This window comes from Lactuca serriola, chromosome 4, assembly GCF_051521515.1.
Source record: "Lactuca serriola cultivar US96UC23 chromosome 4, Lser_US96UC23_V15, whole genome shotgun sequence".
Lineage (NCBI taxonomy): Eukaryota > Viridiplantae > Streptophyta > Magnoliopsida > Asterales > Asteraceae > Lactuca > Lactuca serriola.
Genome location: NC_136411.1, coordinates 202,436,973 through 202,509,061, shown reverse-complemented (window position 1 = coordinate 202,509,061; position 72,089 = coordinate 202,436,973). Strand labels below are relative to the sequence as shown.

The window sequence follows — 72,089 nt, the reverse complement described above, 5'->3', positions numbered from 1 at the left end:
GGTTTATTAATGGGTATGAACTCACCTGTACTGAGTAGATTGGATGAAAGTGTTGGATAAGAGGCTAGGTGTCAAGTGAAGACTTGAACACACACACTAATCCTATTTAACATATAAAGACACATATATGTATCTAATTAGTAATTATAACACTAATTAAGCAAGTATAAGCACCATAGAACATGGAAAACACTTTGATTCAAGTGTTATAAGTACTAAATGGTTGCATCTAAGGGTTGTAAGGCTTTGCTTTAGAGTTTACGGCCCAAGAGTAAACTCTCCATGAAATGTAGGGTTTGTACCAATAGGAATTTCGGGATGTCACATCATCCCCCCGTTAGAGAGAATTTCGTCCCGAAATTAGAGTTGAAGCAACAAATAGTTACAAATAACTACGCGAAAAGATGAGGATATTTCAGTTTCATTTGATCCTCGCACTCCCAAGTGAATTCAGGTCCTCACTTGGCGTTCCAATGAACCTTCACTATCAGGATACGACTTTGCTTCGTTTGCTTGACCTCTCGGTCCACGAAGTTAAGGCTCTCATTGATCTCGATCTCGTCGAGTGGAATTACAAGAGTCTCATCAGATAGACACTTTTTCAAGTTCGAGCCGTGGAAAGTAGGATTTACGTTACTAAGTTCGCAGGGTAGGTTGAGTTTGTAAGCTACAGGACCGATTCTAACGAGAATCTCGAAAGGCCCTATGTATCTTGGATTGAGCTTCCCACGCTTTCCGAAGTGTATCAAGCCCTTCCAGGGTAAGACTTTCAAAAGAACGTTGTCTCCCACCTGGAATTCCAAAGGCTTCCTTCGTTTGTCTGTGTAGCTTTTCTGTCGGTCTCTAGAGGCCTTTAATCGTTCATGAATCTAAACGGTCTTCTCTGTCGTTTCCCGAATGACCTCCGGACCTGTGAGAGTCCTATCAGGAACTCGTCCTTTAGCTAACTCGGTGTCATCTACATCATCCCAACACAGAGGAGATCTGCACTTCCGGCGACAGAAGGCTTCAAATGGAGCCGACTTGATGCTCGTGTGATGACTGTTGTTGTAGGAAAACTCAACAAGTGGTAAATGAGTATCCCATGCCTTCCCATAGTCGATCACACAAGCTCACAACATATCTTCCAGTGTTTGAATAGTTCTCTCACTTTGTCCGTCGGTCTGAGGATGGTAGGTTGTACTCATGTCTAGCCTGGTTCCTAGGGAACTTTGTAGTGACTATCAGAACCTCGAAGTGAACCTACTCTCTCTATCAGAGATAATGGATATAGAAACACCATGCAGTCGTACGATCTCCCGAATGTATGTTCTTGTAAGCTTCTCCATCTTGTCAGTTTTATTGATAGGCAGGAAGTGTGCGGAATTGGTCAATCTGTCAACAATGACCCCAATGGTATCAAGTCTACCCGTTTTCTTGGGTAACTTGGTTATGAAGTCCATCATGATCTGATCCCACTTCCATTCTGGTATCTCAGTTTGTTGTAGTGAACCGGAGGGTTTCTCGTACTCGACCTTGACCTTAGCGCAAGTAAGGCATTTACTCACGAAGGTAGCAATTTCTGCTTTCATGTTAGGCCACCAGTATAAATTTTTTAAGATCCAGATACATCTTATCTGAACCTGGGTGGACGGAATATCGAGTGTTGTGCGCTTCAGTCAAGACCAAGTCTCTGAAGCCACCATGTTTCGGTGTCCAGATCCGGTCCATGAGATATAAGGCCCCGCCACCCTTGACTTCCAAGTTCTTATCCATTCCTCTAAGAGATTCACCCGCCACGTTTTCACGTTTCAAGGCTTCGAGCTGAGCCTCCTTAATTTGTGTGGACAGATATGAATGGATAGTCAAGGTCAATGATTTGACCCTTCGACCAAAATACTCTTTCCGACTTAGGGCGTCTGCTACTACGTTGGCTTTACCCGGGTGATAAATAATTTCGCATTCGTAGTCATTGAGTAGCTCGACCCATCGTTGTTGTCTCATGTTGAGCTCCTTCTGGTCGAATATGTGTTGTAAACTCTTGTGGTCTGTAAAGATAGTTCTTTTCGTACCATATAGATAGTGTCTCAAGATCTTCAGAGCAAACACAACTCCTCCTAGCTCAAGATCATGCGTGGTGTAGTTGACTTCATGTGTCTTTAGCTGTCTTGAGGCATATGCGATGACCTTTCCTCGTTGCATCAGGACACCGCCGAGCCCCTGGTTGGATGCATCGCAATATACTACGAAGTCTATCCCTTCGGGTAGGGATAGTATCGGTGCGGTGAATAAGGCTCGCTTCAGCGTTTGAAACGCTTTTTCTTGTTTCTCTTCCCAGTCAAAGGCCACACCTTTCTGGGTCAGTGTTGTAAGAGGTTTCGCGATTCGCAAGAAGTTTTGTATGAATCTGTGATAGTAGCCAACGAGACCTAGAAATTGACGAATTTCTATAGGCGTCCTTGGTGCTGACCAGTTCTCAATTGCTTTAATCTTGGAAGGGTCCACGTGGATTCCTTCTTCGTGGATTCCTTCTTCGCTAACGACGTGTCCTAAGAATTTGACTCTTCGGATCCAAAATTCACATTTAGAGAACTTCGCATAGAGCTTCTCCGATCGTAAGGTTCCTAGGACTTGTCGCAAATGATTGCTATGTTCCTCCTTACTTTGAGAGTAGATCATTATGTCATTAACGAAGACGATGACGAACTAATCCAAGTAAGGATGGCATACTCTATTCATTAAGTCCATCAATACTGCGGGCGCATTGGTCAATCTGAATGGCATCACCACGAACTCGTAGTGTCCGTAACAAGTTCGAAAGGCTGTCTTTGGGACATCCTCCTCAAGCAATCGTAACGGGTGCTATCCGGATCTTAGATCAATTTTGGAAAAGTAACTCACCCCTTGCAGTTGGTCGAACAAATCGTCTATGCGAAGCAGAGGGTAACGATTTTTGACCGTGAGTTTGTTGAGTTCTTTGTAGTCGATGCAAATACGGAACAATCCATATTTCTTCTTAACAAACAAGACTGGTGCTCCCCATGGCGAGAAGCTTGGTCTAATAAAGCCCTTGCTGAGTAGCTCGTTAAGTTGGTTGGACAGTTCTTGCAACTCAGCTGGTGCTAATCGGTAGGGCGATTTGGCTACTGGGGTAGCTCCTGGGACTAAGTCGATTCTAAACTTGACTTGTCGTTGCACAGGTAATCCTGGTAGTTCTTCTAGAAAGATGTCGGGAAAGTCGCGCACTACCGGGATGTTCTTTAGTTCTTTTGTTTCTAGGCTCGTATCGACAACGTGAGCAAGGAATGCACGATATTCCTTACGTAAGTACTTCCATGCTTGAATACTTGAGATTATATGAAGACTCGTTTCAGGTTTATCGCCATAGATAATAAGAGTTTTGTGAGATGGAAGGTTAAGGAGAACATATTTCTCGTAACACATGATGTCGGAGCGATGAAGACTAAACCAATCCATGCCAATTATGACGTCAAAACTTTTAATCACGACTAGCATGAGGTTCATTGAGAAGGTATGGATGTCTAGTGTTAGGTTACATCCTATGTATATACGGCTAGTGCTCTCATTTTTCCCGTTAGCCATTTCTACAGTTAATGGTTCCTTAAGTGTGCATGTATGTTGTTTAAGTAGGCGAGCAAATTTCTGATTTATGAAACTTCTGTTCGCACCACTATCAAATAGGATGCATGCATAAGAGTTATCAAGGAGAAACGTACCATTGACCACTGTAGGGTCGGAAAACGCTTCCTCGTGGCCTATAGCCAAAAATCTTCCCACTCCACTGGCATTCCCTGCTTTCGGGAGGTTCCTTTTGTAGTGGCCCACCTCGCCACAACCGTAGAAAGCCTGGCCCACACCATTGTCGGAGACTTGGGTGATCGGCCATGCCGGAGACTTGCAGAAACGGACAGTGTGTCCTTTCTTGTTGCAATTAGAGCATTGCATTTCCCGGTAGGGACTGTTATGGTGGAAGTTACATTTGTTGCACTTTGGCAAGCTTCCAGCGTATTGCTTTACCGGAGCAGCAGCGGCAGGTGCTATCGCAGCATGAACTGCCACGGCTCTCTGCTTTTTGGCAGCTTTCTACATCTTCTTGTCATCCCAGAATTTCCACTTGTTATCAGCGGCTTTGGAGGGTTCTGAGATGGCTAGGATTGTTGTTGTTGACAGGGTACGAACCCCATGGTCAATGACCCGTTGTGCCAATCGCTTGGCACTATCGAAGGTATTTGGGCTTGAAGCTAAAACATTCCCCTGAACTGGAGGCAACAACCCCCAAATGTACCTCTCTATTTTCTTTCCCTTAGTGGGAACCATGTTAGGACACAGAGCCACCAGTTCGCTGAATCTGGCGGTATAGGAAACTATGTCGGAGCCCTTCATGGTTAGGCTCCATAGTTCCTGTTCTAGTTTCTGGATTTCGCCCCGTGGGCAGTATTCCTCAATCATGAGGTCTTTCAGGGTTTCCTAGCCCATATCATTTTCCACTATTAGAGTTAGTGGCTTAACATGGCTATTCCACCATGTTAGGGCTTTTTCTTCGAAGGTGTAAGCAGAAAACTTGACATTGCTCCCTGCTGGACAGGAGCAGATCTTGAAGACCGACTCCGTCTTTCCGAAACATTGCGAGAGGGCAATGACTCCGCCAGTCCCTTTAAAGGACAAGAGCGCCATCTTGAGCGCACGAGGATTTCACCTTGTGTAGAATGAACAGGTGTTCCACTTCCGCTGACACCCGTAGAGTGATATTGAGCCATGGATGTTGCCACAGCTACTGCAACATTTAGGGTTGCCATATCGATTAGTGGGGGAGGTGATGGTATTTGATTTGTCGGCGTCCCTCTGGCGGGACGTTTGTGAGGTGCCATCTTTTACTGAAAGTTTATAGAGATGATGATGATAGTAAGAATCAGTCGTAAAGTATGATGAGAGTGATCCATGGACTAAATCACCATAGCCCAATCATTAGAATTAGTGTATGATTTTAATATAGACACAATAATAGAGTTTGGAAACACAAGGGTATAGACTTTCCAATAGATTAGAAACTGACAGTATTACTGGTATTACTGATGTAAATGAGTTCGGGAAAAATGACCTAATAGTAGGTCTTACATCAAACCATATGAGGGAAAACATTGACAGCTTAGTAGTCTAGATAGTGTACTGAAAGATAGGAATATTTTACAGACAAGTGCTCCCTAGAGCACATATAAGAAAAGGCTATTCCTTAATCATAAGAAAAGATGTGCTAGACATCTTCTAACGACGATGGGCATTCCTCGGACGAACCCTAAGGTCTGCCAGTTGACGCAACACTTCTTGAAGATGTCGCTCGTGAGCTCTCTGACAATCTCAAAGTTCTACGACTTCAGCTCAGGATGCAGCTAGCTGTTGCTGCATATACTCATTGACTCTTCCAGTCCTTTCCATCGCCTCTTCGAGTTGGCGAATACGGACCGTGTTGATACCAGAGTTGGCATCAATTTCCATGACTCAGTCGATGGCTGCTCGACCTTGTTCCACATTCCGAGCAATCTTACGGACCATGATGGGTAGGACTCGGTCAGCTGAGCCACCCTCGCTTAGGTTGTAAAAGCTTCGATCCCCATTGTAGGGTATAGGTTGACCCTGCTCATCACTCCAACGATTCAAGTTCGTCACCCACAAGGGTGTGGGACCTTGAAATGTTGGTCGTGGTTGGGATTTGGGGCTTGACCTTCTTGGGGTAAGTTGTTGACTTCAGGCTCGGAGTCGGAACCATCAGAAAATCCTTCTGCATTGTGATCATCCAAAGGGATTGGATGATCATCTTCTGGCTCGTCTTCAAGCCATCCGACATTGCCTTCATTTGGGAAGTAAGGGTCGCCGTGGGGATGCAATCCAACCATGATATCAACGCGAGAAAAGGGTATAAGAATCTAATATAAATAGACGCACCACTTAAGATAATTATAAGACGATCCTTACCAGTTACTTCAATACTTGCATAGTGCATACTAGTTATATGAAATCAAAGCAGGATAGACCTTCAAATAAGTAACCCTAACTCCAAATCCACAACCAAACAAGGAACGAGAAGTAAAGCAAAGACAACAAATTCTAGGTCTATGACACCTTAATCTCATATAACCTTAGTGTATCCACTTAGCAATTATTGACCTACTAGTAAAGACCTTTTTAGTTCTCAGATAAGTAATTATGGTAATACAAAATACTTCTATAGTATTTTAGGTCTATGTTTTGTTCTAATGTTATCATTGTAGTAGTGTTGGTAAGTTTTTAGACTTGTTGCCATATCACAACCATTCTCGGGCATATTCTAATCACTTCTCGGACCAACATAGTTCATCAGGCTATGTCACTCCCAGAACTTACCATAAATCCCCAAGCCTACTTGTGATATTCAACAATCGTAATACTTTTGTTCTGTCCTAGTGACACTGATTTTAGTATGAATGCAGGTATGTATACTTAGTTAATATTTTACTATTTAAAAGTATAAACTCTTGGTTAGTGTATTTTAATCCCGTTGTGTTTATACTTTGTATATCTTTTATGGGTTGATATACTCAATTCACTATAAACAATACTCTGATACCAATCTGTCACACCCCAAAACCGGAACGGCGGAAACGTTCGGGGGTGGAGGACGTCATGTACAGTATCACAACACAGAATAGTAGTAAACAAGCAAACAACATCATCCATTGCATTAATAATATACTTTAATGCAAGTGTGTTTTGTATAGTTTATAAGACACCAAAAATGTAAATCAAAATAAAATATGAATCTTGAATGAGCTCCATCTTCTCAAAAGCTGGAATTGGTACCTGTCTACTGATGACCTGAGAATATAAGTTATTTTGAAAGAGTTTATCAGCTTTAAAGCTGGTGAGTTCATAAGCATTTTAGTGTCATTGTTTGTATTAAAATGTTTGTAACAGTGTTTAAGTTATGAGTTTCTAAATGTTTGTATTAAAAGTATGTGAATGTTTGTAATTCCTAGAAAATCCTATATTTTCAACTAAAAGTAGCCTTCTACCAAGGCCCTACTGTTTTGTATATTCGTTTCTTGTAAAAGTGTATAATTTTCCCAAATGTAACTATCATTAACAAAATATAGTTTATACATTATCGTTTATGTGAAATGATCACAAAGCGAATGCAAAAGGGAAAATAATGTAGTACTGTAGTGTTGTATTATAGTAACTACTACTGTACTAACTACCTTAAACCGGATTTTTAACAAGGTATAATGTGATTTGATTGTACCATACTATCGAATATAAACACAACGATGAAAGACGTCGGAAGTAATGACATTTGGCACCCGTAGACCTGTAGATCCCACTGTAGCTAGCAGTAAAGGTGTAGGATAGTCAATCCAGTATAGATCTATACACAAACTCACGCTCTCCTTCCAGAAGACTCTGGATACAAATCAAGCCATGGCAGTGATGACATGTCCCGAAACAGTGGTTCACATTTATGTTATAGTATACTTGTATATTTATTGTATGTACTAGTGTAGTGAATGTATTGTTTCTCTTTATAGTATTCTCTATCTGTTTCTCATCATAGTATAGTTGTATAGTTTCTCATAATAGTAAGTTCTCTTAGTTTCTCATCATAGTATAGTTGTATAGTTTCTCATAATAGTAAGTATTGACTCATGAATGAACTGACTCTTTGTATGCTTCATTGAACTAGAAGAAATGAGTAGTATATCCCTAAACTATACCTATTATAGTTTACTAGTAGAATTGTTTGTATGACTAAATGTATTGACTGAGATAAAAGCCTTTATATCTAGACATATATGCATCATATATAACTAAGGGTCCAAGGACACTCGGACAAACAACAGGGTACTCTAAGTCTACAAGCAAAAAAGGAATAGGAAATAAAATGAGTTGTCAGTCCTAAGTCCTTCAAACGTTACTTATATAACTATATATGTATTAGACATGGTATTAACAATATATAAGTTTGAAAGCTTGTAACGCCCTGATTCTCAAGTATTGTTCTATATAAGATTTCATGGGTTAAGCCCTACTCGACGAGTTGGTTACCCTACTCGTCGAGTAGCAGCGTGGTGGGATCGCGTGTTAAGTGACCTACTCGACGAGTCCATATTGAGACTCGGTGAGTAGGAGCTGGCAAATGAAACCCTAAATCCCAGGGTTTGTACCCATATTTAAAGGGACCTTAGCCTCCCTTGGACCTCTTTAAAGTTCTAAAAGAGTCCTTGAGAGCCCTTATTCGTGTGTGTGTGTGTGCCTTGTGTGTGTTTGAAGCTTGAAAAGAGGATATTTGGAAGGATAAGACTTGGAGGAGAAGGAGATTGGAGCATTAGAGTGTGGGAATCAACACTCATCTCAGAAATCATCTTCCAGAGGTACCCAAATCACCATATTTCATGTAGATCTCTTCCATTGGTTGAGTTTTAGGGTTTTTCTTGGATTATCAAGTTGGTATGATGAGCTATGGGCTAGATTTGAAGTTGTAACTTCAGATCTGGACGCTCTTCGAATTCTAGAAGCATAAAGTTACAATTTTGATCATGATTGAGGTCCCTCTTGAGCATGAAGCCCCATTAAGAGCTTAGATTTGGCATTTGGAGCCTTTAAAGCCATGCATGCACGTAAAGTTTGAAACTTTACGTGATAAGCATGCCTTAGAAGCTTGGATCCGTGAGTTGGAGCCGCTGCATGGCTCAAAGTAGGTCTGTATGGAAAAAGGACTGAATGGACTCGACGAGTCACAAGGTTGACTCGGCGAGTCACATGAAGATGGCCGTGAACTCGACGACTAGGATGAATAACTCGGCGAGTCCGATGATGATTTCCATAAACTCGATGAGTTGAAGAACAACTCGGCGAGTCGGATGAGTTTTCTCCAGGATATGTATGTGTGTTTATCCGTCGAGTTGCAAGGAGGAAACTCGACGGGTGGTCTTAAAGTTTGATCAAGAATCGAAGGAACTCGACTAGTCACCCCGATGACTCGGCAAGTTGGAAAGTGCTTCGAGGAACTCGGCGATTAGCCGAGGGTACTTAGCGAGTTAAGGTCAACATGGATTGTTGACCTTGACTGACGACTTTGACTTTGACCAGGGGTTGACTAGTAGGTTATGGAGTACCTTATCAGGTTAAGGACTTATGAGTATGTTGTACTATAATAATAGGTGGTGGAGTCCGTGTCAAGTGATCCGAGAGTTGGAGTTTACCTTTCGAGTCGACATCTGCGAGGTGAGTTATCCTTACTATATCGATAGGGTCTACGGTACCAAGGTCGGCCCTTTAGTTGTTATTTTGGTATGCTACATGTGGTTATGATCTGTTAGGTCGGAATCAGGGTAGACAGTACGTTATGCTCTTATGATCTGTAGGGATTGGTATGTTAGTGACCTGCTAGGTCGGTACTTTAGTTACAAGAGAATTCTATGCTTGATGATCAGTGGCATAAATATGTTTGATGTTTGTATGATAGTTATGTGCACATGGTTATTTGTTTGATGGTTGGATTGAGGCGGTCCTGCTTTGTGCTGAAGGCCAGCATACCCTACGAGCGGTCTGGGAAGACTGTAGGCCCACGTGGCCGACCAGTCATACCGAAGGCTCGGTATAGATCCAGACATACTGTAGGCCCGGTAGGGCGGTCCAGTCCGGCCGATGGCCCAGTATGCATGTTGATTGATTGATTATTACTTATATGGTATTGTCAGTGTGGTATTGGTATTTTCGGGGTAGCTTACTAAGCCCTCGGGCTTACAGTTTTCAGTTTATTGTTTCAGGTACTTCAGGAGATAATGGCAAGGCGAAGGCGTGAACGTACCGCTCCTCATCCTTATGTTATGATTTTGGGACACTCTAATGGATATTGATTTGAAAACATTTTTGTAAACAAACGTTGTTTGATTTTATTTATGATTGAAAAAGTTTAAATTTGGCGTAAAATTTATGGATGTTACAAGTTGATATCAAAGCCTTGGTTTGAGAGAATTGGAGGAACAATCGTGTGAATCCAGTCTCAAACCAAGGAAATTTTCATAAAGTTTTTAAAATGGTTTTCAAAATAAAGGATGGAGGATGCAGAGGGTGCGATCAGCCGGAGCCTATAAGTAAACCCTAAAATACCATGCAGTTATTTGATATTCTGATATGTTAGAACATCATGCTAGTGCTAGGCTAGGGATCTTCGGGAATCGCATGATAGATTTGCCTGATTATATGATGCCTATTAGCCTAGGGTTTCTTGTATGTGGAATTGACATCAGAACTATAGATGTTTAGTGTATGCATCATGGCTGTGCATAATAAAGACCTTATAGCCTGAGAATGTTGATTCCGCCTTCAGGTAGGATTGGATATTCGAAAGTCTATTGCGTCCAGCGTTATGTGCAGCTAGCATGCACTAGCGCTGCAGAGGATGATGGAAGTTTCATGGATGTGTGCATCATGAGAAGTGGTGAGACTAGATGCGAGATAGTTGATAATTCCTCTAGAAGTGAGGGTTGATCACATTTCTATGTTGATGGTATTGTTAGGGCGTTGTGGTGATACTTGAGACAAATAAGGGTAGGTGTGGAAGGTAGTATGGGCCCGTACTACTGAAAGCATAGGACCCATACGCGTAGAATGGAAATCACAACCCCTAGGGTTTATGGGTTTTGGTCTCCCGACATTATGCTACTTATCTGATGATTTGTATATATATCAGTATGGTGGTAACGAGACGTGTTGCTTCTAGATCCGGATCAGGATCAGGATCAGGATCGAGGTCGGGAGACGGAATGTTGGAGGTGCCGGTGGCACCTGAGCCCATGGTACAGATAGGGACCGAGGAGTTAGATGCCAGGATCCATGAGATTATGCACGACGAGATTGCTGCTACGTTCCAAGCGCAACTGCCAAAGATGTTTGGGTCGATTAAGACCACGATGGTTGACTAGTTTGATGAGCGATATGCAGCTCTAGCAGAGACAGCTATCGCTGCAGCCACTTCGGCTATAACTGCGGTAGGGGTTGGAGGAGGAGCCAGCAGGGCTTTCCAGTACCGGGACTTCGATAATACGAAGCCCCAAACGTATGATGGTACATAGGATGTGATTAGGGCTATGAGGTGGTTATCTGACGTGGAGGGCTGTTTCTTCACGTGCTCATGTCCTGCTGACCAGAAGGTTAGGTGTGCCCTAAACCTGCTGAGGCTTGGGGCAAAGGACTAGTGGAGGCTAACAAATGGGTCATATACTGATGATCAGCGGGCTGCTGTTACTTGGGAGCAGTTTTGGGATATGTTTCACACCCGCTACGTTCCACGCGTTAAGCGGGAGCGGCTTGCTCAGGAGTTTTTGACATTAAGACAGGATGGGGAGTCTGTGATGGAGGTTACCCGTATGTTCATGGAGAGGGATATCTTTTTCCCATAGTTTGCTTCAGAGCAGTCGCAGATGACTCGTTATCTGAGTATGCTCAAGACTGATATTCAACAGTTTGTGTCTACACAACGATGTGATACCCTCCTGGATCTTCAGGAACCCGTGAGGCGGCGTGAGTTAGAGATAGAACGGCAGCTGAAGGAGCAGTTTCAGGCATCGGCACAGTCTCAGCCGGTGCCTAAGTGATCTAAGACCGCTTATACACGGTCCGAGGGTCATCAGAGTCGCACTTGTGGAAACTATAGCAGGGTTCATTTAGGGGTTTGTCGAGCAAGAGGTGGGTTCCACAAATGTGGCAAGGAGGGGCACTATGCCAGGGATTGCCGTTAGTCCGCCCCTCCAATAGATATGAGTATTTGTTACCATTGTCATCACGTTGGTCATGTGAAGACCATCTACCCGCAGCTTGTCGCCAAGTCGGCGCAGGGTTCCGCGCCAGCTACTGTGAGAATTGGAGATGGGAGGCCAGTCAAGGTGGAGCCTCCGAAGGCTCAGGGTCGCGCCTTCCAGCTCATGGTCGAGGAGGCCAAGGTAACACCGGATGTGGTTGCTGGTATGTTTCTATATTTGCATTTCAGTTATTATATATGTAATATGCTTATTGGTTGTACCTATGTTTAGGTACGTTTTTAGTAAATTCTTTGCCTGATTTGGTATTATTTGACTCGGGGGCGATTCGGTCGTTTGTATCTCAGACCTTCTCTAGAAGGTTCAGTGTGCCGATAGATGATCTTGAGTGTCTGTTGCGAGTTTCGATCGCCAACGAACATGAAATTTCTGCTTCTTCGGTCTACCGGGGATGCGAGTTGGAGATTTTCGGGGTGTCCTTCCCGATAGATTTGATTCCTATCCCCATGGGGGAAGTGTGCGTGATTGTAGGGATGGATTGGCTTAGCCGTTTTGGCACCATGATCGACTGTGAGGGACAGTGGGTGGTGGTTCGAACCCCAATTGGGGGAGAACTTATAATATATGGTGAGGGCACCAGGCTGGGATCAGGGTTTTGTTCGGTAGCCAGGGCTCGATAGTATATTCAGCACGGGTGTGCCGGATATTTAGCGTATGTGGTAGACACGCGAGTTAGGGAGCAGCCCTCAGTTTCAAAGGTTCCCGTGATCAGAGAGTTTCCTGACGTGTTTCCGAAGGAGTTACCTGGAGTGCCTCCGGAGAGGCAGGTTGAGTTCAGGATTGATCTAGTGCCGGGTGCGGCCCCTATCGCTAAGGCGTTGTACCGACTGGCACTGCCAGAGATGCAAGAGTTGTCATCTCAGTTGCAGGAACTGTTAGGTAAGCAGTTTATTGGTCCGAGTAGTTCACCCTGGGGAGTACCGATCCTTTTCTTCAGGAAGAAGGACGGTTCGCACAGGATGTGCATTGACTATTGGGAGCTGAACAAGTTAACGGTGAAGAACCGTTATCCGCTCCTAAGGATAGATGATCTATTCGATCAGCTGCAGGGTGCATCTTGGTTTTCCAAGATTGATTTGAGATCAGGATATCACTAGGTCAAGGTGAGGGAGGAGGACGTGGAGAAGACCGCGTTTCGGACTCGTTATGGTCATTACGAGTTCATGGTGATGCCGTTTGGGCTCACCAACGCGCCAACGGTGTTCATGGATCTGATGAACCGAGTGTGCAGACCGATGCTCGATCGCTCGGTCATTGTGTTCATAGATGATATCTTGGTGTATTCCAAGACTCGAGAGCAGCATGAGGAGCATCTTAGGGAGCTGTTGGAGGTTATAAGGCGAGAACGGATGTATGCTAAGTTCTCAAAATGCGAGTTTTGGTTCCGAGAGGTACAGTTCCTCGAACACCTCGTTAACCAGGAAGGGATTTTGGTCGATCCGGCCAAGGTGGAGGCGGTTATGCAGTGGGAGACTCCGAAATCCCCCTCAGACATCAGGAGTTTCTTGGGTTTAGTAGGGTATTATCGGAGATTCATTCGTGATTTCTCCAAGATTTCCGTACCGCTCACTCGTCTAACGAGGAAGGGGGTGGATTTCTGATGGTGCCCTAAGCAGCAGAGGGCATTTGAGACCGTTCGGCGATGTTTATGCGAGGCACCAGTGTTGACACTCCATGAGGGAGTTGAGGATTTTGTGGTATTTTGTGATGCGTCTATCACAGGCTTAGGGTCAGTCCTCATGCAGAGGGTACGAGTGATAGCCTATGCGTCAAGGCAGTTGAAGCCGCATGAGACGAGATACCCCACACACGATCTTGAGTTGGGAGCAGTGGTCTTTGCTCTCAAGATTTGGAGGCACTATCTGTACGGGGTCCGTTGTATTATATACACAGATCACAAGAGTTTGAGACACATCATGGATAAGCCGAACCTGAACATGAGGCAGCGCAGGTGGCTGGACGTGGTCAAGGACTATGATTGTGAGATCCTTTACCATCCTGGTAAAGCGAATGTGGTTGCGGATACTATGATCCGTAATTCAGCTGGGTCTTCTACCCCAGCCAGGTGTATGAGGATAGCGGTGGATACCCCGCTGGTGGGTTTGGTCAGGGATGCTCAGATTGAGGGTATGAGACCAGAGAACTGGATGTTGGAAAGAATTAACGGTGAAAGCGCCCGGTTTGTTCAGAATAGCCGCGAATTGTTGACCCGTTACGGTCGGGTTTGGGTTCCGATGTCCGGAGGGGTCCGACAGATAGTGATGGAAGAGGCTCATAAGTCTCGTTTCTCTATTCACCCGGGAGCCACCAAGATGTATCGTGATTTGAGTTCGAGTTATTGGTGGCCTGGTATGAAGCGAGATATCGCTTGGTTTTTCAAGAGGTGCTTGACCTGTAGGATGGTCAAGGTTGAGCATCAGAGGCCGCATGGTAAGCTGCAGCCTCTAGAGATTCCCATGTGGAAATGGGAACGGGTCGCGATGGATTTCATCATGAAGTTGCGGAAGACGGAAAAGGGGTTCAATGCCATATGGGTCATCGTGGATCGATTGACCAAGAGTGCCCATTTCCTAGCCATATGGGAGAGTTCGTTGGCAGAAAAGTTTGCCGACCTGTACGTTCGCGAGATTGTCTCTCGCTATGGGGTCCCAGTTTCCATTGTTTCCGATCGGGATGTCAGGTTTACTTCCATTGTTTCCGATCGGGGTACGAGGAACTGGGTACGAGACTGCATTTTAGTATGACGTTCCATCCGCAGACTGATGGGCAGACTGAGCGGACCATTCAGACCCTTGAGGATATGTTGAGGCCGTGCGTCATTGATTTCGGTGGGAGTTGGGATTCCCACCTACCGCTTGCAGAGTTCACCTACAACAACAGCTATCATTCCAGTATTGACGCCCCGCCTTTCGAGCTGTTGTATGGGCGGAAGTGTAGGACCCTTGTCTGCTGGGGCGAGGTTGGGCACAGGGTGATGGGTCGGACAGAGGTAATTCTACAAACTACCGAGATGATACAGTATATTAGACAGCGATTGCAGACCACTCAGAGTCGGCAGAAAAGTTATGCCGACCGACGCCGATTTGAGCTGGAATTTAAGGTGGGTGACATGGTTCTCTGGAAGGTCTCGCCCTGGAAGGGTGTGATCCGCTTCAGGAAGAGGGGAAAATTGGGTCCCCGTTACATTGGGCCATTCAGGATTGTTTCCAGGGTTGGCAGGGTGGCTTATAGGCTAGAGCTTCTGGAGGGGCTTAGCCGGATCCACAACACATTTCATGATTCACAATAGCGAAAATGCATTATGGACTAGGAGGCAGTGGTATCGTTGGATGATATTTAGGTCGATGAGTGCCTGAACTATGTAGAGAGGCCTGTGGCTATTTTGGAAAGGAAGAAGAAGATTCTGTGAAAAAAGGAAATACCTTTAATAAAGGTACAGTGGGAACATCGGAGGGGATCCGAGTGGACATGGGAGCCGAAGGTGGAGATGCACGAGCATTACCCGACATTGTTTATTCCAGCAGACTTCGAGGGCGAAGTCTAGATTCAAGTGGGGGAGAGTTGTAACTCCCCGATTCTCAGGTATTGTTCTAAATAAGATTTCTTGGGTTAACCCCTACTCGACGAGGTGGTTGCCCTACTCGTCAAGTAGCAGCGGGGTGGGATCGCGTATTAATTGACCTACTCGACGAGTCCATATTGGGACTCGGCGAGTAGGAGCTGGCAGATGAAACCCTAAATTCTGGGGTTTGTACCCCTATTTAAAGGGACCTTAGCCTCCCTTGGACCTCTTTAAAGTTCTAAAAGAGTCCTTGAGAGCCCTTATTCGTGTGTGTGTGTGTGTGTGTGCCTTGTGTGTGTTTGAAGCTTGAAAAGAGGATATTTGGAAGGAGAAGACTTGGAAGAGAAGGAGATTGGAGCATTAGAGTGTGGGAATCAACACACATCTCAGAAATCATCTTCCAGAGGTACCCAAATCGCCATATTTCATGTAGATCTCTTCCATTGGTTGAGTTTTAGGGTTTTTCTTGGATTATCAAGTTGGTATGATGAGCTATGGGCTAGATCTGAAGTTGTAACTTCAGATCTAGACCCTCTTCGAATTCTAGAAGCATAAAGTTACAATTTTGACCATGATTGAGGTCCCTCTTAAGCATGATTCCCCATTAAGAGCTTATATTTGGCATCTGGAGCCATAAAAGCTATGCATGCGCGTAAAGTTTGCAACTTTACGTGATCAGCATGCCTTAGAAGCTTGGATCTGTGAGTTGGAGCAGATGCATGGCTTAAAGTAGGTCTGTATGGACTCTGCGAGTCGCAAGGTTGACTCAGCGAGTCATATGAATATGGTCGTGAACTCGACGAGTTGGATGAACAACTCGGCGAGTCTGATGATGATTGCCATAAACTCGACGAGTTGAAGAACAACTCAGTAAGTTGGATGAGTTTTCTCTAGGATATGTATGCGTGTGTATCCGTCTAGTTGCAAGGAGAAAACTCGACGGGTGGTCTTAAAGTTTGATCGAGAATCGAAGGAACTCGACGAGTCACCCCGATGACTCGGCGAGGTAAGGTCAACATGGACTGTTGACCTTGACTGAGGACTTTGACTTTGACCAGGGGTGGAGCCTATGTCAAGTGATCTGATAGTTGGAGTTTACCTTTCGAGTCGACATCTGCGAGGTGAGTTATCCTCACTATATGGATAGGGTCTACGACACCAAGGCCGACCCTTTAGTTGTTATTGTTTTGGTATGCTACATGTGGTTATGATCTGTTAGGTCAGAATCAGGGTAAACAGTACGTTATGCTCTTATGATCCGTAGGGATTGGTATGTTAGTGACCTGCTAGGTTGGTACTCTAGTTACAGGAGAACTCTATGCTTGATGATCAGTGAGATAAATATGTTTGATGTTTGTATATGCCAGTATATGATAGTCATGCGCACATGGTTATTTGTTTCTTGGTTGTGTTGAGGCGGTCCTGCTTTGTGCTGAAGGCCAGCATACCCTATGAGCGGTTCGGGGAGACTGTAGGACCACGTGGCCGACCAGTCACACCAAAGGCTCAGGATAGATCCAGACATACTGTAGGCCCAGTAGGGTGGTCCAGTCAGGTCGATGGCCCAGTATGCATGTTGATTGATTGATTATTAGCGATATGGTATTGTTAGTGTGGTATTGGTATTTTGGGGGTAGCTTACTAAGCCCTCGGGCTTACAATTTTCAGTTTATTGTTTCAGGTACTTCAGGAGATCATGGTAAGGCGAAGGCGTGAACGTACCGCTCCTCATCCTTATGTTATGATTTTGGGACACTCTGATGGATATTGATTTGAAAACATATTTGTAAACAAACGCTGATTGATTTTATTTATGATTGAAAAAGTTTAAATTTGGCGTAAAATTTATGGATCTTACAAAGTTGTAATAGAAAAGTTTTGATACATAAAAGTGAATTTGATAAATATTTTAACATGTAAAAGAGTTTGATAAGCAGTTTGAAGTCATTTGTTTGATAAAACAGTTAAAAGCATAGCATATGTTTGATAGTTATTAATCACATGTGATTGATAGAATAACTATGATGTTCAACTTGTATCCCCCCCCCCCCATTAAAGCATTTAAAATCATTTAAAAGGTTTATTAAAGGGTATGAACTCACCTATACTGAGTAGATTGGATGAAAGTGCTGGATAAGGTGCTAGGTGTCAAGTGAAGACTTGAAAACACACACTGATCCTATTTAACTTATAAAGACACATATATGTATCTAATTAGTAATTGTAACACTAATTAAGCAAGTATAAGCACCCTAGAACATGGAAAACACTTTGATTCAAGTGTTATAAGTACTAAATGGTTGCATCTAAGGGTTGTAAGGCTTTGCTTTAGAGTTTACGGCCCAAGAGTAAACTCTCCATGAGTTTACGGCCTAGGCTTTGCGGCCCTTATGGGTTTACGGCCGTAAACCCATGGTGACTTCTATCATTTGATGTTTAAGGTCCTTGGTTCAAGTTATAAGTCTTCTAGACCAAGTTCTAAACCTTAGGAAGGAGTGGTGGCACAAATGCACCACTTAGTAGTGTTTACGGCCCAAGGAGATTGCCTTGGCCGTAAACACCATATGTTCTTGAGTTTCTTGAAGATTTCTAAGGGTTTAACAGGTGATTTAATCATGTAACTGGTGTGCTTAAAGTCCAAGAACACTAGTAAGTGAGCTTAAAGTCCAAGAACACCAGTGTGTGTTCTTGGTGAAATGAAGAAGACTTGAAGATCTATGAAAAAAGAAAGGATTTCATGGATGAAATCATGTATAACCACTAGATAAGTAGTTGTAACAACAAATCAAGAGAAGAAAAACTTACATTTTTTGAAGATTGAAATGAAGAACTTATGATACTTGAGAGAGAATTGGATGTTCTTGAGTTTGAAAGGAAGAAATGGTGAAGAAAAGGTGTAAACTCATGCTTATAGCATGAGTTCATGGCCAAAGTGGAGTTTACGGCCCAAACACCTAAAGTTTGGCCGTAAACACCCCATTACGGTGTTAAATGCTTGATTGATTCACAAATACCCTAGAAGGTACTTCCTTTCATTTGTTCTATTGAAGAAATAAGCTCAGAATGCTCAAATAGACTCTAAACTGTGCTAAAAGTTATGTAACAGCCCGTATTCCCAGGTATTATTCATTCTTATATTTTTGGCATTTTGTGAGGATACTCGGCGAGTTGGAGCTCATACTCGCCGAGTAGGATTGCGGTTTGGACGCGGGTTCGCGCCTGGACTCCGCGAGTCCAAGGAGTGGACTCGGTGATTCCACGCTGTTTAATGAAACCCTAAATCCCCGGGTTTGGAGCCTATTTAAGGGCACTTATAGCCTCCCATTGCGGCTACCAGTCCCTTGAGAGAACCCTAAGAGAGCTAATTCGTTTTTGGAGAGAAGAAGTCACTTTTGGGCCTTTGTTTCCTTGTTTAGCAAGAAGAATGAGGCAAGAGCAAGGAGGAAGTGAGATTCTAGCAGATCTAGAGTCCAGAGGCTTCATTTTGAGGTAATGATTCGAATCTCCTTCAGTTTTATGGTTGATCTTTAGAGTTAGGGTTTTATAATCCCTTTGAAGAGTGTTTACGTGAAGCAAATGGTCCCTCTTCGAGTTTGTGCCTTGGATCTGGACTCAAAGAGGTCCAGAGACCTTAACCCTTGGGGCTTTTTGGGTTATTATGGAGTTATTAGACCTAGGTGGTCATTTTTGGGACCAAATCATCTTTTGATGCCTTGTGGGGGTTATACAAGCATCAAGTTCCAAACTTTACGTGACATTCATGCTTGGGGAGGCTAGATCTATGGTTTGGGAAAGCATATCTGACCTCAGAAGGTCAATAGAGTTTGTGCATGGCATGAACTCGCCGATTTGTTCTTGAGAGTCGGCGAGTGGGGTTGGGGTTTCACGTAAAGTGTTCATCGAGTGGACTCGCCGGGTTGGGGGTTGACCCAGTGAGTCAGGGAGAGTCATTAGGAGGCTGAGTCAAGCCTGAACTCCCCGAGTTGTTCTTGAGACTCGGCGAGTTCAGTCGTGGTGGCCTCGCGATTCATGCCAGGTGGAACTCGTCGAGTCAGGGAAGCACTCGACGTGTCAAGGGAGGATTCTAGGGAGTCAGTGAACACGTATAGACTCATCGAGTCGCTCTAGTTCACTCGCCGAGTCCGGTCAAAGTTGACCGTTGACCGTTGACCAGAGTTAACCAGTGTTGACTTGATAGGGTTAGTCAACCTTAGTTGTGAAAGTGTTAATTAGAGATATATTGTGTTATAGGAGGATTATAGCTCGGAGGATCGAGTGCGAGTGATTTCTAGGATTTGCGAGTTATCGAGATACGCGAGGTGAGTCTTCTCACTATACTTTACCTTGAGTAGGTAACCAGAGTTATGTGACAGAGTATTTGTATGCTATATGTATGTTATGTGTTGTACTGCATTATTTCTATGTGATTTATGTTGTGCATGTTTATAGAGTTGAAACCGGAAGGTTCCCAGAGTTAGAACCAGAGGGTTCACAAAGTAGGGTCTACGGACCCACAGAGTTATAGCCTCGAGTAGCTAATATGTGTTATGCGTGGTATTTTGGGGAACTCACTAAGCTTTATGCTTATAGTGTTGGTGTTATTTGTTTAAGGTACTATTGACGATCGTGGGAAGGCGCCGGCTTGATCAGTACACACACATGGGATTTTTATGATATGTGATCTTGGGATTCTTGTATGACATGGATTGGAGTTTTAAACATTGATGTTTTATGAAAATTAAATGAATATGTTTTTATATTATGCGAAAAATTATTTTGAAATTTACGGTGTTACAAGTTGGTATCAGAGCCTTGGTTTGAGGGATTCGAGTACACCTTCAGGCGTATTTGAACTCAAACTGAGGATTTGAGAAGTATTTTCAAAAAGAGTAAAAGATTTTTGGAAAAACGCAGAGCAGAGTTGTGTGTACGATCAGTCCGCGCCCGAACGGTGATTTCCCAAAATACCCTCATGTTATGTGATATTGATATTGATATGATGTATTCTCATGCTAGAGTAGGCTAGGTACTCCTATTAGGACTAGAGTGGCCTGATTTGTGATGCCTTAGCCTAGGGAGAGGTGAGCTGCTATGAGATGCTTGAGAGTGTGTAGGTAGCAGCGAGGGGCTTATGAGAGATCTGTTAGAGAGTGGATTATGCATGATAGAGTACTTGGAATTTGTGATCCGAAGAGGAGGACTTGGGGTGTATTCTGACACGGTGCGGACAGTAGTATTGGGCCCGTACTACTGAAAGCACCGGAGCGGTGTACAGCCCAAGTAGGAATCTTTGGAATGCCAAGGATCAAGGAGGAATGAGTTGTCGAGTGTGAGTATGCTCGAATGGATTCTAATTTATCGTATGTTGTATTTCAGAGGTAGATCATGGTGAGGACACGTCTGATGCCTGAGAGCAGTGGGGCCAGTGATGAGGAGATCCGCCGGATCATCCACGAGGAGGTGGCTGCGGCCATCAGGGCAGAGATATAAGAGATTTTCGGGTCTATTAAGACCACGTTGATTGAGACCTTCGATGAGCGTTATGCCTCTCTTTCTGAGGCTTCTGTTGCAGCGGCCACCGCAGCTATTGCTGCCACGAGGCCGCAGGGTGGTGATGCGTTGCTGTTCCGAGAGTTCAGCAACACAAAACCGCCAGAGTTTGATGGGACCCAGGATCTGGTGGCGGCTATGAGATGGATTTCTGACATAGAGGGGTGTTTCTTCACTTGCTCATCTCCTGAGCAGTTGAAGGTTCGGTTCGCGCTGAACCAGCTTCGCTTGGGAGCGAAGGACTGGTGGAAGTTTGTCACGGTGCACTTTACGCCTGCTGAACTTGCGGCAGTGACCTGGGAGAGGTTCACTGCCATGTTCCGAGATGAGTACGTTCCCTAGGTGGAGAGGGAGCGTTTGGCCCAGGAGTTTCTGACCCTTAAGCAAGGTACTGAGTCTGTTACGGTGATTACCAAGATGTTGCATGAGAGGGCGATGTTCTGCCCTGAGCACGTGTCCACTGAGCAGGCACGTATGAGTTGATATTTGAGTATCTTGAGGCGAGACATTCGGGAGTTCACGGCGAACTCCTCGTACCGAACATTTTCCGAGCTTCAGGAAAATGCCCGGAAGAGGGAGATTGAGCTAGAGACTCAGGTCAGGGAGGAGGCGGAGTCTCAGGGGAGGGATCGGCAACCGGCGCAGTCTCAGCCGGCAGCCAAGCGGGCCAAGCCCGCTAATCCCAAACCAAGGAGCCAGAAGGGCCGCACTTGTGGGAAGTGAGGCAAGGGTCATGATGGAGTCAGTAGAGCGGGATCTTGCTACAAGTGTGGCAAGGAGGGGCATATGGCCAAAGACTGCCCCAAGGGGTTTGCGGTCTGTTTCCACTACAACCAGACCGGACACCGGAAGGCAGAGTGTCCGCAATTGCGAGGATCATCTTAGGGAGCACCTCAGGGATCTGCCCCTGCCGCCATCAGAGCTACCGAGAGTCGGCCAGTGAAGGCCGAGGTGCCGAGGGCACGAGGGAGAGCTTTTCAGTTGACCGCGGAGGAGGTCCGCGCAGCGCCTAATGTCGTGGCTGGTATGTATTCTTTCGTGTATTTATTTTGATGTTGAGATATTATGCTTATATTATGTTATGCGTAGGTACTTTTCTTGTGAATTCTGTACCTGCCTTGGTGTTATTTGACTCGGGTACGAGTCGGTCTTTTGTATATTTGGCTTTTAGTCAGCATATCAGTGTTAGTCGTGAGGCGTTGAGTCGGCCTCTGAGAGTTTCCATAGCTGACGAGAGGGTGATATATGCCATGGAGATTCTCCGAGGGTGCGTAGTCGACATTTTTGGTGTTGAGTTCCCGATTGATCTGGTTCCTATTGCGATGGGTGATGTCTGTGTCATTGTGGGCATGGATTAGTTGAGCAGATTCGGTGCGGTTATCGACTGCGAGCGACAGCTGGTGACCATACGAGACCCTAGTGGGGGAGTTCTTGCGGTGTACGGCGAGGGTACATGTTCTGGATCAGTGTTTTGTTCGACCGCTAGGGCGAGGCAGTGTCTACAGCAGGGCTATAAGGGTTTTGTGGCGTATGTATGGATACGCGGGTAGATTCCGAGAGACCGAGGTCAGTTGAGGAGGTTCCGGTAGTGCGTGAGTTCCCGGATGTATTTCCTGAGGAGTTGTCGGGTGTGCTTCCTGTGAGGCAAGTGGAGTTCAGTATCGATTTGGTGCCGGGGACCGCGCCTATCGCTAAGGTGCCTTATCGCCTTGCACCTTCAGAGATGCAAGAGTTATCCTCGCAGCTTCAGGAGCTGCTGGGGAAGGGGTTTATTCAGCTGAGCAGCTCGCCGTGGGGAGCGCCTATCCTGTTTGTCAAGAAGAAGGATGGTTCACACCGTATGTGCATTGATTACCGGGAGTTGAACAAGCTGACGGTCAAGAACCGTTACCCGTTGCCGAGGATCGACGATTTGTTCGATCAGTTACAGGGAGCATCTTGGTTCTCCAAGATTGATTTGAGGTCTGGATATCATCAGGTGAGGGTGCGAGATGAGGACGTCCAGAAGACAGCGTTCAGGACGCGTTATGGGCATTACGAGTTTGTGGTGATGCCTTTCGGGCTCACCAATGCCCCGGCAGTGTTCATGGATCTCATGAACCGAGTGTGCAGGCCGATGCTGGATCAGTCGGTGATTGTATTTATCGACGACATTTTGGTATATTCGAGATCTAGAGAGCAGCATGAGGAGCATTTGAGGGAGGTTCTCGGAGTTCTGAGATCGGAGAGGCTTTATGCCAAATTCTCCAAGTGTGATTTCTGGTTGCGAGAGGTCCAGTTCCTAGGGCATCTCGTTAACCGGAAATGGATAGTGGTCGACCCGGCCAAAGTTGAGGCAGTGATGAGTTGGGAGGTGCCGAAGTCACCCTCCGAGATCAGGAGTTTCTTAGGGTTGGCAGGTTATTATCGGAGATTTATCAAGGATTTTTCTAAGATCGTAGTGCCACTCACCAGGTTGACCCGAAAGGGTGTCTCTTTTTCATGGGGCCCCGAGCAGCAGGCCTCCTTTGAGACGCTTCGTCAAAGGTTATGTGAAGCCCCGGTGTTAGCCCTCCCGGAGGGGATGGAGGACTTTGTGGTATACTGTGATGCATTGATTTTGGGGTTGGGAGCGGTGCTGATGCAGAGAGGGCATGTGATAGCATATGCATCGAGGCAGCTGAAGCCTCATGAGATGAGATATCCCACCCATGATCTAGAGTTGGGGGCAGTGGTGTTCGCCCTCAAGATTTGGCGTCACTACCTATATGGAGTTCGGTATACGATATACACGGACCATAAGAATTTGAAGTATTTGATGAATCAGCCCAACCTAAATATGCGACAGAGAAGGTGGTTGGATGTGGTCAAGGATTATGATTGTGAGATCCTGTACCACCCAGGCAAGGCTAATGTTGTAGCCGATGCACTGAGCCGCAGGGCGGAGAGCACCCCGCTGCGGGATGTATGTTTGAGATTGACCGTGATAGCTCCAGTGTTGGATGTCATTCGTGGGGCACAGGCCGAGGCTATGCAACCTGAGATGCAGAAGAAAGAGCGGGTTGTTTGTTTGGTTTCAGAGTTCGTTACCGATGGTCGGGGGCTTATGACATTTCAGGGGCGTATCTGGGTGCCGTTTGTGGGAGGAACGCGTGCCATTTTGATGGAAGAGGCTCATCGGTCGGAGTTTTCGATCCATCCTGGGGCCACTAAGATGTATTTGGACCTGAGGAAAGAGTATTGGTGGCCCTGTATGAAGAGGGATGTTGCATGGTTTGTTGAGAGGTGCTTGACCTACCGTAGGGTTAAGGCCGAGCACCAGAGGCCGCATGGTATGTTGCAGCCGTTGGAGGTTCCCGAATGGAAGTGGGAACAGATCACCATGGATTTTATCACCAAATTGCCAAGGACTGCCATGGGAGTTGATGCAATTTGGGTGATTGTGGACAGGTTGATGTAGAGCGCTCACTTTCTTGCTATCAACGAGACTTCTTCAGCAGAGAAATTGGCAGAAGTGTACGTGAGGGAAGTGGTATTTCGGCATGGGGTGCCGATCTCGATTGTTTCAGACCGTGATGTGCGATTCACTTCCAAATTCTGGAAGAAGTTTCATGAGGAGTTGGGTACTAGGCTGCATTTTAGTACCGCAGATCACCCCCAGACAGACGGACAGAGTGAGCGGACGATTCAGACGCTCGAGGACATGCTCCGGGCATGTGTATTGGATTTCGGGGGAAGTCGGGATACGTATTTGCCCTTGGCGGAGTTTTCCTACAACAACAACCATCATTCGAGCATTGGTATGCCGCCCTTTGAGCTGTTGTATGGGAGGAGGTGTCGGACCCCCATTTGTTGGGGAGAGGTTGGGCAGCGTGTGATGGGCAGTACGGAGATCGTGCTTCAGACGATAGAGCAGATCCAGCAGGTCAGGAAGAGGTTGTTGACCGCTCAGAGTCGTCAGAAGAGCTATGCAGACAGACGCCGATCCGAGCTTGAGTTTCAGGTCGGCGACCTTGTACTCCTGAAGGTCTCCCCTTGGAAAAGAGTGATTCGATTCAGGAAGAGGGGCAAGTTGGGGCCCCGATATATTGGTCAATTCCGAGTGATCGCGAGGGTAGGCCGGGTAGCCTATCGTTTGGATTTGCCAGCAGAGTTGGGGCAGATTCACGACACTTTCCATGTGTCGCAATTGCAGAAGTGTATAGCCGATGAGTCGGCAGTGGTTCCATTGGAGGATATTCAGGTGGATGCGGGCCTGAATTATCCAGAGAGACCAGTGGCAATCAGGGATCGGAAAATCAAGGTTCTGAGGAACAAGGAGGTACCCTTAGTTTTGGTTCAGTGGCAGCATCGGAAGGGGTCCGAGATGACTTGGGAGCCGGAGCGTGAGATGCGCGAGCAGCATCCGGAGTTATTTGCAGAGCGAGACTTCGAGGACGAAGTCTAGTTCTAGTGGGGGAGAGTTGTAACAGCCCGGATTCCCGGGTATTATTCATTCTTATATTTTTGGCATTTTGTGAGGATACTCGACGAGTTGGAGCTCAGACTCGCCGAGTAGCATCGCGGTTTGGACGCGGGTTCGCGCCTGGACTCCACGAGTCCAAGGAGTGGACTTGGCGAGTCCACGCTGTTTAATGAAACCCTAAATCCCCAGGTTTGGAGCCTATTTAAGGGCACTTATAGCCTCCCATTGCGGCTACCAGTCCCTTGAGAGAACCCTAAGAGAGCTAATTCGTTTTGGGAGAGAAGAAATCACTTTTCGGCCTTTGTATTCCTTGTTTAGCAAGAAGAAGGTGGCAAGAGCAAGGAGGAGGTGAGATTCTAGCAGATCCAGAGTCCAGAGGCTTCATTTTGAGGTAATGATTCAAATCTCCTTAAGTTTTATGGTTGATCTTTAGAGTTAGGGTTTTATAATCCCTTTGAAGAGTGTTTATGTGAAGCAAATGGTCCCTCTTCGAGTTTGTGCCTTGGATCTGGACTCAAAGAGGTCCAGAGACCTTAACCCTTGGGGCTTTTTGGGTTATTATGGAGTTATTAGACCTAGGTGGTTATTTTTGGGACCAAATCATCTTTTGATGCCTTGTGGGGGTTATACAAGCATCAAGTTCCAAACTTTACGTGACATTCATGCTTGGGGAGGCTAGATCTATTGTTTGGGAAAGCAGATCTGACCTCAGAAGGTCAATAGAGTTTGTGCATGGCATGAACTCGCCGAGTTGTTCTTGAGAGTCGGCGAGTGGGGTTGGGGTTTCACGTAAAGTGTTCATCGAGTGGACTCGCCGGGTTGGGGGTTGACCCAGTGAGTCAGGGAGAGTCATTAGGAGGCTGAGTCAAGCCTGAACTCGCCGAGTTGTTCTTGAGACTCGGCGAGTTCAGTCGTGGTGGCCTCGCGATTCATGCCAGGTGGAACTCGTCGAGTCAGGGAAGCACTCGACGTGTCAAGGGAGGATTCTAGGGAGTCAGTGAACATGTATAGACTCGTTGAGTCGCTCTAGTTCACTCGCCGAGTCCGGTCAAAGTTGACCGTTGACCGTTGACCAGAGTTAACCAGTGTTGACTTGATAGGGGTAGTCAACCTTAGTTGTGAAAGTGTTAATTAGAGATATATTGTGTTATAGGAGGATTATAGCTCGGAGGATCGAGCGCGAGTGATTTCCAGGATTTGCGAGTTATCGAGATACGCGAGGTGAGTCTTCTCACTATACTTTACCTTGAGTAGGTAACCAGAGTTATGTGACAGAGTATTTGTATGCTATATGTATGTTATGTGTTGTACTGCATTATTTCTATGTGATTTATGTTGTGCATGTTTATAGAGTTGAAACCGGAAGGTTCCCAGAGTTAGAACCAGAGGGTTCACAAAGTAGGGTCTACGGACCCACAGAGTTATAGCCTCGAGTGGCTAATATGTGTTATGCGTGGTATTTTGGGGAACTCACTAAGCTTTATGCTTATAGTGTTGGTGTTATTTGTTTCAGGTACTAGTGACGACCGTGGGAAGGCGTCGGCTTGATGTGTACACACACATGGGATTTTTATGATATGTGTTCTTGGGATTCTTGTATGACATGGATTGGAGTTTTAAACTTTGATGTTTTATGAAAATTAAATGAATATGTTTTTATATTATGCGAAAAATTATTTTGAAATTTACGGTGTTACAAGTTTGCAGAAGTAACTTTGACTAGATTGAAATGTAGGGTTTGTACAAATAGGAATTTCGGGTTGTCACAGTTCCGGACATTGGTCCGATGCAATATGCCTTATATGTGTTTATTCTAGTAGTTAATTTATGCCATGCTATGTTCAGTCAGTTTCCGTACATCGGTCCGATGCAGAGGGCAAGGCCATGGTTAGTTCCGGACTTCGGTCCGATGCAGTTTCCGGACTCCGGTCCAACGCAGAGGGCAAGGCCCTGGTTAGTTCCGGACTTCGGTCCGATGCAGTTTCCAGACTTCAGTCCGATGCAGAGGGTAATGCCTTGGTTAGTTCCGGACTTCCGTCCGATGCAGTTTCCAGACTTCGGTCTGATGCAGTGGGCAAGACCCAATATGTGTTTATATGTTATTGGATGGTATATGGTAGTTTGGGGGAGCTCACTAAGCTTCGTGCTTACAGTTTCAGTTTTGCTTTTAGGTACTCAGTTTCAAAAGATGAGCTCGGGAAGATTGCAGTGCACACACTATTTGTTCAGCCTGGGATGTTTATACTCTGATATTTTGACAATTGTTACGATATTTTGAGATACATTGTATGTGATTTTTATAAGATGTTCAATGACTAAGGTTTTATTATTAAATTAAAGCGAAATTTTTAGACTGTATTTTTGGGACGTTACAAATACATATCCTTTCCATAAAATCAAGGTAAACAAGACTTAGCAAAACGTCATCAGATCAGAGTAATTCACAGAATACGGAAACATGTGGTGTGTGGTCTGCAATCATCCCGAGCTCTTCCATATGAAAACCAAAGTACCTAAACATAAACTAAAAACCGTAAGCACAAATCTTAGTGAGTTCCCCAAGACACCTTATACTGATACACACATAGCACATAACGGGCCCTGCTCACTGAGATACAGGCCTCGCCCACACTCGCATAATGGGTCCCGCCTAATGAGATGCAAGCCCCGTCTACACTCGCATAACGGGCCCTGCCCACACTCGCATAACGGCCCCCACCCACACTCGAATTACAGACCCCGACCACTAAACAAATAACCCTATAATCATATACATTCAAACACATGCGAAAATCACAAAGATAGTAGCATACTGCATAATCATCGGGCTCCACCCACATACAAATAATATATGCATAACCTGATACTAGCATACAAAGTAATCATCGGGCCCCGCCCAGTAAGCATACAAACACATACTCATGCAAGAGTCATGCAAACATCTAGCACACTGCATAGCAAACCATGGGTCGACATTGGTGCCTTCGACCCGTTAAACATAATGAGGAAACTCACCTTGCACTGCTGAATCCCGCGAATAAATCTTTGGCTGCTGGCTAATCGATCCCCGAACTATCAGATATCAAACAACACCCAATCAACATTCGAGTCACAAACCGTGTCCATAAATCTGTTATTGGGGTAAACGACCCATTTACCCTTAATCTAGTTTGGACCAAGACTTAGGCCCAAAAACCTAATAATCCAAAGGGCCCAAATACCAAAAACCACTCAAGGCCCAATTTTCCAAATTGGGCCCGAACCCATTTAAGGCCTTTCCATCATTATTATCAGCAAAAAACATGATGGCCCAATAGGGCCCAAGACAACTAAGCCCAAAAGACGACCCACACTAAAGCCCATCATGTCAAACCCCTCCTGATTGAGTACGCGGGGCGTACTCAGCTGTACGCTAAGTGTACATGCAGTTTGGCTTGTACGCTGCACGTACAGACTTGTACGCCTAACATACTCCTCCTTTAAGCTCATTTTCGACATTAAGCACTTAATGCTCAAGATTAGGAGTCCAAACCATAGATCTACTTCTTAAAGAACATTTAGACCCATAAATTCATTGACTTGATGACTTTGCATGCCTCAAAAGAGCCCAACATCAACTTAAAACATTAAACTTTCACAAAAAGGACATCAACTCATACATGGGGGATTCCAAACCCTAAAAGAGGCAACTTTATGCATCTAGAACCTCAGAAACACCAAGAGTGGCAACTCAAAGCTCCCGGAGTGGTATCAAGCCACTAGATCTCATCATTGGGTCCAAAATGAACCAAAACTCATACATGCTAGATCTAAGACATCAATGATCAAGTTTATAGCTTTTTACTTCAAACAAGCTGGAAATAAAGCCCAAAATCCAGATCATAAGCTCTTCCTTGATCCCCATCCTTGCACCAAACTCCATCTTCTTGGAATTGGACCAAACATACCAAAAATGGACACCATGAGCTCAAAATACCATCATGAAGGCTAAAGGACGATTTATAGGGTTTTAGGGACTTAGAGGTTGGTAAAGAGGCCAACCCTAAGGACTTAATGTGTTTATACAGGGTACAATCACTTAAAAATAGGGTTTTCCTGTAACCCTCGTACGCCCCACGTACGCCCAGCATACGAGGTCTCACATCCCCGATCAAACCTTCACAGTTTGCTACACGTACCCTGAACTACGCCTCACGTACCACCCTTCGCACCAGTATGCCCCACGTACTCGCTAGGTACGCCCTGTGTACAAGGGCTTCCCCTTAAACCCTTAAGCACTTCGAAGACCATAACTTCTTCGTTATAAACCCGATTCCGACGATCCTTATATCTATGAAAAGGTAACTAGAAGCTCTACGCTTTAGCCAACCCATACCTGCCATACCATATCCCGAACAAACATGAATTTTCCATAGAAGCCCGAACTGACAAATTACCGAACTACCCTTTGACCTTAAAACACAAACCGAATACCCGGATCATCCAATTTACATTATCCACCTCCAAATAAGCCCAAAACTAAATTCTTCAAGGTTCCGAAGTCTGCTAATACCCAATCCTTGATCACCACCCTAAAATAGAAACGATGTGAAACAGAGCGTTACAAATCCATGTAATTATAAATGAATATATCATATTTGTTTTTTAATTTACTAATAAATAAGTTATATGGATATGGTAAATTGATATGTGAAATACATATATTATTCATAAATGAATACGTCGTACTTGTATTCATTTACGATTGAAAACATTATTATTTATATATTAAAAGTAAATGAATATATGATATTGATATTCATTTATAAATAAATAAAAAGCATATCAAGAGAAAAACATAATTCATATTTGTATTTATCTAACGGCTGGTATAAAGTGCACTCTTCATAACCATTTTAGCCGATATGTTATCTAATAATTTTTCATTAAATGAAAAGTAAATATCTTGGTTGGTTACTTCGGCCCCACGCTAAATCAAATTACTACATATTTCCAATTTTAAGAGTAAAATATCACAAGAATTCCATAAATCAGTCTTCGTCTCAAAACTCCTTCCATAAATACTGTAAATTTGATTCAACAACTTTAAAGCTTGTAGCAATCTTTCCCTGCAAAACCCTTAAACCCCTGATTCTAAACCTAAAATGTTGAAAGAACAGCAGGCATCTTCATCTTCATCTTCATCTTCGTTCTTCTTGTTTCCAAACCCTTACCCTCTGCTGCGCTCTTTTGACATTCCTGCACCTGTAATTCATCCTCCAGGAATCGATCCCAATTCGCTCTTGAAACCAAATCCGCATGGCAATGATGGATTAGAGCCGATGACCTCCTTAGATGTCGACCCTTGTGCAGAAATCATCACAAAATCAACTGATTTAACTGCGTCTGAACCTGTAAGTACCCACCCCATTACTTTTTAGTCCATTAATCTGTATATTGATTTGTTATTATTGTTAATGTTGTTTTCATCAATGGATGAAGTTTTTAAATCCGAAGAGATCTGGTTCATAGGTCGATTTTTTTCTCAATGTGTATTTTTTTTCGATTGATAATTAACGCAATAAGCATGAACAGTTATTAACATATTGATACAACTATTCTTGAATCTTTTGACCCAATTGTTTTGTAATTTCTTTTTTACTCGATGAAACTTTGAATGAATTTTTGAGAATTGTTGCAATTCCTATCAGAATTTAGGAACGAAACACTAAAGGAATTTGAAGAAAACTGAAAAATGGCTGCAGGAACCGATGAATGAAGATGGCAAAGTTGTGATTATGGAGAGGTGTAAAAGGAAAATTAATAAGGTTAGCGAAGAAGACGCAGACACAAAGAGGAGAAGATAATGAAAGAAGAGGGAGTATCTGATGCTTCAGGTACTTGTAAAGTCTGCAATATGTCTTGTAATATAATCAGCATGAGCATTCTGCCATGATTCTAAAAGTCAAAGCTGTTGCACATGAGGAAGGTGGCTTCTAAAAGAATTAAATAAATACAATTTATTAAAGTTAAATAATGTTAACTCTTTTTCATTTCAATTTTTAAGTGAAATAAATACAAAATAACCTGTACTTTTATAACTTATTTTTATTTAGCTAAATTGTAAATATTTATCCTCTTTTTTTTTAAAGTTTTATAGTTATAATTAATTTATAATATTGTGAAATATCATAAAACATAAAAAAAAAAAAATGTTTTAAAGTCGTCTCATCCATCAAAAAGTTCAGTTCACCTATCATTGTGTTCCCCGGCAACTTTAGATTATCATAATGTCTTATAGGTCTTATCTTGTTAATTAAATAATACTTACAAAATTATTCAAAGAGTGAATACAAGATAGCCATTTTAATCATTTTATTATACTCATGATTATAACGGCAATTAAAAGGTATTGCACTTGTGTAAGAAAATCTTGCGATTTGTTTGAAAACTCTTTTCTATTTTGTAAATTAAATGCAATGTGTTTTAAACGTTCCATTCTTTGTAACAAAATTTTGCATATTTCCTCTATTGTTATTTCACAGGTCTCTTCATCTTCATGAGTTGAGAATACACATTCCTTTTTCTTTTTCGCCAAACTATTTCCTTCCAACAAATTAGCAAATTCAAGTACTAGTCTAACAGTTTTTGGGACCTTTCAACAATGCGCAACATTGTTAATTACTTGTTTATGATATATGATGTTTTAATGATCCAACTGTTATATGTTGAATTACAATGTTTATTTATGTCGATGGTGTGTAGAAGTAGTTGAAGTTGTTGATCCATAAGAACTATTTATGATAGATGTTAAAAACAATAAGAAACTATATATGGAAGAAAAAAAAGAGGCATAATGACTACACAATCAGATCAAAACATTTGCAAAAAAGGTGTAATCTTAATATCAATCAACTATATAATCTGATCAAAACATTTACAAAAAGGGATATTAGCTCAAATTTGATTACAATCCTCTTATACTAAAATATCAATCAACATAATGGCTTTAATCTCATCAAAACATTTGCAAAAAGGTGTAATGGCCAGGGCCGGTCCAGACGGTGGGCAACCCGGGCGACCGTCCAGGGCCCGCGACTCCAGGGGCCCAAAATTTATGGGTTATATATTGTATATATATAAACCAATTATTACTAAAATGATTTTTAGGGCCTAAAGTTGGTTCAAACTCAAACCAGCTCAAAACATAAACAATTTGGCTTGTTTGTTATTGCTATTGAACGTGTTTATAGTGAAGAATAAAAGATATATATTTTTTTAATTTTTATTATATTTGTCTTTAAGGGTTCCTTTTTTGTCTTTTCGCCCTACGCCCCATATACGTTTGGACCGGCCCTGGTAATGGCTACAATATGATCACAATCGTCTTATATTAAACTATCAATCAATATAGTGGCTAAATATACTAGTCAACATAATTGCTACAATCTGATGAAAAGGCATAAAGAAAAACTTGTGTCTAAACATCATCTATAGTTGTTATTGGTTACAATCTGATTACAACTACTAGAAAAGAAGAAAATAACCTAGAATCTCAAAAGAAACTTATCATAAATAATTAAATTTTTAGGTGTAGTGAAACTTTAATAAAATAAAAGCAACACACAATAATCATTATGACACCCGGCGCCTATTTCAAACAACTATGTTTCTTATTATAAAAACAAATGACATTTAGTCAACGTTTTAAACCCGGTTTTTTAGTTGAGCTGGTATGACGATCGGTTCTAGTACAACTGGTTTGACCGTCGGGTTAACAGGTATCTATAATTTTCATTTTTTTTTCTTATTTTACTACACATGCATACATGCATAAATAATTAATTTGACATCTACAAGTTCAAACAATAAAAATAAACATAAAAATAAGTTATAGATCAATCTAAATACATTAAAACAACACATAACTATAAGTTTTACATCGATTCACATACGTCAAAAAGAAAATAAAATATAATACCGTAACAAAATATAGTTTTAAATGAATACAAGTGCATCAAAAAACATCATAACATTTACCATATGTTTTTATTTACAGAAATCTAAATAGATATAAAAAAGTTCACCAAAGTTTATTATTGAAAATAGTTTTTTTCCATGCATTTTTTATTTAGTTTAACTGATTTATTTTGACCGGTTTAACCAGTTTTTCCTAAAACCGGCCGGTTCAATCCGGTCCAGAAATTGGTGTAAAACCGGTGATAGTTGAATCGTTTCTTTTACCGGTTTCCGATCCAATAGGTTTGATCGACCGGTTCAAACTGGTTTTTAAAACACTGCATTTAGTTACTTTTTCAACAAAGTCGTTCTCAAATGACATTATATACAATTTGATTACATGTATAAAAGGAAAGACTTGAAGTTTAAATACGAGAGACAAACCTATGTTTTCAAAATTTGAAGGCATATATATATATATATATATATATATATATATATATATATATATATATATATATATATAGAGAGAGAGAGAGAGAGAGAATTAGGTTCAAATGTTTTCACTATTTATTGTGTGCATATATGATTGATTCTGGACCAATCATTTTAATTATTTTAAGAAAGTAATTAATGCATATTAAATGCTGAAGATATAATTAACACCTATTATATCTACAACATGTAATATGAATTAATTACTTTCTTAAAATAACTAAAATGATTGGTCCAGAATCAATCATACATGCACACAATAGATAGTGAAAACAAAATAACTTAACCCTATATATATATATATATATATATATATATATATATATATATATATATATATATATATATATATATATATATATATATATATATATATATATATATATATGGTTAGGTTAATGTGAGACGGTCAAATTTTGTGAGACCGTGAGACGCATTTTTTTATTTTTTTTATTTTTTTCAGTTAATTCAAGTTCTGAAAATAATATTAATTTTTTTTTTAGATTTTTCCATTTATTTTTCATTTTAAAATTATTTTTAAGAATATGTACAGTGTAATATTGTATTAGAATATTTCACGTATTTTTCAAAAAAAGGGGATTTTTTTATATTTTTTATTTATTTTAGTTCATTCAAGTTCCGAAAATTAAAAAAAAAACAGAATTTTTGGATTTTTCCATTTATTTTGCATTTTAAAATTATTTTTAGATTTGGTCTCACGGTCTCACAAAATTAGAATTGTCTCAAATGAATCTGAAACTATATATATATATATATATATATATATATATATATATATATATATATATATATATATATATATATATATGTATATATATATATATATATATATATATATATATATATATGTGTGTGTGTGAGACGGTCAAATTTTGTGAGACCGTGAGACGCATTTTTTTATTTTATTTTTTATTTTTTTTAGTTAATTCAAGTTCTGAAAATAATATTAAATTTTTTTTTTAGATTTTTCCATTTATTTTGCATTTTAAAATTATTTTTAAGAATATGTACAGTGTAATATGCTATTAGAATATTTCACGTATTTTTCAAAAAAACGGGATTTTTTTATATTTTTTATTTATTTTTTATTTATTTTAGTTCATTCAAGTTCCGAAAATTAAAAAAAAACAGAATTTTTGGATTTTCCATTTATTTTGCATTTTAAAATTATTTTTAGATTTGGTCTCACGGTCTCACAAAATTAGAATTGTCTCAAATGAATCTGAAACTATATATAAATATATATATATATATATATATATATATATATATATATATATATATGGTTAGGTTAATGTGAGACGGTCAAATTTTGTGAGACCGTGAGATGCATTTTTTTATTTTTTTTTATTTTTTTTAGTTAATTCAAGTTCTGAAAATAATATTAAATTTTTTTTTAGATTTTTCCATTTATTTTGCATTTTAAAATTATTTTTAAGAATATGTACAGTGTAATATGCTATTAGAATATTTCACGTATTTTTCAAAAAAATGGGATTTTTTTATATTTTTTATTTATTTTTTTATTTATTTTAGTTCATTCAAGTTCCGAAAATTAAAAAAAAAACAGAATTTTTGGATTTTTCCATTTATTTTGCATTTTAAAATTATTTTTAGATTTGGTCTCACGGTCTCACAAAATTAGAATTGTCTCAAATGAATCTGAAACTATATATATATATATATATATATATATATATATATATATATATATATATAAATATATATATATATATATATATATATATATATATATATATATATATATATATATATATATATATATGGTTAGGTTAATGTGAGACGGTCAAATTTTGTGATACCGTGAGACGCATTTTTTTATTTTTTTTTATTTATTTTTTATTTTTTTAGTTAATTCAAGTTCTGAAAATAATATTAAATTTTTTTTTTAGATTTTTCCATTTATTTTTCATTTTAAAATTATTTTTAAGAATATGTACAGTGTAATATGCTATTAGAATATTTCACGTATTTTTCAAAAAAACGGGATTTATTTTTATATTTTTTTATTTATTTTAGTTCATTCAAGTTCCGAAAATTAAAAAAAAAACAGAATTTTTGGATTTTTCCATTTATTTTGCATTTTAAAATTATTTTTAGATTTGGTCTTACGGTCTCACAAAATTAGAATTGTCTCAAATGAATCTGAAACTATATATATATATATATATATATATATATATATATATATATATATATATATATATATATATATATATATATTAGGTTACAACATGTGGAAACTACGGGTAAAAAAAATAATATTGATAATTAAAAATGATATAGAAAATCAAATATTTATAAAACTTTATTAAAGTAGTTTATTAAAAAAAATGATATTAAAAAGTTATTTTGTAAATAATAATGTATATATAAATTTATTGTAAATTTTTAACTAATTTTTTTTGACAAAAACTATGAAACAGGGACCATTTAAGACAATTAAGATGTTAAAACAAGGATTATATATGTAAATTATATCAACCGTTTATAAGTTCAAATATTCATTCACGTTAAATAAGTTCAATAAAAAAAAGGATTGACAATTAGGGAGGAGGGTATCATGGCGGCTTGAAAAAGAGGTACCGGCGGTACCACCGGTTAACCATCCCATCTTGAAAGGGTTCGGCGAGTTCATTGGTTTAAGGTACAAAATCGGGTTCACCAACCCACTGTTTATTGACGATTGAAATTATTTAGCATCTGAAATTGAATGCACAGAGGCCCACTTGCCCACTTTAATGCATGTATAGTTTGTTTTCAACTTATATATTATTATTATTTTTCATTCAAATTTCAAAAAACTTTATACGTTTGCATTCAAAATTACTGATATACAATATAAGTTTGTATAAACTTTAATATTATTTTAGATTTTTTTAATTAGCAAAATTTTATTTTAAATTAAAGAGATAGTTATGTTTTATTTTATTTTATATTTTCTGATTTAATTAAATAAAAATAAATGATGTGGAAAGCGGGTTAAATGGGTTGGGAAAGATAGGGTTTCCATGTGTTGTGGGTTGGGAAAGATAGAAGAAAGAAAGAATAAAAAAACTGATGTGGCAGTGGATTGAGTGGGTTGAGAGGGATGGACTCCTTCCACCCTTAGAAAGGATATGAATCTAATAATATCCCAATAACTAGTCATGATTAAAAAGTATAAACCATCATTTCTTAAGGTACAAAAAGAGACCACATATATGGTTCTTATTATAATATTTTTAGGAAAAAGAAGTAAAACCAAATGATGAGTATGAAAATGCAATTAACATTAATCCTTTAGGAAAAAATAAGTTGCTTGGTTATATTTGGCCAAAACAAATATACATTATATAAGAGCAATTTATGTAAGGAATAGACTCAAACGGTTGGTGGGCACAATATGATGCATTTACACATATGTGCACCAACACGGGTTAAAATTCAGTTCTATAAAGGATTAACAAAAGGAAAAAGAAAGTTAAGTTAACGTTACTTGGAGACCAACTACTGAAGTATGAGGGAGAGACAAAGAAAGAATAAGAGGGAGGGCAAAGGTGAGGGTAGGATTTCATTATGCAAACACCACAAGACAATTGAATAAACAGAAACAACAAATGCTTACTTTCCGGCTGAATAAAACACACTTTAATCATAAGAAATAGGCCACTACATAACTTTCTAACTTAATAAAATATACCTCATTGGTGACAACATTGTAAAAGTTCTATTTCTTACCCCAAAACTTTCATACCAAGGGCCTTTTCTAGTTTGGTGATTATATGTTGATTTGGTATAGCTTTTCTAAATTCAAACTCTTGTATAATTTGGGGCTAGTCATTAATCAGCTACAAAATCAGAAAATAAACATCAAAATAAGCGAAAATCTAGTGAGGGTTAAAAAAAGACACGTAAACCTACATCCAATTAAGCGTGTGTAAGCTTTTTATCGGTACAACCGTGCTATAACCTTCCATATCTATTATCATTCTTCCAGTAGCTGGTAAACTTAGATTGAGATCCATTGCCATTATCCTAGTCGTTGAACACATAAGATCAAACATCAACATTTATAAACTAAGAGAACAAAAAAAAGGACTTGAAGAGAGTAAAATGTAATATCTTGTTCTAAACAACTAATTAAATCCATATCAACAATAAGAATACTTATAAGAGCAAAAGTCATTTACCACAAGTTGGATTGTCTGACGTGATCACCCATTTTTGACAAGCAAATAATATTGATGGAAAGTTTGATCTACATTATAATTCACAGGGTTGACATGATAAACTTGCTTGGAAGGAGATGGGAGAAGGAATTATAACAAAAAAATCAAATATTAACCTTGTGTATTTGGAGTTTTGGAATTTTCTGGGTACAAAAAACCCATATAACAAATGAAAACATTTTGTTGATTCTTCCGGCCCCACTTTTTTCACTATCTGTGGATTCTGCACCAGATAAAAAATATGAGTGTAAAAAGGGATTTAAAAGAAAATGAACTCAAAAAACAAAAGGATTTTAGTGAGGCTAATTGAAGACGGGAACTTCATGTTCTTATCACAAACCCTATATTTCAGAAAATCCATATCATACCTACAATTGAAGTTAAAACCTAAATCAGAAAGAGATAAGTCGAAGAAATGAAAAAACCTAAAAAAAATATAAAAAAAAAATAGAGGGTGACAAATGTGTGTGTATGCGAACATAAAACAGAAAGACAAAGATCTATCTGAGGGGTGTGTGTACGTATCTCTTATCGCATCCTACCCAATTCTACAATAGATAGAAAGAAACAGATGGAAAAAGAAGACAAATATATTAAGGTTTTAAAAAACAAATATAATGAAGAAGAAACATCGACACTAATGTGTCTTAAGATCAAGACCATAAACGAAGTATTTACCTTTTTTTGCTCAATCGTTTGGCAGTGACCGGAAACAAAGACGAAGGTCCCAACGCCTAGGTTTTGGTTTTTCTGAAGAGGGGGAGAGAAATTGATTTTTAAGAGAGAGTTTGCATTTCAAATTCTGAATTCAGATTCAGATAATAATAAAAAATCCGAATTGAATATCGAATGAATGAGGGGTATAATTGGAAATTCACTTTGATGAAAAATGCTTTTTTGGAAGTGACACGTGGCATATTAGTTCCGTTTATTAGATAGGAATATATATATATATATATATATATATATATATATATATATATATATATATAGTAAATAATTTGTGGTGTTGCAAATAATTGGTGGATGACATAGTAATTGTTGCATTATAAATTTGTCAACATTTTTAACTACTTATGATTGAGACACACCTAAAGGTACATTTTCGGGAGTGATATAACTTTCATATTCTCTCTAAATATTCCTCTTCTCAATTAAAGTTCTTATCAATGTTACTAGTTTGGTTTGGTTTAAAGTTATATAAATTACGCTAAATTGATAACACGTTATCAGTACGAAATTTCAAATCATTGTTATTTAACAAGTGGAAATCACATCTATCTTAATCAATGTATGTATTACTTAGTAAAAATATTATTAATTATAAAAAACCTCCATCATATTAATAAAACTAATACATTATAGACTACAAAACGATTTTTATTTCTTATACTAACATTTCTTTATGTATTCTAATTTTTATGCATACTAACATTACATTATGCAACTAACTTTTATTTATACATACTAATATTTACATTATGCAACTAACTTTTATTTATGCATACTAACATTTAAATTATGCTGTAACACCCCATTTCCAAGAGAAACCCTAAAATCTGAAGATGTGTTTTAAGTATTATTTTATTCCGATATATGTATATATTTAAATAGAGTTTAGTGAAAAAGTGTGTAATTGACATTATAATTTGTTTTAGAGGTCTAAAGAGTGCTTTCGGGGTTCGTAGTGGAAAGAATATTTGAACATATGGCTAAAAGATAAACAATTGAGCTCGTTTTATAGTTTGTGGACTTATATTGAAAATATTTTGTAGAAGGAAGGGCTGAATACGTCATAATTAAGTTTTCGTGGGTTAAAAGGATAATTTGTGGATTGGCTTTGCAAAGAATCTCGAAAGCTAAGGTGTGTTTGGTAAAAGTTTAAATGGGAAGAATTATGGAATGTCGAGGGATGAATGGTAACTTAGGGATGGATTTTGAAAAGATTATGAATGGGAGGGGCTAGAAGTGTCAAATCTGTATGAAGTTGTATGGGATGCGGGTTTAACCCGTCACCTTCATTTAACCTCCATATATATATATATATATATATATATATATATATATATATATATATATATATATATATATATATATATATATATATATATATATATATATATATATATATATATTATGGTGGAAACCCTAACCCTAATAAGATGCAGCTTCCACCCTTATACCTCCTATCCTCCAGCCGCTACCTCTTAGTCGCATAAAGACCACCACCATCAACCTCCTCCCCCCCACCCCCACGACGGAAGATCCAGGACCGGTGAGGAGTGGAGGGCATCCTACAGGCACTTCTGCTTCGTCGATCACCATTAACAACCAACGCTGCCAAATCCTGTCGCCGTTGTGAACTGCCGAGTAGCCACTGCCTTGCTGTTGTCGTTGCTGTCATTCCCGATGAGAAGAGAAGTCGGGGAATCGGAGTTGGACATTACGGAGGTTACTATTACATTCATTCCATCGGAGAGGGTGAATCCTTCTCTTTCTTTCGTGCGTGGAACTGACGACAACCAGCTTGCCCGCTGTCGTCGCCCGACGACCCTCCTTCCGCTGCTCCGGTCATCGTTAACCACCCGGAAGGGCTGTCGTGTTCGTGTGTTGCTGCTCCACCATGAAGTGTAGATGGGCACTCGCTGGACAAAAAAACTCAAGGAAAACAACCATGGCTTCCATGGTGGCTTCCGCAGTTAGTCGCCGCTGCTGTTAACCATCTCGTGTCGTTGCCGCTACCGTACGCCACAAGGTGGGTGGCTGCATTCATGTTGCGATCAGAACGGGTGTGTTGTGTGTAGTGTTGCTTGGCCGGATTTCATGAGAAAAGCCACCACCAGCATGAGGTGGTGGCTGCCACCTTGTACCACTGCCGACCACCACAAGGGTGGCTGTGTGTGTGTTTATTTTTGGATATTGTGTTGTATAATTGTAATTGGTGACAGAATAATCAAGAAAACCCAAAAACTACCACCGTGAGGTGGTAGCTGTCGCCTTCTGCCGCCACCAACTGCCATGTTGGGTGGCGGTGTGCATTTGCATATGATCGGATTGCTTTTGAGATGATTTGGACATGACTGGATTAGAACCGTAACCACCACTGTGAGGTGGTCGCTGCCGCTGTTAACCACCACCGCCCGAGGTGGCAGTGGGTGGTGCTCGACTCAATGAAACATTAATTAACCTAAAAATCTAACCATTGGACTAACTGGGTTATGATTGGGTAGGAAACCCTTATTAGGGTTTAGAAAACCCTAATTTTGGATTTGCTGGTTTGGACTTATTGGGACCCGTATTTTGGGCCATTGGAATTGAATTATGAATTACACCCGATCATATCGTATGATTTATCTAGTAGAGTGATAGACTTAATGGATTAAGTCCTTCATGGGTTACGTAAGAAACACTTAACCCTAATCGTGAGTTTATGTGAAAATCCTAATTTTACTTGGGCCTTGAGTTGGGCCTCTCTATATTAGGTTTTGGTGATTGGGCTATTAATGTGCTATCCAAGAATAAGTATATGGACTAGAATATTTGGATGGGCTTTAGGGTAAGGCCCATGTAAGGGTTTGAGCCCAATTTGGAAAATTAGGCCATAGATAAGCCATAACTGGGCCTTGATGATTATAAGATGTTGGACTATTGGAATGCATAATGTTTGGACTAGAATAAAAGTTTTGGCCTTAAGGTAAGACCATGTAGAGGTTTGGGCCCAATTTGGAGAATCAGGCCATATGTTGAGCTTTGGTTCATAGTTTAACTTTTGTGCCTTTAGATTGGGCCTTGGGCTTAAATCAAGCTAAGATGGGGGTAAAGTAGTCTTTTACCCCACGCATGGACTTATGGTTATGTGTTGGAACTCAATTATTAATTGGGTGTTATTTTGATGTTGACAGTTCGGGAATCTATCACCAGTGGCTAGAGTTTTGTCCGCGCGACTTCAACAGTGCGAGGTGAGTTACCTTCCAGTAGAAGTGGGTCAAAGGCACCAATGTCGGCTCACTAGTAAGAGTTATAGTAGAGATTATTGTCTTTGTGATAATTATCTGGTATGTCACCATATGTTATGCTTTATGTGCTAGTATGTTATGATATTATGTGATAGTGGTAGGAGGGGTAGGATAGGCCCCAATCCTAGTCGAAAGGACCGAAGGGGTATGCCAACACCCTGATAAGCTAGGCAGTATATAAATTATGTGTTTATGTACTAGGATGCTATATGGTAGAAGTAGGGGTGAAATAGTCCCCGGTACCGGTCGAAAGGACCGAAGGGGTAGGCCAGCACCCTGATATGCTAGGCGAGGTACCGGTCGAAAGTACCGAAGGGGTAGGCTAGCACTCTGATATGCTAGGCAAGTTACTGGTTGAAAGAGACCGAAAGGTTAGGCCAGCACCCTAATATGCTAGGCAGTTACCGGTTGAAAGAGACCGAAGGGGTAATCCAGTACTCGGATATGTTAGAGGGTACGTTTATTGTATGGTATATGGTATGATGGGGGAACTTACTAAGATTCGTGCTTATGGTTTTTAGTTTTGGTTTTAGGTACTTCTTTTGCAAAAGAAACGGAGTCGGCATGATCACAGCGCATCACACTATGTGTTCCGCACATGAGATCTTTAGGATTATAGTCTAATATTGATTTATGATGACATGTTTTGATTATTGACATACTGGTTTTGACATGGGATGATATTATGAATATTTTTATACTATTGGTTTTTATAACAACTTATTTAAAAATGAAATTTTTGGTCTTAAATTTTAGGATGTTACAAGTTGGTATTAGAGTCCTGGTTTGAGGGTTTCGGACACACTCTTGGGTGTGTCTTTACTCAAATATGGGGTTTGAAAGATTTTTACAAGAAAAATAATTTTTCTAAAATTTAAAATTAAGGGTTTTAATAAAGAACAAGGAGTGTGATGCATGCATTCAACCGACCTCAAGTAAGTTTTCCCCAAGATACCCGTACATGTTATGTTATGATATGATTATGAGAACTGCATGCTAGACTAGGGTCGAGGATCTAAGAAGGATGCCTTATATGCCTACTGTATGTGTATGAGAACTGCATGCTAGATTAGGGTTGAGGATCTAGGAAGATGCCTTATATTCCTGTTGTATGTGCCTGTAGATATGTATGCTAGTACTAACCGGTCAGTGATAGGATAGCATGTTTAGGTTATGTCTGATTGTATGAGCCTTTGAATTACATGCTAGTACAGATTCCTGATTAGAGGATAGAATGGCATGAATAGAGATATGTTGGTTAGATTTTACCCATTGTCTGAATGTTTCTTGCTTTGTGCTTTATGGGGCTCTTGGTGATGTAAATTGACTACTAAGTGGATATGCAAAGTCACATGGGGCACATGTTGAATAATCTCAGAGTGAAGGACTTACCCCTATTGTGTAGCTCTTGTCTGAGTCCAACCGTTATAGGATTGCGTCTTTTACTCAAAGGATTATCTGATCTTTGTTGCATGTGACTATATTCATGAGGTAGCTAGTTGACATTGGTAGGAGTCTTTCAGCAGCTGAGGGCTAGGTGAGGTCGATAACCTAGGAAAGCCTAGGAAATGCTTTTGTGGATTGGGTTGTGCTGTTAGCAAGCATTCAAGGTATCAATCTGAGAGGTTGACTTGGAGGATTCGGGATGATTCTTGAGGAAAGTATGGATAGGTGTGGAAGGTAGTACTGGGACCGTACTACTGAAAGCACAGGATCCATACTTGAATCCGGGAGAGTCTTGGGAAATCCAGGAAGCCCACGGGATAAGGATTCTTGGGTATATTCGGGTATCTTGAATAGCAGTTCGGTATGGTGTTGAGCACATAGGAATGAGATTCGGATTCTGGTTCCGGCTCAGGACCAGGGCGTAAGCCAATCGATACGTGATCGCGGAAGTTCAACTCACTGGAGATTACCCACAGAGTTTTGGAATGGACCTTGGTGGTCTTTCGTTCATCCAAGGAAGGGATTTTGGAGCTCTCGATGGCCGTCTTCGGGCCTTTCGGTCCAGATTTATCGCGGGCCAGTTAAGGGCTCATCTGGAGCCCAAGGACTGTGGATCCTTAGAACCCTTCAAGAAGGAGGATCCTATTGTTAGTTCCTGTCCTTGAGATCAGACGGGAGTTTTGCACCATGTCCTCAGGATGGTCGAGGTATCTCAGGAGGAGGTGATCATGATTTCTTCAAATGTTTGTGGGTTGTGTTATCCTCTGCTACTTCAAGGTGGACACCGTGAGATTGTATCATTTGGTAATTTTGATTGAGTTCTAATAAGTTGGATCTCAGTTCGGCTCTCTGCTATCATCTGGGTTATCAAGGATTGTCATATGCCATTCTGTGTGCCAATAAATCTTTGAGGAACTGTCACACCCCCAAACCGAAACGCCGGAAACTTTCGAGGGTGGAGGACGTCATGTGTAGTATGACAACAATTGCATCATAGGAATCAAAGTAAACACAACCATTACAATATAATATGAATGTTTACATTTGTTTGTTTCATCGTTTGCATACATCAAAAGTAGCAAAAATATAAATACGAGACTCCAAATGCTCCGTCTTGTCAAGCAATTTTGAAAACGTATCCGTATAAAGCTAGTGAGTTCATAAGAATGTTTTGTAGTGAAAATCTGTTAATGAATCTGAAAAATGTATGCGTGTTTCCCAAGAAAATCCAATATTTTCTAACATGTTTGTTTGTTACTGAAAGTGTATTCGGTTCTGTTTGAAAACCTTGGCTACCACCAATATGTATAGTCTGTTCTATATGAAAACTCTGGCTATTGCCAGTATGTAGTGTATGTTCTGTTTGAAAACCCTAGCTACCACAAGTATGCATAGTCTGTTCTATATGAAAACCCTGGCTACTGCTAGTATGTAGTGTATGTTCTATTTGAAAACCCTGGCTACCACTAGTATGTATAGTAGTTTTATTACTTAAAATAAAACCATGTATTGTATCCCTGAAAAACCCACTAGTGTCATGTGTAACAGTTCTATTATTTAAAATAAAACTAGTGAAGAATGAAATCCCGTAAACAAAGGTTAGTTTATACTATTGTGATTTCGTATAACCATGCTTGATATGACTGATGACCTCAGCGACATTTCTTCAGGTGTCATACGGTATGATATTTGTCACCCCAGGCATGCCTGCCTAACTGTAGCTAGCAGTTTAGATGTGGGATTGTCAGTCCCGAATAGATCTATTCACAAATCTCATGCTCTCCCTCCAAGAGACTCTGCCTATACTAAATGTTGAGGAAATTACCAGTACCCCGAAGGGTACAATTGAAGAGATGTCTCACAATCCTGTATTAACTAGTTTACATGTTGTTCTGTATCGTGTTCTTGTAATTGAAATCGTTTGTACACTTAGTAGAGTATAAATATTTATACGTAAGATAATTATTTAGTGTTATACTCTTGTTATTTGAACATAGTAATGAATATCATAAACTAAATCTGTCATAATTTATATGATTGATCAAGTAAGTAGTGTGTATCGATAAAACTGGTAATGATTTCCCCAAACTTTATCTATTATAGTTTGTTTGAAAAGTTATGTTCTTAGTTCGTGATTTGTTCTGAAAACTATGCAATTATGATTTGAAAGTGTCCCTTATGCTCCGCATAATACAAAAGGGGATAACATATCTATATATTTTATGAAAATCTTTGGACTGTATCAATTGCATAAGTTTTAAACTGGTTGAAAACCTTTTGTTTCAGTTCACAAAATCATTTATGTTTGGCTTGTATTCCCCCTGAAAACGTATAATAACCACCTTAGCCCAAGGGTTTTTGTCTCTTATCGGCGTAGCTCTTTTGTCTATCTCTCGAATCCTTTAGTCGTTCCCGAATTTGTACAATCTTTTCTGTGGTTTCACGAATGATTTATGGACCAATGAGAGTGTTGTCAGGGACTTGTCCCTTGGCTAGTTGCGTGTCGCCCACCTCAGCCCAGCACAGAGGGGATCTGCACTTACGGCCATAAAGGGCTTCAAAAGGCGCATCCTTGATACTAGTATGATAGTTGTTGTTGTAGGTGAACTCAACCAAGGGAAAATGGACGTCCCACGACTTACCAAAATCCATTACACATACTCTCAACATGTCTTCCAATGTCTGAATGGTCCTTTCACTCTGCTCGTCTGTCTGAGGATGGTAAGATGTGTTCATATCCAGCTTAGTTCCAAGAGCTTTCTGTAGTGATTGCCAAAATCTTGAGATGAATTTGCTATCCCGATTGGAGATGATGGACACAGGCACACCATGTAGATGAACTATCTCTTGGATGTAGATTTATGTAAGTCTTTCCATCTTGAAAGTTTCTTTGATTGGTAGGAAGTAGGCGGATTTGGTCAATCGGTCGACAATTACCCATATGGTATCATACCCACTCGGAGATTTGGGTAATTTAGTGATAAAATCCATAGTAATCCTTTCCCACTTCCACTCAGGTATTTCTGGCTGCTGAAGCCAACCTGAGGGCTTTTGATATTCAACCTTCACCTTAGCGCAAGTCAGGCACTTGCCCATGAAGGTAGCGATCTCTGCTTTCATGTTTGGCCACCAATATAACTTCTTGAGATCCAGATACATCTTATCTAAACTTGGGTGAATGGAGTATCTAGTCTTGTGAGCTTCATTCATGACAACCTCCTTGTAACCACCAAACTTTGGTGTCCAGATCTGGTCCATGAAATAATAGACTCCGTCTCCCTTGATCTCTAAATTCTTTTCCATTCCCCTCAAGGCTTCATCCAACTTGTTCTCTAGTTTCAAGGCTTCCAGTTGATCCTCTCTGATTCGCGCGGATAAATGGGAATGGGTGGTCATGGTCAGTGCCTTCACCCTATGACCTGAGTACTCTTTCCGGCCAAGGGCATCTGCTACCATATTGGCCTCACCAGGATGGTAACGTATTTCGCACTCATAATCACTGAGTAGCTCTACCCATCGTCGTTGCCTCATGTTCAACTCTTTCTGATCGAATATCTGTTGTAGACTTTTATGGTCAGTGAAGATGGTGCACTTGGTTCCATAGAGATAATGTCTCCATGTCTTCAATGTGAAGACCATGGCTCCCAACTCCAAGTCGTGAGTTGTATAATTGACTTCGTGTGCTTTCAGCTGCCTTGAGGCATAAGCAATAATTTTTCCTCGCTGCATGAGCACACAGCCTAGGCCCTGATTGGATGCATCACAGAAGACAATGAAGTCATCCGTCCCTTCGGGCAGAGACATGATAGGTGCGCTGCATAGGGCCTGCTTTAATGTCTGGAAATCAGTGTCTTGCTTTTCGCCCCAACTAAAGGGTACACCTTTCTGAGTTAGGGTGGTTAGAGGCTTAGCAATCCTGGAGAAATTATGGATAAACCTACGATAGTAGCCAGCGAGGCCCAAGAATTGACAGATTTCTGTGGGCGTCTTTGGTGCTGACCAATTCTCTATCACTTTAATTTTGGAAGGGTTCACGTGTATGACTTCTTCTCTTACCACGTGACCAAGGAAAGTTACTTTTCGAATCCAGAATTCGCACTTAGAAAATTTTGCGTATAGATTCTCTGCCCTTAGAGTTTCCAACACTAGCCTCAGGTGTTGCCTATGATCTTCCTCACTTTGAGAATAGACAAATATATCATCAATGAATACTATCACGAACTTGTCTAGGAAAGGGCGGCACACCCGATTCATCAGATCCATGAATACCGTCGGTGCGTTGGTTAGACCAAAGGGCATTACTACAAACTCATAGTGATCATATCGAGTCCAAAATGTTGTCTTAGAAACATCACCCTCACTGACTCGTAACTGATGGTACCCTGATCTTAGTTCTATTTTCAAAAAGTAGCTGGCTCCTTGAAGTTGATCGAAGAGGTCGTCGATTCGAGGAAGAGGATAACGATTTTTTGATGGTAAGCTTGTTCAATTCGCGGTAGTCGATACACATCCAAAAAGACCCATCCGTCTTTTTCACAAATAAGACCGGAGCTCCCCAGGGTGAGGAACTCGGTCTGATGAATCCTTTGCTGAGTAGCTCATTGAGCTGGCTAGATAGCTCTTGCATTTCTGTTGGCGCTAAGCAGTATGGGGATTTAGCTACGGGGGTAGCTCCGGTGATTAAGTCGATGCGAAACTCGACTTGGCGCTCAGGAGGGATTCTCGGAAGCTCTTCGAGAAAGACATCAGGAAAGTTACAGACTTCAGGGATGCTCTTGAGGTCTTTAGCTTCCTGTTTCACATTAACGACATTGGCTAGGAATGCATGGCACTCCTTTCGCAGATATTTCTGGGCTTTGATGCATGAAATGATACAAAGGTTTGAGCTGAGTTTATCACCATAAATAACAAGGGTTTCACCAGATGGTAGATTGAGGCGGATGGATTTTTCATAACAAAGGATATCAGCACGATTGGGGATCAACCAATCCATGCCTATGATGACGTCGAAGATCTTTATGGAAACTGGCATAAGATCGAATGGAAAGGAATGGTCGTTTAGGGTAAGGGTACAGCTAATGAATACGTCGTTAGTGCTCTCTTTCTTACCATTAGCCATCTCAATGGTGAATGTTTCGTTTAAGGGTTGGGGTTTATGTTTGAGAAGATGATTGAATGCATGACTAACAAAACTTCTCTCCGCACCAGAATCGTAAAGAATGCATGCATAAGAGTTGTCAAGGAGGAAAGTACCTGTAACAACAGTGGGATCAACAACTGCCTCCTCCTGGCCCATTGCTAGCACTTTCCTCGTTTTTCCAGCTGTTGTTGCCTTGGGGAAATTTCTCTTGTAGTGTCTGACCTCCCCACAGCCATAACAAGCTTGACCAACGCCTGCTCCAATAGCCTGATTGGTTGGTTGGACTGGTGTCTTGCAAAAACAAGTTGTGTGCCCCTTCTTGCCACAACTGTTACATAACATTTCACGGCATGGCCCATTATTATGATGATAGTTACAATTTTCGCACCGAGGAAGGGTACCAGCATATCCACTAGTAGGTGCTTGAGCTACAGGAATAGCGGCAGGAGTGGTAGCAGCATGAACCGCCACTACTTGCTGTTTCTTGGAGGGCTCTTCCGAAGACTAGCCCTTACGCTTATTCCAGAACTTTTTCTTCCCACCACTTGCCTTTGGTGGTTCGGGAGCGGATACCACTTCATCAAGAGTAACCCCGTGATCTATCAGGGTCTGCGCTAGGCACTTGGCGCTGTCAAAATTAGAGGGCTTAGCAGCTAAGACATTCCCTTGAGTTGGGGGCGTTAATCCCCAAATGTACCTCTCTATTTTCTCACTTTACGGGGTGACTATTCTCGGACAGAGGAGAGCCGGATCACAAAGTCTAGCTGTATATGCAGCAATGTCGGATCCCTTCATCTTCAGGTTCCAAAGCTCGTGCTCTAACTTCTGCATCTCGCCCCTTGGGCAGTACTCTGCGAGCATGAGTTCCTTTAAACTTTCCCAACCAATGACATTCACCACTGGCAGGGTTAGGAATTTGACTCGGCCATTCCACCAGGTTAATGCTCTATCAGTGAAGGTGCAAGCAGCGAACTTCACTTTGCTTGCCTCAAAACAAGCGCAAATCTCAAAGATTGATTCAATCTTCTCGAACCATCGGGTTAGGGAAATGACCCCTACATTGTCGTCAAAGGATTTGGGTTTTGCATTCATGAAGTCTTTGTAGGAACACTCCTTCTGGTGTCCCTGACTTCCATCAAGATTGAGAGGATGGGTACCACTTCCTAACCCGCTAGAGCCGCCAGATATTATATGCGACATTGTGGCAGCCACAATGGTTGTAACTGCTCCCTTGAACATGGCATAATCGAACTGAGGAGGTGGTGGCGCCGGATCCGTCGGGGGATTGTTGTTCTTTCTGTTGGGTCTTTTCTTCAGAGGCATCTTGTTCTAAAAATAATCAGGAAGAAGAGGATAGTAAGTCCCCTAGATTTTTGAATCATGAGATATGAAACAAGATATATCTCATCCTGATATATAAAGTGTTTTACTAAGCGATAAACAAGGAAATGTTACTAATACAAGTAAACTATCCCTAAGAAGGAATGAGTAGAAACACTTGAAATGAATCGTCATACTGTAGTAGGCTCTAGCTAAAATACTCCTATAGTATTTTAAGTTGTACGTTATGTTTTACCGATATCTTCTTGTATATTGATGTGCACAAAAGTACCCACTAATTTTAATATTTATAACCTAACAAACTTAACTATCTATGCACTTATAGGCAGTGTACCTAGTTAGATTATAGTATAGCTTGGGTAAGTCGGGTGTCGATCACAGGGAACGGTGTTACTAATTAATTTACTTGCTATTAAATTAACCTATTTTATTAACAAATTTAATAAAGGGTTTTATCTGGTTTTACAAGATCAGATAAACTTAAATCAAATTCAATAAATAAAAACACACTCTTGTTCAGTTTGAATCCACTTCTCCCTTATAGCTAGCTAACAATTACGGATTACTAAGTTGGTTTTCAGTTATATTAGTAATTTAGTTCTATCTTACCAATACTTAACTAATTCATGTCAAACCATGTATGTTCACACATAATTAAACACATAACTAATTATAGATATAAATATGTTATGTAAGATTTGTTGTATAAACGCAATTATGATCACAATTTACGTTCTTTAGCACATCTAAACTTTATTTATTCTAATTACTAACTAAGATTGGTCAATCCTAGCTCTAACAATTCAATGTTCACTAAATTATTAGGTAAACAGGTTCATGCAGTTTAATGGTCACTAAGCTACACAGAACATGCAATTAAGCAATTAGATAAACAAATATTAACATGCTAGGTTATACAAATCAAACACAAGCAAATTTTTACCAACTAAACTCAATCCATAATCATGTAGCTATTCATAAGTTTAAAGCTTCATCTAGCTAAATAAGAGTAGCTAGATTCAGCTGCTCATCATAGTAATTAAACTAAACACAGCTAACACTAATAAAAGACATGTTCTAAAAATAAACCTTTACTTCTTTTGGTGTTGAAAACCCTCTTCCAGAACCTTTCCTTCGCTCTGAAACGTCTTCTGGAAATCCTTCTTTCTGCCCAAAAGTGTCTCTATTCGTAAAGGTCAAGGATTTATATAGTTGCTGATATCCATAAATTCACGTCGTGAATAATCATAAATTCACGTCGTGAGTCTTAGATAACCGTGCCCTTCAAGGATTCCTTCACCCGCGTACATATCTTTTAGAACCAACGATTCACGTCGTGAATCCCTTAGGTCTCATGTCGTGAATAACCTTTTTCCATATTTTCTTCACTTTTACTCGTTTGATTCCCAAAGATTCTTTCTTTAACACTTTCAGTCCCCTTTTCTTCAAAATGTCTTCTTTTTGGCTGTAAACAACATTTAAGCTCATAAGTACCATTATTCTAAACAAATTACCGACTTTTTAATAAAAATGTACTTAAATATTGCCTAAAAATAAGTATAAATATGACAATATCAAAATACCCCACACTTAGGCTTTGCTTGCCCTCAAGCAAATTTAAACTTAATTCTTAATTACTAACACTACACAGAACAATCCGACTCTAGTTCAGCCATTATGCCAAAACCTCAACGCATGCATTTGTGTCTAAAATTTTCCTAAAGTACCCCCCTATACTTTAAATACTCACAATCTTCATAAACACTCGCCCAATTTTTCCGAACAATGCTCATTTTATGCAACCCTCCGAATCCATCCGCAGAAAACCTCCTAACCTCAAGGTATTTTTAGTTGAGCAACCTAAGCATACATAAACTAGAATTACAATTTTTCGATACCACTATGGAGCTCTTTTGGAATTCTTCAATTCTTTGACATTTGATCTTTGATTTCTTTGAATTCACCACCTTTGTTGATTTGATTTCTGGTATCTTCAACTTTTTGGATTTCTTGAGAATTTTGATCTTTTGATCTTCACTTTATTTGCTCCAAAATTCTTCAAACTTTACTCGTAATTCTCTTTTTTTTTATATATTACATGTACCTCACTTTTTCACTCAAAACCTACATGCTTAAGCAGAGGCGCTCAACCTCAACCTTTATTGGCTAATGATAATAATTTTCCTAGATATATTTCAGGTTTAGGCTGCTAAACATATTGCATCCCTCAAACCAAGTGGGCTTGTGTTTTTGTTCCATGATTTCACTAAAATAAGGGAGGCCACAAATGCACTATAACGTATATTAGCTCAACTAAACATTTGAACTTTCATCGGATCATCCCACATAATACTAGCAATTATAGCTCAAATTATTACTACTAGATTCAATTAATAAAAATTTAAATTTTCAAAATTTTTCTAGCAATTTACTTTTTCTACCCCTACCCCACACTTATTTCATACAATGCCCTCATTGTATGTATAAAAACAAATCAAAATTAAAGAAAAGGGAGAAAAAGGAACAGACTCCCCTGGGATAGTGGCGTCAGCATCTCCAAAAGTGCGGGAAACGTGCATCTTGAATATGGACTCCAAAAATAGAAACGTGGTTCTCGAACTTGTGAAATAAGGAGTGTACCGGCAAAACATGAAATCGAGCCTTCAATCATCTTCAAATATGGTGTAAGTCTCCAAAAGTAGAATGACCAATGTGGGAAAGCATACGCCACATTGCCTGGTGGTAAAAAATGAGCCCCAATAATCGTGAATATATTGACAAGAAGAACCGCGTCAACCCATAGAAGATTAAAATTTAAAAGGGCCTTGAATCTCGTAAAAATCTAATATTCACGACGTGTGTGTGGAATAATTCACGACGTGAGATCGATCTGAGCATATTCTGAGAACCTCCTGATAATTGACTCATGGCGTGAATTAGAAATGTTCACGTCGTGAGAATTGGACAAGTAGAAAACATTGCTCAATCCTTCTTCTAATGTCTTAATGTATTAAGACTCTTCCAAAGTCATCAGTTTATGACTCTTTCGCTGACACTCCACTCTATTAACTCACCCCTCACTTATTTTGAAAATAAGGGTCTCGACTCTCGGAATTAAACACTCCCAGCTAAAAACGTACGCATTCATAACTCGCTATCCCTCCTAGGCACTCCGTAGCAATTTCTGAGAAACAACGAATAATAAAAGTAACATAATATTCAAAGGAGTTCTTACAATCCCATAAAAACAAACTAAAAAAAACAAACTAAACACAAATAAAAAAAAAAGAAATAACGATCAAGCATCCTCCTCATTGTCATGCGCTCCACTGGTACCAGCTCCATCACCTCCACGACCACCATACTCCGACCATCGTGGGCAAATCGGGTAATGATACCCTAAATGAGGCGGCTGCTCCACCCCAAGATGCCGAACCACATTCTCCATCGTGCCGCCTATCCAATTCACACTCAACGATAACTGGTCAAAGTAACCAGCCATATCACCCCCAAAAGGTGCACCACCCATGGAAGCAGGTGGGTGTATCGGCTGCCCGCGGTCTCCCCTTCCTCTCACGTTCCTGCGCCTCGGTCTCGGCTCTGGCGCAGGTTGATCGGCTGGTTGATCATCCTCATCTTCACCCTCATTATCTGATGGAACTATTCCCCAATGAGATCCAAAATTTCTGACCACCCGCATAGTCTCCAAATATCCCATACCAAAGTCATGCTCGTCCACACACGTCATGGATCTAGTAATATCGGGAACAATCAGATGATAAGAACGGGCTAAACGAGTAACAAAATGCCCCCCACAAATAGGGCTCCCAGGGCGCGAACTCGCGGCAGACCCGGCCAGAAAACGGGCTAGAAAATACGGGATGTTGCAACAGACACCAGTCTGTAAGATGCACCATAAGAAAAATAAGTTATGCTTAGTCACTTTGTCTCCATGCCTCTTATGGTTGATGGAAAAGGTAATGAACCGGTGGAGTAAACGATGGATCGGGGACCAAATACTGCTCTCAGGAGATACTCCGGAATTAAACATCCCGGAGGCAATGTTATGCCAAAACGAATATCCTGTGACACCCTCTGCATATCCTCTAGCAGCCTCACCCAAAAACATGCCAAACTCAGGAGTCATAGCCTCCTGTTGATCATACAGTCCTACTCTCCAAGCAAACTCAACTAGGTTGCACTCCCGGTACTCACCCCCCAATCGAAATACCAACGCCTGTGGCCAATGTGGATCTTGGACCGTTTCCTGAAATGTCACCGTTGCGAAAAACTCGACACAAAATTCCTTGTAAACCCGCTCTTGCACCCGAAACAGATTTTGCCAACCAGAACAGGTGAACGAATACTCATCTCCAATGAATATCTTCGTCAAGAACGGGCCCACCCGGTCTACAAGCCCTACTTCCCTCAATCTTGTCCAATTTACTGTTGGAGCAACTGCAATTTCCCTGTTGTAAAGCCACCCCAATCTGTTGTTCCAACGAGTCAAAACATCACGGGCCGTTGTCGCGGGAAAATTGTAAAACGGGTGCAAACCTGCAACCCCAGCCGGAACCTCTCTTCTTGGAGCCATTCCTGCAAAAGCACGAAAAAGAAACAGCCAAAACCAATATCCACAAATTAAACATAGATTAAAAAATGAATTCTGTTTAGCCCCAGAATTCACGTCGTGAATCATATAGGATTCACGTCATGAGTTCGTAATCTCAGAAGGCAGAATCTTAACAATCAGGGAAAATCCAATAAAAATATCCTTGGGTTTTACTCCTATACCACTTCCAAAAACTTAGCACGAACATTCCAAGGTTATTACGAATTGTAAAGAATTAATTTCGTCTTTTAACAAACCCTAACCCTAAATTCCTCTTCTAGAACCAAAAATTAAACTTAATAATCAATAATTGGTACCTTTGTTGGAAGTGTTACGTAAGCACAATGGTGATTAGTGGAATTGTCGGCTAAAATCGCAACAATGGGGACCAAGGGGGACCAATTTCAGTTTCCACTTCGTGAACAATAAACAAATGAAAGAGTTTATTGGTTTCCAGGGACTTATCATGTGGTCCCGTACTTTTGAACATTCACGTCATGAATTCTATAAAATTCATGTCGTGAATAGTGTCTGGGTTTAAGTTTGGGCCATGTACTCACGGACTGATCTTGGGCTTGCTAGTCTAATGGGTTAAGCCATATCATGGATTATGTGTCCGGTTCATTCACAATTCACGTTGTGAACTGCTAACTATTCTCGTCGTGAATAAAATCTGGAAAATAATTTTAGAGTTTGAACTAAGTTCTTAATTATTACTACTTTCGTTTTAAGGTCCCCACATTTTGTTCTAATAGAGTTGGATGACTTGGTCTAAGTTTTCAAAACTAAAATGCAAAAAGAAAAAAAATTTCAAACCAAACTCGGGTTGCCTCCCGAGAAGCGCTTCTTTTTCTTGGAGTCTTGAGTTGGACTTCGTGCCTCTTACGTTGAGCCTTCGGAGGAGTCCTCCACCAAGATCTTTTGTTCCTTGAACCGCCTCTTGTAAGCTTGAACTCGCCTTTTATAAGCTTTCTTTGAATTCTCCTCTTTAGCTCTTCCCTCTTCTTCAAGCTTGCGTTTTGTGCCCTTGGGTTCCTCCTTGCATTTTATGTCATTCTCCTCCTCTTTTACCACCGGCCTTGTTACTCTTGAAGTGACCTCCTCTTCATCACTTGTTAATTCCTCTTCCTCTTTGCTTACCCAAGAAGGCGGACTCTTGTAAGTTATGACTTCTATCAAATATGGAACATATGCCCTTGGTTTTGTCCTTTTGACTTGATGAACTGCCTTTATCTCTTCTTCCATAAGCTTTTCCAGTTCTTCTATTTCATTCTCTTCATTAATTGTGAACACCTCTTCTTTATCTTCTTGAAAGTCATCCTTTATCCCAAAGACTTCTTGTTCATCTCCAACCCTCAAAGTTAGCTTAGACTCGCGGATATCAACAAGGGCACCAGCAGTGTTAAGCAATGGCCGACCAAGGATTATCGGAACATCCGGATCTTCTTTCATGTCCAAGACTACAAAGTCTATTGGAATAACAAATTTTCCAATTTTCACCAAAATATCCTCCACTATGCCTCGGGGTTGCGTCACCGAACGGTTCGCCATGTGAATCTTCATTTTTGTAGCCTTCATCTTCTGAATCTCCAATTTTTGATAAAATGAAAAAGGCATTAGATTAATGCTAGCCCCAGAATCGGCTAAACCATTAACCTTCATTTTGTTCCCAAACTCACATGGAAGAGTGAGGCGTCCAGGATCCCCCATCTTTTCTAGTGTTTCTCCCAACACAACTTTTGAAGTTTGTTCACTTAGAATCACTATAGACTGCATCTTTAATTGCCTTCGAGTGTCTATCAAGTCTTGCAGTAATTTCTGGTTCTCGGGAGCTTTAGATAAGGACTCGACAAAGGGGGTGTTAATCAGGATCCCCTTCACATGCTTGACAAACTCTCTATGCTCTCTCTCTAGTGGACTAAGGGTAGCTTGGGAAGGAAAAGGTAAATTTGGCTTATAAACCGGACTTACTGCAGAATTTTTCTGTTCATGACGGGCCCACATCGTGAACATATAAGGTTCACGTCGTGAATTCTGGAACTCAGCAGCTTCATGATGTTCGAGCTTGATCTTCTTCATCTTTTGATCAGGCTTCCGTGGTTCTTCTTCTAATGCTTCTAGGAACTCCAAGATGGCTTCTTCTTTGGTGTCTATGGCCATTACATGAGATTGATTCTTTACTTCGGGATTCTTCGGGAACAATTTTTAATGAACTAAAGTGGCTAGTTGACCAAATTGTACTTCAAAGTTATGGATGGAGGCTTGCTGATTCTTTATCAAAGTTTGTTGTTCCAGAATAGCAGAATCAGTGGCCTCGTGTCGCTTTTCCGATGCTTCCATAAACTTCATTAAAATGGTCTCTAGGTCGGGTTTCTTCTCGGCTGGTGGCTGCTCCTTTTGATAAAGGCCTTGACCTATCTGCCTATACTTCTCTTCTTTTTGCTTCTTATACTCTTCATATGGCAGCCACTCCTTCTTCGGTTTTCTACAGTCCTCATCAAGCTTATCCCCACTAGAGTAGCACACTTGAGCCTTTCTGTTCCCATAATCATCTATATTGCAGTCCTTTGTCAAGTGTGGACCACTGCATCTCTCGCAACCCACTCTTATGGCATGTATCGACTGGTCCATCTGTGTTATCCTGCGGTCCATATTATTTAACATGGCCATGACCGCTGCTATTTCTTCAGTTTGGGACCCTCCTCCGCCTTTGATTCCTTCTTGCCTCGGGTTGTGGTATTCGCGAGAGTGTTTCGCGAACTCTTCAATTAGCTCCTTGACCTCCCTTGGATTTTTCTTTGTCAAAGGTCCCTGAGAATCAAGGAGTTGTCTTGTCATCACGTTGACCCCATCATAAAAAATTGACATCTCTTGCTGCACATTTAGGTCATGTTGAGGGCAATTTCTAAGTAAGCCCTTGTACCGCTCCCATGCTTCGTATAGTGACTCCCCCGACTGTTGCTCAAAGTTGGCTATTGCCTTCTTGAGTTTGGCTATCTTGGATGGCGGGAAAAACTGATCCAGGAATTGCTCACGCATCTGAGCCCAAGTGGTGATTGTACCCGGTGGGAGTGCTTTTAACCACTCCTTAGCAGCTCCTTTGAAAGTGATGGGAAGCATCCTAAGCAAGACTGTGTTTCTGCTGATATTTGGGACATTGAAGTAATCTGCAATGTCGTTGACTTCTTCTAGATGTTTAAAAGCATCCTCATGATCCTTCCCGAAGAATGGGATGTCCTTCAGTGCTGTCAATATGTGTCCCTTCAGCTCGAATGTGGCAGTGGCAGGAACTGCGGTTTGAACTAAACCGGGACCCACATCTTCTCGGACCCGCTTCTTGTAAGCTCCCATGGGCATTTCTTCAATTGTTGCCATCTCGTTCCTTGGCTCGTTCTCGGGTTCACTCGTGTGTTCTTCAAATTCTAGCTCGGTATCGCTTTCGGACTCGGTTTGCACGGGTGTGTGATCCAAATGCTTAAGATTGCTCTTGTGCTTTGCTGATGAACTTGGCTCTCCTGTCTTCTTTCCCGACTTCCTAGAAAAGGCTGACTTCAATTCTTGCAAGAGCGTCTTTTTCTTGTGAATTGCAGACTCGGGATCTTCAAGTGGTGGCACCAAGGGAGTGTTTGAGCTTCTGGTCATGAACTCCTGCAACTTGCTAAACTAAAACGTAAAACTGGACTAAAATAAGAAAAACTAAAAATGAACTCTTCAGATTTCACGTCATGAGTGTACTAAATCTCACGTCGTGAACGCTGTGACAGAAAAAGAAACTAAACTAAGATAAGCTAGCAAACAAAATAAATAACCAATTAGACTTTTTGCAGTTTTTATTCCACAAAAAGGGGCGATTAATCTAATGCAACTGAATAAACTAATAATCTGCGCCGTTCCCCGGCAGCGGCGCCAAAAACATGATGTGCACAAAAGTACCCACTAATTTTAATATTTATAACCTAACAAACTTAACTATCTATGCACTTATAGGTAGTGTACCTAGTCAGATTACAGTATAGCTTGGGTAAGTCGGGTGTCGATCACAGGGAACAGTGCTACTAACTAATTTACTTGCTATTAAATTAACCTATTTTATTAACAAAATTAATAAAGGGTTTTATCTGGTTTTACAAGATCAGATGAACTTAAATCAAATTCAATAAATAAAAACACACTCTTGTTTAGTTTGAATCCACTTCTCCCTTATAGCTAGCTAACAATTACGGATTACTAAGTTGGTTTTCAGTTATATTAGTAATTTAGTTCTATCTTACCAATACTTAACTAATTCATGTCAAACCATGTATGTTCACACATAATTAAACACAGAACTAATTATAGATATAAATATGCTATGTAAGATTTGTTGTATAAACGCAATTATGATCACAATTTACGTTCTCTAGCACAGCTAAACTTTATTTATTCTAATTACTAACTAAGATTGGTCAATCCTAGCTCTAACAATTCAATGTTCACTAAATTATTAGGTAAACAGGTTCATGCAGTTTAATGGTCACTAAGCTACACAGAACATGCAATTAAGCAATTAGATAAACAAATATTAACATGCTAGGTTATACAAATCAAACACAAGCAAATTTTTACCAACTAAACTCAATCCATAATCATGTAGCTATTCATAAGTTTAAAGCTTCATCTAGCTAAACAAGAGTAGCTAGATTCAACTGCTCATCATAGTATTTAAACTAAACACAGCTAAAACTAATAAAAGACATGTTCTAAAACTAAACCTTTACTTCTTTTGGTGTTGAAAACCCTCTTCCAGAACCTTTCCTTCGCTCCTAAACGTCTTCTGGAAATCCTTCTTTCTGCCCAAAAGTGTCTCTATTCGTAAAGGTCAAGGGTTTATATACTTGCTGATATCCATAAATTCACATCGTGAATAATCATAAATTCACGTCGTGAGTCTTAGATAACCGTGCCCTTCAAGGATTCCTTCACCCGCGTACATATCTTTTAGAACCAACGATTCACGTCGTGAATCCTTTAGGTCTCACGTCGTGAATAACCTTTTTCCAGATTTTTTCACTTTTACTCGTTTGATTCCCAAAGTTTCTTTCTTTAACACTTTCAGTCCCCTTTTCTTCAAAATGTCTTCTTTTTGGCTGTAAACAACATTTAAGCTCATAAGTACCATTATTCTAAACAAATTACCGACTTTTTAATAAAAATGTACTTAAATATTGCCTAAGAATAAGTATAAATATGACAATATCATATATATACTTGGTAAGTTTTAGGCCTGCTGCAACACCACAAACACTCCCAAACACATGTTGGTCATGTCTCGAATAAATATAGTTGATCAGGCTATATTGGCCCTAGACATGATTACATAACTGTCCAGGTTTAACCGCAGTGTCCAACATCCAAATACTTTTGTTTTGTTCTAATCATGATATTGTTTTCTAGTACGTATATATACTTGTATACTTCTTATCAAATACTTATATTTTAAAAGTATACTTTTAGTTCAGAGCGCTTCAGCCCCTTACTGTTTATAGTTGTATACCATGTAAGGTTCGGTATACTTAGTTCACTATAAACAATAGCTCTGATACCAATCTGTCACACCCCCAAACCGAAACGACAGAAACGTTCAGGTGTGGAGGACGTCATGTGTAGTATCACAACAATTGCATCATAGGAATCAAAGTAAACACAACCATTACAATATAATATGAATGTTTACATTTGTTTGTTTCATCTTTTGCATCCATCACAAGTAGCAAAAATATAAAGACGAGACTCCAAATGCTCCGTCTTGCCAAAAGTCGGCGAGAGTACCTGTCTACTGATGCCTTGAGAATACAAGTGATTTTGAAAACGTATCAACATAAAGCTAGTGAGTTCATAAGAATATTTTGTAGTGAAAATCTGTTAATGAATCTAAAAAATGTATGCGTGTTTCCCAAGAAAATCCAATATTTTCTAACATGTTTGTTCGTTACTGAAAGTGTATTCGGTTCTGTTTGAAAACCCTGGTTACCACCAGTATGTATAGCCTGTTCTATATGAAAACCCTGGCTACTGCCAGTATGTAGTGTATGTTCTATTTGAAAACCCTGGCTACCACCAGTATGTAGTGTATGTTCTGTTTGAAAACCCTGGCTACCACCAGTATGTATAGTAGTTTTACTACTTAAAATAAAATCATGTATTGTATCCCAGAAAAACCCTCCAGTATCATGTGTAGTATTTCTATTATTTAAAATAAAACCAGCGAAGAATGAAATCCCGTAAACAAAGGTTAGTTTATACTATTGTGATTTCGTATAACCATGCTTGATATGACCGATGACCTTAGCGACGTTTCTTCAGGCGTCATACGGTATGATATTTGTCACCCCAAGCATGATGCCTAACTGTAGCTAGTAGTTTAGGTTTGGGATTGTCAGTCCCGAATAGATCTATTCACAAATCTCACGCTCTCCCTCCAAGAGACTCTGCCTATACTAAATGTTGAGGAAATTACCAGTACCCCGAAGGGTACAATTGAAGAGATGTCTCACAATCCTGTATTAACTAGTTTACATGTTGTTATGTATCGTGTTCTTGTAATTGAAATCGTTTGTACACTTAGTAGAGTATAAATAATTATTTCGTGTTATACTCTTGTTATCTGAACGTAGTAATGAACATCACAAACTAAATTTGTCATAATTTATATGATTGATCAAGTAAGTAGTGTGTATCGGTAAAACTAGTAATGATTTCCCCAAACTATATCTATTATAGTTTGTCTGAAAAGTTATGTTCTTAGTTCGTGATTTGTTTTGAAAACTATGCAATTATGATTTGAAAGTGTCCCTTATGCTCCGCATAATACAAAAGGGGATAACATATCTATATATTTATGAAAATCGTTGGACTGTATCAATTGCATAAGTTTTAAACTGGTTGAAAACATTTTGTTTCAGTTCACAAAATCATTTATGCTAGGCTTGTATTCCCCCCTGAAAACTTATAAAAACCATAAAAGCGTAAGGGTATGAACTCACTGTTTGTTGGGTGTAAATGTTGAACTGGAAGATCCTCGAGTTGTTGTACGTGGCACTTAACGGAATCATAATATCAAATAAATACATATATTTATCTAAATTAGCGATTTTGTTAGATAAAGTGTTTGAAAAACACTTGTTTTCGGTTAAGGAATGTTATCGGGACTTGATTGCATCAAGGGAACGGGTTTTTCACCACTTAGGAGGTGTTTATGGTCGTGAACAATGGTTTACGGCCGTGAAGAGTGGTTTACGGCCGACAGACAGTTTACGGCCATGAACAGGGTTTACGGCCGTGAACTCCTTTTTGAAGGGTTTACGACCCTTGCATATTCAAAGGGTGTATGACCGTAAACTCAAGAACAAGGGTGTTTGATTTCGATGAAAATGTGTTCTGGATGCTCCCAATCGACCTCAACTAACGATTTTTGATGTTTTTTGGAAGAAAAGAGGTGTTTTTGGTGTTTACAGCCAAGGGTTCTAGAGAGAGAATGAGAGAGTTTTCGGCCAAGAAGGTTCAAATGAAGGTGGAGGTCCGATATTTATAGGCTGGGGGTATGGTCGGTGGTGGGGTCCACTTGGCCCCAACCGTACACAGGTTTAAGGCCATAAAATGGTGTACGGTCGTAAACAGTTATACGGTCGTACACCCACCTAGGCCGAAAACTGTTAGATTTTGAGACTTTTTGGGTTTTTCGCGCGATTTTGGTTTCTGACTTGTATAGAATTTAACTATAAAAAACTAGTTGATTTTCTAAACCAAGAGTTTGACGGAAATTCAATAAAATTCAAATTTTATTAACGGAAACCAGTTAAAGATAACAGAAAAAGTTTCGGGTTGTCACAGGAACCTACGTATGGATGTATCCTACGGACTGGGAATTATGTGTGTACCGTTATCATTCCATGTCTTTGTCGGGATCCGTTCAGGAGTATTGCTTAGGGGATCCTTGGTCAGGAATTAGTGGGAAAGTTCCCAGAGAAGTTAGAGTTCAGTGGTTTTATCATTTGTTCAGGTATGGTCGACATTTGCCTTATGAAGAACTTTGGAGTTCAAGGCACTACCGTTGCTAGGAAAGAACTGGTAGCATGAAGATGTTCGGGTGTGCTGATTTCATCAATGACATGGAAGACATAAACTAAAAATTTCTATTATTGTTCTAGTAAACTTGTTTTTCCTTCATTTGTTTTCATGTAATGTCTTTCCTACTATAAATGTACTTTCTTTATAATAATTATTACGATTATGTTTATTCGCTCATTATTTCTTTCATATGTGAAGTTTAATATGAGTCCAACTAAAGAACAACACCAAGAAAAGGTTGGAGATATTTGTATAGCAGATAGTGGTAGTAAGTATACTATTCTGGAATCAAAGAAATATTTTTCAAAACGAGTACCAACAAAAACAGTCATACATACAATATCAGGTCCTGCAGACTTGATAGAGGGAACTGGGAAAGCTCATTTTATATTACCAAATGGTACAAACTTTTGTATAGAAAATGTGTTATTCTCTCCAAAGTCTAATAGAAAATTACTAAGTTTTAATGACATATATTTCAAAGGATATGACACAAAAATTGTGACCATTGAAAATAAAAAATATATCTATATTATAGACAAAAAACATGTGCTTGAAAAACTACTAACACTTGATTCTGGTCTGCATTATACATATATACATATGATTGAATCAAATATGGTAATCAAAGGAAAAGATTGTGATCCTGTGTTATTCAGTTTGTGGCATGATAGATTACCTAGGATTAACAATGATGTGAAGGATAAGTGAGAATATGTCACACCCCCGAACCAGACGGCGGAAACATTTGGGGGCTTGGGTGACTTCATCTTGTAATATCATTAAAATGTATATAACTGAAGCAAGACAACACCATCATCATACATATCAAAATACAACAATCATTTTTTACATCAAGTATAGTATCATAGACTACATGCCAAAATATTCAATGTATGATGGTAACAAAATACGACAAATTCCACATATTCTTGTTAACCTTTTCGCTTAACGATTCCCTGATGTCACACCCCTGAACCAGACGGCGGATACGTCCGGGGCTTGTGTGACAAACAATTGAATAATCATCACAATGAATATACATGAAACATAACACATTCATCACCAATATTACATAATACAACCATCATAGTTCACATCAAGTACATTGGTAAAATACATAAGTTCAGTTTGTTAAAAGTACGATAAGTGATGTTACACAAAACGAAACCATACACACTTGCAATTCCTTCCTGCTTAACGATTACCTGAGAATACAAGTTATTTTGAAAACGGTCAACATATATAATTGTAACGCCCGTAGATCCGGGCTAGTCAATTTGGAGATAATAAGGGTCAAAAATGACTTTTCGGAAAAAGATTATTTAGAATAAATAATTTTAATCAAGTTGTAGGATACGTTACAAGGTTTCCGTACATATAAAGAACGCCAAAATCCGAGTTATAACGAAGAAGTTATGACTCGTCAAAGTTTCGCGACGGAACCGGCACGACACCGGGAGACGTAAATAGTGAATTTTTGATAAATGACTTTTTAGCCTTAGTAATCTAAACAAAAGTTGTAGAATATGATAATCTGAGAGTGTCCATAAAAAGAACGCCCAAATCTGACTTCGTGTGAGGAAGTTATGATTTTTCTAAGATTTAGCATAGCAGTGCAAGGCCGAAACTCAAATTTTAGTTCGAGCGGTTTTTGGCCTACGCGACCTAAATGAAAGTTGAAGATTTCATTAATAGGAACTCAGCGGTAAAAAGACAAACGAAAACGGAGTCCGTATGTAGAAGTTATGAATTTTACGCGGACATTTAACAGTATAATCTCCTCGTACTGTTAAATTTAAGATCGGTCGAGATTTAGCTGACGGAGTCAAAATGAAAGTTGTAGATCTTATTTTTACCTAAGCGTGGATATACAGAACGTCAAAAACAGAGGTCGTATGTGAAGGTTATGGGTTTTAGAAGTCGAAAGTGTGTTGTGCGAAAATGGGTGATGTGACACAATCTTGACCATTGCTTTCTCCCCAAGTCTTGCTACTAGATGGTGACATGTGGCACCAAGTTCAACAATTTTCACCCTATAAATAGAACCTCTCTCATCCTCATTTTCTTCACACATTTTCTATTCTTTCTTCTTTTTACTCTCTCTAGAACCTCTCTCTAGCCCCGAAATCCCCCGAAAAGCCTAGGGAACCTCCCTAGCACGAGGCGGAAGTCCCGGAGTGCTCGACAGCTCTGAGAAGAAGAGCTTTTACGCACGGGAATGCTGCTCCAAGCAAAACCCAGTTTTCTACAAAACTCGCTGTAAGTGAGCTATGCCTACGCTATTTTTAATCTAGCTTTTATTTAATTATAGTAACGTTATTAAGAACTAATAATAAGTAATTGGGCTACTATTATGGGTTATATAAGTATTGTTTAACACTTATTTAATAATAATAATAGCTAGACTATTAATTAGTCTCGGCGAATAATAGATTAAGCTCTAGTGGTAATAATACTAGGTTTCATCGAAGGAAAATAGAATCGTTAAAAGCGAAGCGCTGCCCGAGTTTGGAATCATCACTTTAACAAGTGAGTGCATAGCTACTTTCATCTTACACATAGATATGAAGTATTTTAATATAAATTACGTGCTATATGTGCATATTGTCTGAATACTTGTTGTCTATGCCGGTGAAAGATTTTTATACATGTTTTAAATGATTTAAACTGTATACGTATTTTATATATACGAATATGTTGGGTATGACATGGGTAGATGCATGATGAGAGATAAAAGATGATGTGAGTAAACATTGGCAGCTATAGACTTAGTGCCTAGTAAACATCGGCAGCTATGGACTTAGTACCTTTTAGATAAACACTGGTAGCTATGGATTTAGTACCCGATGAATAAACTATAGCTGCTATGGAATTAGTGCTTTACGAACGAGTATTGGCAGCTATCTATTTAGTGCCAGTCCCATAACCCTGGAAGCAAGGGACTTCGGAATAAACGAATAGATGACTCTTAGGATAGATCCTTAAGAGTAAAGAAGATAACGGGGATGGGTAATTGGGTTGATTGCTTGATTGTTTAAACATAATAATTATATTATTGTGGGTTGAAAACCCTATGTACTCACCAGGTTTCCCAACCTGACCCACTCAGTTTATTTATATCACAGGTGTTGATATGATGTCACATTACACTGAGAGATTAAAGAGATGTAGATCACTAGTGTAAATAAATGTAAGTTCCGTTTATGCTTATGTTTATGTATTGACAATGACATCCCAATGTTTTAAAATGAATAAAAATACTTTTCTTCGGAAATACTTTGATAACGTATTTATCATGTTTTACTGGGAACAAATTCCGCAACATTTTTATTAAAAGAGATACTCTGATTTTTTTTATAAAGCATAAACAATAATCGGTCTTTTCTGGCCATGAAAATGGGGATGTCACAATAATGTTTGTGAGTTCATAAGTATGGTTGAATAAAAGCCTTTGTATCTATTGTAAAAAAAAAAAAAAAAAAAAAAAAAAAAAAAAAAAAAACCGATATTTTCTATAAATTGTCTGAAAATGGTGTGAAAATCGAGTATAAATGCATGTGTGAATTTTATAGTTGTAACTTGTATGAGTGTAGTCTGAATTCATTGTGTTGTGAGTAAATGATAAATGTATATGAATAATTTCCCCAGAAAATCCGATATTTTCTGTTTTATAACAACGTCTAAATTCTTGTATTGGTAAATAAGTCGTTTTGTGTTGACACAATCGAAGAGTTAATCTTCGAAATGTTAAATTTGGTATTGAATCTCTTTATGAGCCGTGATAACCATGCATGATAATGACTAGGTTGCCCGTCTTGACATTTTTCCAAATGCCGGTCTTGTTAAGATTTTGTCGCCCTAGACTGGCCTAGTCTAGCTGTAGCAAACAGCTAAGGCGTGGGGGGTCACCCCTTATAGATCTATACACAAACTCTCTCTTTCCTACCAGGAAACTCTAATTAAAACTACAGGCTACGATTGTACACTCATAGGTGCCAACCGACATGTCTCACTAGATTCTCAACCCCTTTTGTACTATGTTTAATGTTTACGTATATGTCATATGTTTTGGTATTCGAAAAGTACATATACAAGTATACTAAGTTCAATGATTATGCACAGTATAGTTATGATCCACTAGCATTTGAATTCCATTCCAAACCCATTTAGCATGTATTTAGACCACAAAGGCCCAATAACATGTAAGAGGGTGATTTAGGCCGAATAGGCATGTGAATGGGCCACACAAGCCCAATAAACATGTAATCCATAACTTAGGCCCAAATTAACATGTAAGTGGGTCGCAAGGCCCAATAAACATGTCATGGAAAACATTGGGCTCAATATACACTGAATTGGGCCCTTAGGGCCCAATGGCTAGGTAACGTGAATATTAGGCCCAATAAATAGTTATAGATGTGTTTCGTTCGTTTGTTTTACTCCGTTGCTTGGTTTAGCTCGAGGTTTATTAGATTGATAATAAAAATCCTCTTCTGTAAAAACGATGTTTTTGGCTAATAATCTTCCAATGTTTAATTAAGGCCCAAAGTTTGTAAAAATGACACTTTAGTCCATAATTCATAAAAATTTTCAAATTTGTCCCAAATGTCTAAAAATTTACGGTTTTAGCCCAAAAAGTTATAATTTCACATTTAGAACCCAGTTTTGCAGAAAAGTGCATTTTCAGCCCCTTGTTTGTAAAAATTTACACTTTTGGCCCAATTTTGGAAAATTTTACATTTTTGGTCCGATTTGAAAATAAATGTTGTTTTCACCCTTAAATTTGGTTTATTTACATTCATGACTTAAACTTTGACCAAATAACATTTTTAACCTCAAAACTTCATTTTTTTTCGCAAATTGGGCCCAAAACCGTGAGGCCCAAATGTTTTGGCCATTAAGCTTAAATTTGCATTTTTGGTCCTTTTTAAAGTATGATTAACATAAATTTACCTTTTCATACATATAGGACTTGTTTGGCCCTTATGAAAACGCAAATGACACTTTTTGCCCTTATCTTTTGTTTTCTTGACAATTTTGACCTTTAACAAGGTTTTTGTTGAAATTTTTTGTATCTTAACCATGTGATTACTTTTGGCTTGATAATGTGATGTATATAATGTCATAGTTCATAGAGCTTTGCTAAATAACACTTAACATTTCGAGATTTGCTAAGATCTAACACATTTGAGCCAAATAAACTAATAATTCACACAAAACATGCATATAACACATAGATCTACACATTTTTCTTGTATTCTCCCCCAAAAATCATATGAAAACCGAAAACAAGGGGGTATGAACTCACCTTTGTTTGATGTTTCGGGTTTTGAAGAAGAATTGGAAGAGATTTTTGGTCTTAGCACACCTTTGATGTAAATCTCGAGCTTATGGGGGTTTTCTAAGAGTATGATCACCAAAAATGTTTAGGAGAAGTGATCTAACATGAGAAAAGAGTTATATAATCTTGGATATGTACAAACTTGCCATGAAATGATGATGTTCTTGTGAAAATCCTCTTGAAACACAAGCGGCCGAGAGTAGAAGAGGAGAAGGGAGATAGAGTGGTGAGGTGACTAGCATGGAAGTATGGAGGGTCTAACATTGTTGCATGTTGAATAATATGGAGGGTCTAACCCTTGGAATCATTCACGGCCCAAATAGAATAAAAGAATGGGCTTATGGCTCCCTAAGGTTAATTGGATTAGTTATGGCCCAATAGGGCCCATTAGGGTTAGAATGAATCATTCTAGACCCAAATGGTCCAAAATGTTTTAGATTTATGAATCGGGTCCAATTAGGATCCAATTAGGGCTTCTATGTCCAATCAAGTTGAATTGGGTGCTTATTGGTCCATTAGGCCCAATAAGGAAATTCTCGTCCAATATGGACTTAAACCGGGATTCTTAAGGTTTTTAGACTCTTTGTTGAACATAATTGATGAATCTAACTGGGCATTGTGTGAGATTTACTTAGAGTATATGATTTACAATAGTTGAACGGTTACACAGGAATAGAATTTCCTAGCTAAAATGCTAGTTATGACACCTGAGAATACAAGTTATTTTGAAAATGTCAACATATATAATGTTGGTGAGTTCATAAGCATGTTTGAATGAAAAGTTTTGTATTGTTTGTAAAACACCAGAAAATCCGATATTTTCTGTAAAATGGTTTGAAAGTGATGTATCAAAATCAAGTATTAATGCATGTGTGTTTTTTGTTTTTGGAATGTATATAAAAATGTAATCCAAAAAAAAAATCTTGTAATTTCTGTTGTAAGTAGAAGGTATTGTTTAATTGTATGTTTCCTCAGAAAATCCGATATTTTCTGTTTATAAAAGTGTCGTGGTCTCAAATCCCTGAGACCGAATATCAGTGTATGTATGTTTTCGTATCGACCAGATTTTATATGTATTCCATAAATTTATGATGGAGTTAATCTCTATGTGAGTCATTATAACCATACTTGATAATGACAAATTCACCTGTCATGGCGTTTTCAGGCGCCGGGTTGTTTAAGGTAAGGTTTGTCACCCTAGACTGGCCTAGTCTAACTGTAGCGAACAGCTCATGTGTGGGGTGTCACCCCGTATATATCTACACACAAACTCTCGCTCTCCCTCCAGGAGACTTTGGTTATAACTACAGGCTACGATTGTACACTCGAGAGGTGTTAACCGACATGTTTCATGAGATACTTAACTGGGTTTACATGAATATTGTATTACACCGTGTATAATGTTTCCATGTACGTTTTATGTTTGCAAGCCCAATGAGTATGTATGTGAATGTATGAGGCCCAACAGACATGTAGAAGGACAACTAAGGCCCACTAAACATGTAAGTTATTTTTAGGCCCAATAAGCATGTAAATGGACCATTAAGGCCCAATTAACATGTAATGTATAATCCATGCCCAATAAACATATAAATGGACCACTAAGGCCCAATAAACATGTAATGTATAATCCGGGCCCAATAAGCATGTACATGGACCACTAAGGCCCAATAAACATGTAATGTATAATCCAGGCCCAATAAGCATGTAAATGGACCACAAAGGCCCAATAAACATGTAACCAATGTATTTAGTTTGTTTGTTATTACATTGTTTGTTTTAGCTCGATTGTTTACCAAAATGACATAAAAGCCCACTTTTTGTAATGATGAGATTTTTGGCCCATTAAGCCGAAAATTTACAATTTAGGAACATTTTTGGGTAAGATTGACACTTTAGGTCCCTTAAGAGCAAAAGTTTACATTTATGGGCTTATTTCAAATAAAATGACACTTTTGGATAAAATAACATTTTCGGCCCAATATCATGAAAATTGACATCTTTGGCCCAATTATATAAAAGTTTACATTTTCGGCCAACTTAATAAAATTGGCATATTCAGCCCTTTTTAACTGAAAACAACATCTTTGGCTCAAATTTGTTTAAATGACAATTTAATATACAAAAGTCATAATTTTTCAAAGTTGGCTCAAAAAAACCGTGAAGGCCTAATTTAAGCCCATTTTGTGAAAAATTTACTCTTTTGGCCCTTTAAAACCATGAATATCATAAAGATCCATTTTTATATAAAAATGACTCTTTAGTCCTTGAAAAACCGAAAGTATCATAAAAGCTTCATCTTTTTGTTTATTTGTCAAAAATTGTCCCCGTATAAGATTTTGTTTAGTTTTTCAACATCCTTGACTTGTTTAACACTTCATCTTTATGGTAAGTTGCATAAAGTGTTTTAGTTTACAAATATTGTCAAGTTTTCATAGATTTTTCGAGATTTATGAAGTTTCATCACATAATCACAACATATAACCTAGAAAACACACTTAAATATGCATAGATACATAGATCTATCACATAAGCAACTTGTATTCTCCCCGAAAACATAGTGAAAACCGAAAACAAGGGATATGAACTCACCTTGCTTTGATATTTTCAGTGTTTGGTGATGAGATGAGGGGATCTCGGCCCTAGCAAGCTCTTGAGAAGGATTTTCGAACTTAGATGGTTCTAAGACGCATGATTCACGAAAACATGGGTGTAAGAGGAGCGAACGACTTTAAAGATGAAGTATATCAACTTGGGTTTATATGATCTTACCACAATATGAAGCTTGAAGTGATTCTCTTGGTGATCTGCCTTATACCCATGATATTCTTGAGAGGAAAAGGGGTGGAAGAGTGTTGGATGATTGAGAGAATAAGGGTTGAGTTTGAAATGAGAGAGAGGTTAGAGAGTGAGTGAGTGGACAAGAGATAGAGTGATAGATAAGAGGGAGTTGGAAAGTTGACCTTGGAGAAGAGTGAGTTGATGTTGCATTGAGGTATGGGATTTATTGATACATGATGGATAACAAGCCTAGGTAACCTCTAGTCCATAGTGAGGTGTCATGCAATTAGTTAGTTAATCTTTCTCTTTTTCTAGGCCGAGAATAGGGTAAGGAGGAAGGAAATGAGAAGATTTGGGCCCTCACTTGTCTTATTTCGAGTTTATGAGGCCCAAAATAATTATTTTTCGGCCTATTGGACCTTTATGAGGGTTCACGGCCCAATGAAGCTCAAGGATGTAGTTTACGGCCCATTAGGGATTATGAAACTAGGTATGGCCCATTAGAAATAAGATGGATCATTCTAGGCCCACATGATCCAAAATGCCTTAATTTCATGGATGTGTGTCCAATTAGAGCTCAAATAGGGTTCCTAGGCCCAATGTAGTCAAATTGAGGTTTATTGGTCCATTAGGCCCAATAAGAGAATCCTAGTCCATAATAATCTTGAACCGGAATATTTAGGGTTTTCAATCCATAGTTGAACATGTGAGATGCATTGTATTAGGTTTTGAACTTCAATCAAGAGTTTGGATTCAAATGGGTGGTTTCATGTTAGCATACAACATGATATTCCCTTAGAGTACAAGTTTTTACAATAGCTGATGTTTACATGAAAACAGAATTTCCTAGCTGAAAATGCTAGTTGTGACAAAATACGCATGGGCATCCATTGAAGGACCAAATGGTCCCTTAATCAGATAGTATAAAACCATGTACATCTTGTTCCCTTGGAAAGTTAATTATAAAACATTCTCCAATGAAAGTTGAAAAGGAGACACCTAGATTTCTTAAAGGAATTCTAGGTGGTATATGTAGACCGATTCACCCACCATTTGGACCATTTAATACTTTATGGTCTTAATAGATGCATCCAGCAAATGGTCTCATGTTTGCCTATTATTAACTCGTAATATGGCATTTGCAAAGTTTCTTGCCCAAATTATTAAATTAAGGGCACATTTACTGATTATACTATCAAAAGAGTGAGA

The 72,089-nt window shown here is 39.7% G+C and overlaps 1 long non-coding RNA gene and 1 other non-coding gene across 3 annotated transcripts; both read left to right on the top strand.

The window, feature by feature from the left end:
• Positions 1-30,429: 30,429 nt before the first annotated feature.
• On the top strand, positions 30,430-32,105 carry LOC145100506 (uncharacterized). 2 transcript variants are annotated; one of them, XR_013705091.1, is made up of 3 exons: positions 30,430-30,801; positions 31,153-31,284; positions 31,933-32,105. It is a non-coding gene; the product is annotated as an uncharacterized LOC145100506 (long non-coding RNA). The 2 variants fall into 2 exon arrangements; XR_013705090.1 differs by lacking the exon at positions 31,933-32,105 and having other exon boundaries at positions 31,153-31,538.
• A 25,428-nt stretch (positions 32,106-57,533) lies between these two features.
• On the top strand, positions 57,534-57,640 carry LOC145103413 (small nucleolar RNA R71). The gene has a single exon (XR_013706506.1). It is a non-coding gene; the product is annotated as a small nucleolar RNA R71 (small nucleolar RNA).
• Positions 57,641-72,089: the final 14,449 nt, after the last annotated feature.